The sequence below is a fragment of the Chanos chanos genome, chromosome 9 (assembly GCF_902362185.1).
Source record: "Chanos chanos chromosome 9, fChaCha1.1, whole genome shotgun sequence".
NCBI lineage: Eukaryota > Metazoa > Chordata > Actinopteri > Gonorynchiformes > Chanidae > Chanos > Chanos chanos.
In genome coordinates this window covers 12,117,725-12,189,813 of record NC_044503.1, presented here as the reverse complement: position 1 = coordinate 12,189,813, position 72,089 = coordinate 12,117,725, and the positions used below count along the sequence as shown (strand labels likewise).

At 39.7% G+C, this 72,089-nt stretch overlaps 3 protein-coding genes across 3 annotated transcripts; all 3 read left to right on the top strand.

Moving 5' to 3' along the window:
- Positions 1-13,326: 13,326 nt before the first annotated feature.
- On the top strand, positions 13,327-18,958 carry scrt2 (scratch family zinc finger 2). The gene is made up of 2 exons (XM_030785202.1): positions 13,327-13,507; positions 18,054-18,958. The coding sequence occupies exons 1-2, from the start codon at positions 13,327-13,329 to the stop codon at positions 18,956-18,958; spliced, it is 1,086 nt and encodes a 361-aa protein (XP_030641062.1).
- An 11,740-nt stretch (positions 18,959-30,698) lies between these two features.
- Positions 30,699-31,815, top strand: srxn1 (sulfiredoxin 1 homolog (S. cerevisiae)). The gene is made up of 2 exons (XM_030784789.1): positions 30,699-30,893; positions 31,261-31,815. Exons 1-2 carry the CDS (start codon positions 30,750-30,752, stop codon positions 31,468-31,470), a joined length of 354 nt encoding a protein of 117 aa, XP_030640649.1. The 5' UTR covers positions 30,699-30,749; the 3' UTR covers positions 31,471-31,815.
- A 10,882-nt stretch (positions 31,816-42,697) lies between these two features.
- Positions 42,698-44,181, top strand: tcf15 (transcription factor 15). The gene is made up of 2 exons (XM_030784803.1): positions 42,698-43,252; positions 43,887-44,181. Exons 1-2 carry the CDS (start codon positions 42,767-42,769, stop codon positions 43,950-43,952), a joined length of 552 nt encoding a protein of 183 aa, XP_030640663.1. The 5' UTR covers positions 42,698-42,766; the 3' UTR covers positions 43,953-44,181.
- The last annotated feature ends 27,908 nt before the right edge of the window (positions 44,182-72,089 follow it).

Genomic DNA, 72,089 nt, shown 5'->3' with positions numbered 1-72,089 from the left:
CTTTGAATTATATATTCCGGAACATTCATATGATGTATTGGTGCGTTTTTAAATCAGTGAACTGAGTGAGATGTTTCCGGAAGGCAATAACTGATGCCAGGAGCTGAGAGTTTCACCACTACATATGAAATACACACATAGTCACATATTAGAAATGTGGGCGAAAATACATAAAAACATTTATGATAGAAAGTCACCTTTTCAAAATCCATTATGTGACAGAAAATGCAGAGGTTGCAAAATCCATACAAAGCAATTTATCCAATCTACTAAAAAGATCAACAAACAAACAAACAGACAGCCAGTATGAAGGCCTGAGAGACTGAACCGAACGCAGTGTTACAGGTCTCAGAGGAGAGTGCGCCTGGCTGTGGACCAGACACATGTTATTCAAATTTAGAAGCGCTCGCCTACCATTTGACTCCCTGTCCCCTGTTTCTCGTCTCAGTAATACATTCAAAGTCATGTGACTTTTACACACTGCTGTTCCCTTTGTTTGACTGCTCCACGGTCAGTCTGTACACTCTCTCATCCATGACGGACAAGAACATTTATTCATCCATCTCCAAAAGCCCGTGTCCCTCTTTCTTCTCCTGAGCCGCCTTGTCTTTTGTCTTTCTCGCGACGTCAGACGGGACTAAAGGTGAAACAGATACTCTAAACGTTTTCTGCCAGGCTATTTCCCATTTAGCCTTAACAAAAATGTGGCTGTTGTAGTCTAATGATGAGGTTCATTTTGGTCTGTGTTGCTATTAAAACTGGTTAGTCATTACAGAGTGTTGTGTTATCCACTGCCTGTGGCGTGATGGCCATTAACCAGACAGGTTGCTGTAATGCCACTCCAGTGCATTAGGATGGTAAGCGTGCAGAAATAATTATCTGTCTTTCTTTGTCTCCGGGCACCATTGGTGGACTAGGCCCAGAAAACAGGTGACGGAGTGTCTGCCAGCAGCACCACCCAACCCCCCACCTTCTATCCAACCCTTTGAGCTGCAACTATTATAATAAACCAAAAACGTATGCTCTCAATATATATGCAAATGATGACAGGTCCCAAGGTGAGCCTGGCCAGGCGGGGCCCCCAGTCTCTCTCTAGCTGTGTGTGTGTGTGTGTGTGTACGTGTAAGTGCGTGTGTATCCCTATTTTTTGCTCATTTGCAGGAATGCCTTAGATTCACAAAGAAGGGGGGAAATTGAAAAAACTGTTGCTAAGTATTAGAAAAAGCAATCATTCCCTTAGGGTGGAGTAATCCCATGGAAATGGATCCCCATCTTCTCCGTGACAAGCCTCTGGAGTTGTTAAAAAAAAAACAACAACAACCCCAAAGAAAGTCAGACCAGACCATGTTTACACTTTTCTTTTTTTTTTAAATCTCTCATTCTAACTCATGCAAAATTGTTTCTTGTGATATCAAAGAGCGCTCATTCTCCTGTTTTCCTTTTTAATTCCCTACAGGTATAGAGCCTGCTTCTCTTCTCAGATACAGGACATGTATGAACTTGTTATTGGCCTGCACCTCCACGGCCTTAATCTGCTTCTCGTCACGCTACTTTTGAGGGTTTATTTTGGTCTCAGTCGCTGAAAACATATAAAGCTTAACATTGCACACTTTTCTGTAGAGCAACTGTCACTGTGCTACTTGTTTTTTTAAAAAAAAAATTTTTTACCTCCAGGTCAGAGCAAAAAAAACCAAAAAAAACAAAAAACAACGCCGGTCCATTATGCTTCAAGTTAACCTTTCTAGCAGAGCGCGTTATAAACTGACCTACATGGTCTCGTATTTGGACAAGGCCTGGTTTGATGATTAATTAACCTAATTAATAAAGAATAAGATTCCCTGCCCCACCGTTTAAGAGATAACTCCAGACAAGGTGTGGTGATGACCATTGTAATTAACATTTAATTATCATTTTAAAGAGGTTTCCTCGGACGTGCATTCATTGGGAGATACTTTTGGAAAAGCTCATTGAAAAAGGAATTGTGATTCAAGATGCATTAAAATGGTAATTTGAGTGAAGTCAATTTTCTTGCTCTGTGTGTTCATGCGTGCGTGCCTGTGTGGATGTATGTGTGTGCGTGTCTGTGTGTGTGTGTGTGTGTGTGCGTGCGTGTGTCTTTTGTGTGCAGAAGAGGTTCATTTACAGATATAACTCCTTATTGGAGAAGTATGAGGTTAACGGAGTGTGCCTGCCAATTGATGTTAGGAAAATACAGACAAAATCTCTTTTTTTGGTGGCGACTATGTTCTGCTAAAAGCGCAAAATCTGATATGTGGGTAATCTGGTCCAGTAACGCCCAATAAGGCATTTCCCCTTGATTTCTGTTCATTCTGAAATATCGTCGTTTAGAAATTCATGCAATTTCAGCATGCTTTTTATCTTGTTATTCTGCTTCTTTTTTTCTTTTTCTTTTTCTTTTTCTTTTTTTTTTTGCAAGCTCCTCTGCACCTACACAAAAAAATCAATTACCTTATCCTTGGAAGTTGAAACATTTGTTTCCAAGGTTGACAATAGACACAGTTCTCTCTCTGTGTGCGGTGCCATAGTCTGAGCTCCCTTATGCTTGATGGCCGCAGTGGTGCGTGCTTTATCGCTCTCCAGCATAGGTCTCTTGCCATGGTTATTTATTATACCCCCACAGCGCTCTCCAGCTCGCCCACCATATAATAAAAGAATTTATACCATGACTACAACACGCTGGCCCGCATCTTAAGTGGTATTAAGATGTATCATTCGTGCATCATATTTAAGACAGAGAGAGAGAGAGAGAGAGAGAGAGAGAGAGAGAGAGAGAGAGAGAGTCAAGGCAGGATAGAGCTAAAGATGAAAGAAAGAAAGAATGCAAAAGGAGGAAGCAAAAAAAAAAAAAAGCAGAAAAATGACTTCTAATCATTAGCACCAATGTATTTCAGATCATTTGTGTTTACATATTCATTAGCTTGTCTTGCCTCTTCAAATCACAAAGGTGTCTCAGCGTGCTTATTTAATTCGACCTGTCAGACAAGTAACATTAGGCAGTGAATAGCTACAGTGAGTAATTCACTCTGCCTCGTGTCTGCATCAATGCCTACAGCCCCCACGCTGGTACCCTCTCCCCATGCTTAGCTGTAGACAAGCAGAGAGACAGAGAGAGAGAGAGAGAGAGAGAGAGAGAGAGAGAGAGAGAGAGAGAGAGAGAGAGCAGATTTCCATGCAGCTGCCTTCGTGCAAGGTGTTACAAACCAGATCTTCTTTTTTTCTTTTTTTTTTTTGGAGAGGATGAAAAGCGGTTTAGAGAGAAAAATAGGAGGAGGGGGTGCCATCATTTGGGATAGAGCAGACAGAATGTGTGTGTGTGTGTATGGGGGGGGGGGGTTGTTATTAGCATAAATTATCATCCCCTGAAACACTACTCCATCAGAGAGAGAGAGGAGCATATTAGCTTCTTTCTGCCTTTCACACTAAATTGCTCTACTTATTGTACAGTTGCCTGTGCACAACAAAAGCACTCTCTCTCTCAGGCAAGGCAACAGGCAGGGGCCGGCCAAACAGGGCATGAGTGATGCAACACACGCTTGTTTGCCTTCGACTTGGCATCGAAAGCAGGACAATTCAGCGCCGTTCCCCACGCGCTGGACCCAGCATCATTGTCCTTTTTAAATAAAGATTCATTTGGTTGCAATCTATAAAGACACAGGACATTAAATTAATGACGAATGATTCATCTCTTGATGTCAAATATTTGTACCTTTCAAACTGCATGCTCTATTCAAGGAGAATCATCATATCCAAACAGTTTCGACTGAGAACAGCAGTGAGATGGTCCAGCCACCTTGTCAATAATAATTTTGTATTCATTTTGTGAGAAATAGTGGCTTGTTTCTTTTGACTCTTCATAAAAACAAAGACAATGAGTAACTTCTCTTGTTCCTCTCCTTTCGTAGGCTTCCAATGGTGTTATGAACTGGGAGTACTGGAATCACAGGTCACATTAGTCCACTCACCAGTAGTTACTGGGAGCATCCTTATACTGGGATGCCACACTGACCCAGTAAGCCAAAGAGACGTGAATTATGAATGGACTTAATGGATTCTACACTGGTCTGCAAAGAACAGACCTGCAAACTCTGACCATATGCACCGTCATAATTATTTCATCATCATCAACCATTTCAGAGACAGGAGATGACATTTCCACAGCCAACATTTCCACCACGACTCTATAACGTAAAAAGGGGTCAGTCAAAGACTTCTGGAGGTTTCTGAAGAGGGGGGGGAGGGGGCTGTCGAGTCAGTAGAAATGTTTTGAAGTGGTTGTTTCCGCCAGCTTAGTGCGGGATGTGGGAATGTTTCCTAAGTATGTCTTACACAACATTGTTTTTTTTTTTTTAGGTAACCATATATATCAAAAGGGCTTCCCTATAACCAGCTTGAGTGGAACTGAAGTTACGTGCTATATAAACCAACAAGTCCAATGCCCTTATGAAATCCCTGTTCACTTTCAGGTAAGTCTGTTCGCCATAACTAAGAAGAGTAAAAGTAGGGCAGGCGGTTCCGACGGAGGGGGGACAACTTCATCAATATGGATGGAGAAAAGAAAAGCAACAAGCTAAGACTACATTTATCTGGCAGACTCAATGAGACACAGAAAGGGAACTCATGAATATGCATGAGGTGTATGTGCCCAAAGGGAAATGTTAAAGCCATCATAAAAAAAAATACCTGCTGAGTAGCAATGCTTTAAAAAAAAACAAAAACGTATCTGATACTCAACTTCTACCTCAGCTGAAGAAAAACCTGAGGATTTAGCAAAAAACGACCTTTAATAAACTTCACCTCACCAAAACAACAAATGTTTGACGAATAATAGTGCAATACAAGTGTAGAATGTATTACATTACATACTATACACGTGTATGGATCGCTCATATGTGTTTTAGTGTTAGCTCATGGTGATTGTGGGTCATTAGTGGGTTAATCTGGAGATGTTGAAAAATTGGTTTACACATGGTTCTAATGTATATTTGTTCTTTTTTATTTATTCATTTAAGCAAAACATTATAGATATATAGATCTTATACATGGATGTAGTAAATAATTATGCATTTCAGCTGCAGCTTTAAGTGCTATTATTTATTTATTTGTTTATTTATTTATTTTTGGAGAAAGTTAATCTTTTTGCTATCATTAGTCTGAGTACAGAATGATCTCCCATTCAAATGTAAATTCATGTCAGGCTTAGAGAGGAAGACTGAATGAAGCAATGCAGGAGAATCACAGCTTCTGTAGGAACTGGCATGTTTCGTACACTCAGAAAGAAACACAGATGCAATTAATTTTGCACATGTGCAGGGAAATCCTGTAATATTCATGCTATGACAGAAGACATGCACTTTAATACCAACATTTAAAAACAAGCCAGTTCTCAGAAGCCAGTATTACTCATTTACACAAGACAAGGTTGATGTGATTAGATAGGACATGTTTTGCCAAACATGTTTTGCATTCAAAATATGTGGTCATGTCAGAATGTGCACTCCCAGGGAGAAAAAGACCATAACTTGGTTCTCTTAATGAACAATATTATATTGTTTTCAAATTCGGAACTGTCCTTTGGTTTAAGTATGAGCAAATGAGGTCCAGTAACACAAAGTACATTTCAAATTCTGATAATTCATTTGTTTAAGTAGTACTCTACATAATGGCATTCATGTTCGGCCAAACTGCTGTCCCAACCTGCATATGCAAAATCCTGAAACTCTCTCACATATTTCAGTTCATTTCACTTTTCAAACAGGATCTTTTAAGCCCTTTCAACTGATTTCATGTTAAACTTTAAATTCTGAAGTACATGTGTTTGTAGGCTCTTTATAATGTGAAAAAATGTCGCTCAATTGATCCCAGCCTCCTTTTTTTATATCGATAAAGAGAAAAAAATCGATTATTATCTACTTAGGATGCAGTAGCAGTTGCTGAACTTGCCCTTGTGTGAATGAGGCAAATAGGTGAGTAGCGAGAAGGGAGGGTCTGTAACTTATGTAAACAAGGCCCTGAGAGTCAGAAGATGTAAACAGTGGAGCAAGCATCTTCACATCAAGAGAAAAAGGGTGGAATAATTATTCAGCGCAAGTGAAAAAAAAAGGGGAGAGAGAGAGAGAGAGAGAGAGAGAGAGAGGAGGAATAATAATTTGGAAATTCTAGAAAAGACTTCAGAGGGTTTTGAACTTTTGAATGCTGATAAGGATAGTAATTATGGGATGGTGTAAGCCAAAAGCTAATGCAGAAGGCCGTCTTCCTTACAGCCTTTCATATTGCTTGAGACAGTAAAAAAAAAAAAAGTACATAAAACGATACATTCATAAAATATAAAGAAAAATTGCCTGAGCTTACCTGTGTGAACATAAAATTTCTATGAGCAGTAATGGGAAAGTTGAACAACTGATTGTATCATAGTTTTAGAACTTTGAAGAGTAAACTTGAAAATGTGAAGGAGCAAGACTAAAACATTTGGCTTGTTCTTGTTCATTTGCAGTTAAAGGAAGTACATCTTGGAAACCTTGCTCAGCCAAAATTGCTTGGCTCACCATTTAAAAAAAACATAACCAGTATCTGAAATGATCATGTTCTTTTTATTTCATTTTATTGTGAAAAGTTGTTTGAAAATGATACAATGCAGTAAGCTAGATGAATGAAATCCTGCCCTGGAAGAGGTCCATTTGGTCATTATGGAGGTGTTAGGTTAAGGATGTGAGAGCGAGAGAGAAGCTGTTCCTTTCCCACAGTGGGTTTTGAGTTTCTCCACAGGGCAGGATAGACAGAAGCTTCCGGAGAACGTTATCACTTGCAGTGACAAAGTGTAAAACGAAACAGATGCCTGGGACCACCAGTCAGCCTTTATCTTCAGCCCAGACCTAGCCAACTGTTTCCAACAGTCTCCCCAAAGGATACTTCAACCCAGAGAGAAGAAACCACGAAAAATAAACCCCAGTCTCACGACCATTTAGCCAGCCAAAGCCTTCTGAGACCCATCTGTGGAGGAGATAGATGCAGAGATAGTGTAGATAACCCTCCCACCTTCCCCACAATACCCATCTAATCAAAGTGGACTGGGGATGCAACTGAAACCCCTAAAACAACAAGGAAGGTCGATCCATTCCGACAGCCTGAGGGGGGTGGGGGTGGGGTAGTCATGGCAACGCCTGTCCTGGGGCAGTGACCAGATGCCGGAGTGGAAGGCTGGGATTTTATTCATCCTTTTTTTTTTTTTTTGGAAGGGATAGGGTTGAGGTGTAATAGTCACACCCTCCACCTGAAACTTGTTGATGGAACTGTTCTTCTCAGCTTCTCTCGCATCAAAATCTGAAACTTGCAGAAATTAACTTTAGATATTTGAATTAAAATGAATGTGGTGTTGGTGTAAAAATCGGTGTGAGAACAAAGTAACAGTAGGAAACCATCCCACAGTAAATAGCAGTGACACACTAGGCTTGTCTTTCCTCTATGTGGTTTAGGATAAATAGTTAAAGGCTGTGTGTCTTATTCACTCTACAGTGCAGTATATGGATCATGCTCCAATGTATCATGCATAAGGGGAGAATTTCATGGATGTCATGCTCGCCTATATTTAATACCAAGATAGCATCTTCTACATCAAGCAAGTAGTACGGTGCACATGAATTCAAACCGGAGAGCATAATTTAGATCTGCATACACAGATTGGGAGTTTTCACAAACATAACTCTTTCCCCTATCCTCAAGTGACTCTTGAGTTTGATAAGGACAGTAACGCACTGTTGGCTAATGATATCTGCCATTTCATTCTGAAAAAAACATCATGGTCTTGCTCGAAGAAACATTTGTCTGTGCCCACTCAAATATCTTACGCTAATGAGACTGCCAACTGCGGAATAGAATAGAATTGCATGTGGAGTGGTTTTTGCCATAACTCAATGGAAGTAAACATTTGAAGAGAAGCCAATAGATAGCTTGTCAGTAACGCTGTAAGCTATGCTTCAAGTTAAAACGGAATAAGATGATGGACACTCAGCCTGAAGTAACCATATCATTGCACATGGAGAGGTAAAATTGAAGAGAAGTTAAAGTAAATGCTGAAAACTAAATTTGCTGTAAAGTTGTGAGAAACCAGTCAGTCTATATGGGCTAGTAACACAATTACATATAAATCAACAGATAGGCTAGGGTAGGCTCGGCTAGCTTGTTCATCTGGTAACTGTGTTATTTCATGTTTCATTTCTTTTGATCTATCAGTTTAGCAAAACATGTGATATCATATCTGTAGATTTTTTTTAATGTATGTTTTGTATGCTCACATAGCCTAAAGTATGTATCTTTGCTTTAATAGAGCTATAGATAAATCATAATCAAAAAAGGCCGATATAGTTTTTTCATCCTCAGTTACAAATAATCAGTGATTTTCCAGACTTCTCTAGTGCCACTGTCACTTTATTTTGCCTAACGTGCAGCAAATAACAGCTACGTCAGTCATCGTAATGATATATGAACTTTGGCGGTCTCTGGCAGATCAAACTTGTGCTCCCAGGTTTAAGTTCATGCGTGTGACTCTTTTCAGTGGCTCACTCAATGTAGAAAATGCTCTCTCGATATTAAATATGCACAAGTGTGTTTTTTGATGCCAAATTACACGACGGATTTTCAGACTAAGTTCATGCACTGTTTTTCTAGAGTCAAACAAGTCACAGAGATCAAATTAAAATTGCTTTCAACTCTGTATCTGTCACACTAAGCCCTTCTAAGTGGTAAACCTCCTATTTGCAAAAGGACTTCTAACATGTTTGCATTAATATTTTATGTGCAGTGTCTAGATGCGGAAGAATGGCAAGACTCCATGGTGGAAAGAACTGATGGGGTAGTTTGCAGTGAAGGTTCATGAAGTTTGGAATTAGGAAGCCCAAGTGGAGAGGGCAGGTTCTCTCCTTCAGCCTAAAGTTAACATGAGAGTGAATTTGCTCTCACAGTAAAAACATGCGGTAAAGTACATTCTTACAGCATAGGCGCTGTTGAAAATGTCTTGCGTGTTGCCCAAGGAAGTGAATCAAATGATGTTAAAACAGGTCATGTTAAAAATTCAGATGAATCTAAAGGTCTTTTATTGCAAATCATATGCATGGCATAGAAACAAATGTATGACGCCAAACAACTACTCAGTGTCAAGAGTTCAGGTCATACAAAGCAAATGTCAACTGTATGAGAATAACGGGCAGTTGGTTTCACAATATTTTTATCTGAAATAATACAAAAGATATACAACATCAAGCAAGATGCCAAATGCTCTGTTATGCCATTGTTCACCTCTGTTTATCATATACAGAGTTACATTTAATACATTTAATGATTATTACAATTTCTTACATGTTCTTGCTGGCTAAAAGATTACTGGAGTGCTGTTCTATAAAATTCTAATTTGAATGTTGAAAAAAAAAAAAGGCACCGTAATTTTTGGTCAATTATCCCCTTCAATTATCTCTCTGTGTTATGTTATTTATACACCCATTCATACCCTGTACATCCGCAGAGCCGAATGGGTCTGTACTTGTTGGATTCATTGTGTGGTCTACACACCATAAACCAGCAAAGACCGAGTGCCAAGATCTCCAACACTTAATTAAGTTGAGAATCTGCCGACAAGGGGCATCGCAATTGAGAAGTGCTCACTTAGCATATGAAAACAGAGAGACAGCACCCTTACGCCATACAAAAGAACCACCGATCCACCAGATGCTTTTGCCATCCTATCAAATGAAGTCGTCCATTGAATGGGACAAAGGTGGGGGGTGGGGGGGGGTTGTCACTTCGACCTGCCGTCGACAACCTGCTAAAATGGTCGCCTCCGCAGTCACACCTCCGCCATGCAGAGAATGCTCGTCAGTAGATCCGGTGATTGCACGATTAACGCGTACTTTACGTGATGACAATAAATCGTGCATTCTGCACTCTGAACCTGTGCTGGATAGAACAGTTCCAACTTCTTGTTAAAATATTGCAGTTCAGAGGGTTTTAACTGTAAGGAGCTAACTTTTCAGTTCATCTGATTTTTGTAATCTGTGTTTTATCATGGTGAACTTTCCAACGTTTATACAATCCTGTATAAACACCTTCTAAAGGTCACTTATGCATCCATTGGATGTTGTATATTGTAAAGTAGCTGTACATTGGGTACTGTACAGCGGTTCCAAAGATAAAAATACTTGACATTTTTAGGGTACTCATCAGGCTCGCCAACCAGGACTCACTGAACAGAGCTGCTCTGTCAAATGAATACACTTACACGGAGTGACAGGGAGAGAGCCCACACTTTCTGTCAGGGTGGGATCACTTCTCCACTCTGTACATAGTAGAACTACTGCATCAGACTTGGAGGAGCTAAATAATGATTGATTTCTTAGGACAGGACCAAACCACACACAGATGGCAGAAATAAAGAATACATATCAAAAAAGTGTGAACACCCCCCCCCCCCCCCCCCCCCAAAAAAAAACTTGTTTGGGCGAGGAGTGTCAGTGTTGCTTTAAGCTTCTACCACTTCATTCATCACAGTGGCGTTTTAGGACTGCAATCGCATCAAAACACTACACTAAATCAGTCAAAAAGGCCGTGTAAGAAGTCCGTCATATTATTTCCATAACAGCCTCGGCTCCACGTTGTCCTCAGTCACTCCACTTCTCTGCCCGAGCACCGTGTCTTCATAATATCCGTCACTTCTGATTTATAAATCTCCATGTAGGGTTGGCTCGCCTTCTCTCCCAGCTATGATTGAGGCGGAGTTGCTTTTCTTTTCTTTTTCTTTCTTTTTTTTTTTTTTGTTCCTGGAGTATGCACGATCAGAGGCGAGTTGCCCGAAAGGCTGATTCGGTGGCTGATTTTGGAGATTGATGAGTTGCTTGCATCGATGCCTGTGCAGTTGGCAAATTGACGTCAGATGCTCCTCAGTCTCCTCAGCATGTAATCAGAACTTGTTTGGCAGCCCCTGAGTGTCTGGCCTCTGCTAGATCTGTTACTCACTCCATGCGCTGATGACACCGAATGAGTAATACCAGCCAAACATAAGGTAAAAATGAGTGCAGCCGTCCTCAACAAGTTGGAGTTAACAAGCCACAGCTGTACGGTGAAAATAAGGTTGTGAGACGTATATATGCTACCTAGAAATGTTTTTGATCATCGTTAAGGTAGTTCATTAAGTTCATTAAGTTCCCTTGAGGTAAGGGGGAGGAAAAAATGAGAGAACGACTGGGAAAAGGCAGATTTGTGTTTTGACTTTTTAAAACGGCACATTTGTCCTTAAAGATACTTGCAGGATGTAGGCGTGCAACCCCCCCATATGTTAAGGTAATTGAATTACACCAGTCTCCCCTGCACAGCGATGTGCAGAGCAATGTAATTGGAGCATTTAAAGAGGTTTCACTTCAGATGCTAAAAACTACTGAGATCCACTTCCTTTAGGCTAATTGTATTGATTGATACTGTAATTTAAGTATAGCTGTTTGGGCGCGTATCCCTTTGCTTAGCTATTGCAGTGCATGCTTTCAGTCAGGGTATTGGCTGTAATTAGGAATGTATCAAGTAAAAAAAAAATACTCGATAATAATATTTGAGCATAGAGATCTAAGTACAAAAATCTTGTGTTTCAGATCCGTGGAGAAAAGGAATAGTAAGAAAGAATAACATTACATACACATGACCTTTTAAAAATTTGTTAATTGACAGATGTTGACATAATCAAGTAATATTTCTATTTGTAATTTGTTTTGTTTTATCAGGGGAGGCCATGAAATCAAAGCAGTCATAATCCTGTCTAATATCTAAGTCGATTTCAAACCTGTGAGACTTTTTAGACTCTATCTTGTCTAAAATGGTAGATTTCGGCTTTGAGTTGGAATTCTACACATGTATCGCATCTATTGTGTTAGTGATATAAACATCATTTGCAATCGTGTCATCCACATCGAAACTGATTTAGAAAAATGTCTGACAAATTACAGTATATGGGTCTAATTTTACATGCTGTCAAAATGATAAAGATTAAAATTAATTAATTTAGTAATTAATTGGCTATGCTTAGTAGGACAGACATCTTGAGGGTACAGTCATTTATGGAGGAGTTGAAGCTCAGAGCAAAATACTATGCCCCCTACATGTCTGTGCAGAGAATGGTAAAAAAGACAACAGAACATGAAATGCGGAACATGGTCCTGTGGCCACATGTGGTTGTTGTTGTGTGTGTGTGTGTGTTTGTGTGTGTGTGTGTGTTTGGGGGTAATGGTGGAATAGGTTTGAGTGTTCAGTGAGGGCCAGTTAGAGGATGTGAAAAGGGCTGGCGAGAGAGTCCGTGCAGCTTGTAACAAGGCAAACATAAACTGTGGCACTTCATCTGAAAACAATAGAAGACAGGACACTGAACGTGCCCCCATCCGCATGTCTCCATTGTCTCCTCCTTCCCTCCCTCCCTCCCTCCCTCTCCCTCCCTCTCTCTCCCTCCCTCTCTCTCTCTCTCTCTCTCTCTCCTCCCCTCAGAGCACAGTGAATGAGTGGGGGTAAGGGAGGGATGGAGCTTTGGGGTGATGGTGGGGGGTGGTGTCGTAGAGGGCGGTGGGGGGTCTGGCTGTGTTCTTTCTCCTCTGTCTGTGTGTGTGTGTGTGTGTGTGTGTGTGTGTGTGTGTGTGTGTGTGCGAATGCACAGACGGTTCAGTAGTAATTTGATGTGTGTCCCCGGGGACGTTTGATGGATTAAAGCTAAGCAGCTCCATTTCGCAGTACCACCTGATCTCTCGCTCACTGCATGGCCCATATAAAGGCTGGCGTGATTGCTGATCTCAGCTAGTCTGACAGTCTCTCTCTATCCTCTCTCTCTCTCTCTCTCTGTCTCCTCTCTCTCTCTCTCTCTCTCTCTTTCTCTCTTTCTCTTCAGTCCCTGCACAGCCTGCTGCATCACAGGAGCTATCCAGTGCTGAATGAGAGTGCGCTTTTTTATTTTTTTATTTTTTGATAAGAAGGGGAGGGAGAGTGTACAGTACAGTTGCGCACACAGCATCACTCATAGCCTCGTTTTCTCCTCTCCTCCTGCTTTCCATCCTCCTTGTTTCCATCCCTCGTTCTTTTTTTTCATTTCAAAGGAGGTTGTGTCATTTTTGGTTGTTGTTGTTTTTTTTTTGTCGGAAGTTGGACGCACGGATTTACCGCACACTTTGCTGGTTTTTTGCCTCTTGGGCAAGGTCTTCGTGGGAATCTTTTCTTTTTCCTCTTCTTCATCCTCTCTTTTTTTTTATGCCCATGCTTGGGGTTTCTCTCTTCTGTGCTTTGATTCATTGAAACATGCCCCGTTCATTTTTGGTGAAGAAAATCAAGCTCGATGATTTCTCCTCGTCCCCCGTGGCTGCCTCAAACCATCATCATCATCAGCACCATCAGCAACACCACTTGGACGACTCGTTTACTTTTGCACGCTCCATCACAGACTCAGTGACCAGCCTGGGTGTTCGCCTAAGCGAGAATGGTGAGTGTGCATGCATGCCTCTGGACTTGTTTGCTAGATGCCCATCCTTTCAGATATGTAACTGTAAATAAAAAAAAAAAAAATGATTTCATACATCCTGTTGCTATTTCCCAATATCGGATCCAGTATAGAGGTCAATATCTGTTGTGGAGGAGACTAAACTTGGGGGTGGAGTGGGGTGGGGGGCTTAGATTTATGTTTTCCATTTTTAAAAGCGTGTAGTGAAATGAAGGCTCCTGACCCTGCTGTCGCACCAGTCTTCTAATCGAATTAATAACAGATGTTACATAAAGCCGTGTGTTGTTGCTTTGGTATCCTAAATAATCCTCATTTCCAACCAACCCCCCCCCCCCCCCCCCCCAACCCCCTTAACCCCTGGCTCTACCCCCTCCGCGCCTCCAGACTTTTGTTTTTTTTGACTCAGGCGATGTGCAAACACAATCCAGGTCACGGTGGAGCGATCGGCTTATGTAAATGGGGGCCGGGGGGGGGGGTGGGGGGGTGGGGTGGTTTGTGGTGGTAGAGAACGTGCCTGTCGTCTCTGGCTGACGTGTTTTTGTTTCGCTAACATCGAGCCGATAAACGCTCAAGCTCTCGGCCGTTTGACGGACACACATAACGGGCTAAGGAGGAATAGAGACCGTGGCTGCTGCTGCTGCTGCCTGAGTTGAAAAATTCATGAGGGACTTGCTTCAGCGAAGGATGATACATTTGTCCTTAGCTGTTATTGCCCTTGAGTTTCCAACGTAGCCCAGACATATAACTCTTCCCCCACCACCTCACCCTCCACCCCCTTCCCAACACACACACTCCATCCTCTCACTCTCCCCCATTTCTCCCTGTCTTCCATTTCTCCCTCTCATCTCTCTATCTATCTCTCCTTCTTCTCCTCCTTCCGGGTGTTTGAAACCATGCAAGGGCTAGAATTTCACTTGTGCAAAGCCCCATCGCCACAAGAGACATCGACTGTACAGTGTAGCCGGGGGGAGGGTGGGGAAGAATGAAGGAAGAGAGGGAATGAGAGAAGGATAGTTGAGGGAAAAGACATAAAGCAGGGAAGAGGATGGATAGAGATGAGAATGAAAAAATTGCTTGGAGCAGCACTGACTATAGTCAGATGAAAGAGAGTATTACAGTAAATGCATACACACACACACACAAAGTGAACACATTGCTTCACAGAGACAACACGAAAGTGAACTAGATTAGGCAGACATGCTAAGCGAGGTTAGACCAGACAGAAAGAGCTAAAGTCATCATGTCCTTCGCCCCCAAAGCTCAGCCCTCTGTCTATGTGAACAGATTTAAGAGGCCAGATGTCTGGCTCATTTCGGTTTTTGTTATGATGTTTGTGAGCATTAAGCAGATCGAGAGCTTTAAGTAGAGACGGCCAGAGCAACCTGCAAGAGACGCTCCCCCACCTGTTACAAAAAAACACATCAACGCCAGGCTCAACACATAACATTTTTGTGATGCAGTGCTTTGTACAGAATTATGCACGTTGCCAACAACACAGTCATATAGAGGGGGAGCTTAGAGTGGTTTAATGGATCCTCTAAAATATTCATATTCTGATAATGAATATGTTTCACTTTATTTTTATTTTAGAATTACAATTTAATGCTGATTTTGAGACGATTTCAAATGGTTAACTACAAAAAAAGTCATCCTGAAAACCCTAAATCCTACAAAGTTGACATTAGCACTTAAAAAAAAAATCCTGATAGAGATGTATGCGTTTGTAAGCTTTCTCTGTGTAGTAACTCTTTTCGCGAATTTGATATGTGGTTTTATATCTAAATATCGTTTGTATCTGAAATGGTTTCTGACCATTTTTTATGGTACACAGAATGTCGCTGAAAGGTTATTCTGTATGTTCCGAAGCGACGGTCGAACGTTCGGCTCGCTGTGTGAAACTGACTTGCGTCAGCACAATCACTACACAGACAGACCCCTTTTAACAAGCAGACATTCGACTCCTCTGAAGTCGATCTGAAAACAAAGAAGGGCACGGGAAACAGTCCATTAATTGCATGCTTACATTGCAATTTAAGGATGGAGATGCATACCTTAAAAAGCACTGCTTTTAAAATGTGAAAATGTTTGAGAGAGAGAGAGAGAGAGAGAGACAAAGAGACAGAGTCTTTGTCTGACATTGTACAATATTGATTGACACTTGTTACGCACGCTCGTCTGTAACGCAGCCCATGCATTTTTGATATGATCAAACAGTTTTGTGCCATCATTTAAGAAAGATGTAGTCTGAATTAATAATAAGGTAAACGAGAAAATATAACAATAATCTTTTTAAATCAACCAATCTCTTGCTCAGGGGAGTTTTTGTATGTTTGGTTCAATTTAGAGTGCAACAGGAATTTGCATGAGCTTAAAAGAAACGGTGCGTAACCTGTAGAATGCCTTCCACTCGGTTTCTTCGCATAGCGATTTTAATTCGAACTTTAAATAATGGTTCCGGACATCTTAAATAATGAAAGGCAAGCGAAAATGAAAGATGAACATCAGCAGACTCAGAGAACTGTTAGAAGATAACAGCATTCCCGTGGCGTGCATTACTCCACAATTCTACAGTGACAGCGTTTTTTTAAAAGACAATATTGCGCTGCTGTGCAAACCCTCGAGAGTGGAAAGGACGCATTAAAAGCACCCTAATTGCTTGTCTAATGACCCGACCCTTGAAGGCACTTCAACAAGCTTACCGCAGCAAGCAGGTGATGCTAAAGCTCTCCACGGACAATACAGTAATTTCTTCCCTGTGCTAATCCCCCCCGTGCTCATTTCACAGGCAAACCCCGTCATTTAGCCTGTTTGTGATAATTGTGTGGTCTCGTCTATTTCTGTATGTTTCTCCAATATCAAATCGCCTTGCCACATGAACAGTTGCACTGTTTTACAGCCGATAGCTTATTGATCAGCGCAAAACTTTGAATTTCATTAAAAGGCAGTCAATACTTAATTTCCACCGCTTGCTGCACACACAGGTTCGGAATAGCTTTTTCCCCGCTTTGCAGTCCGGCATTATTTCTCGTCGGGGGAATTGTGCCTGCTATTAAATTTGATATTGGATTTTTTTTCTCTAAATGTGCAACGCAACACCTAAAACATTTAGACGGATGCATGCCACCTTCGCGACGAAATGATGTGCGTGAACAGGATGAGAATGCTCCTAAATTCTCTGAACGTGCCAGAATACCTTTTAGCTTCACTTGACTGTCGTACAAAGTAAAGAGACATTAAGGATAGTACCGCTCCAGCTGGAGGAGGGAATCAAAACAGCGTGTCAGTTGTCATTTGGGCTTGCACTAAGTGCAGTCTTTGTATAATTCATAATTTTTGCTATTATTGCAATAGCCAAAGACTCAGTAGATATACTTTGAGCCATATTAACAAAGAGAGACAGACAGACAGACAAATAGAGAGAGAGAGAGAGAGAGAGAGAGAGAGAGAGAGAGAGAGAATAATTTTAGTGCTGGCAGCAGGAGTCTGGCCTGCCAAATAGATGCATTCTTCTCTCTTACAGCTTATCCTATTGCCACTGATAAATGACACAAAATGTTTCTAACCAATGTTCCAAATGAGTTCAGCAAAATTCCCCAAATTGCAAACACTGATATTTTAAAGCCTTTAACAGCTAAATAAGCTAAGGCTCATTGTTAAAGATGCACTACAAGTTTCATTGTTATAGATGCACTACACCTACAACATATAACTACAGGCCTGTGCTGCAAATGTGCTAACATAGTGATTTATTCCAGCACAGTAGCATGCAACAATAAGATCAACAATTAGATCATACTTCCACAATCCTTTCAACTCAAAATAAGATTAGTTTTTTTTTTTTTATGACAGACCACCCACCCACCCCCACGCATGCACCCCCCCCACACACACACTCACACATGCATGCACGGTATATACACGCACACCTATAGAGACGCTATGGTAATCTTATCAGAGGAAGGGAGAGGGCTAATCAATCTGACTAGTTCATCTGAGAGAGCTAAGCCTGGAAGGCAGTCTCCTTAATTAGTCATTATCTTCAGCTCTGAGCTGAACTCCCGCTGGCTTATACACTCTGACAGAGAACTATTTCTATTGCCACACTCATAACTTTGCACTGTTGTAGTGATTCATTGTCTGTAGCGTTGTCTTTCATAACGAGCTTGTTTTCACCACATAAAAACTATGAACAATAATGTCTACACAGATCTATTCGCGTCTCATCGAGATGAAAAGCCATCGCCTACATTTCAATCATTAATACTGTGAAAAGAGAAAACCTACAAACAGTTTAGTAACAGTTAATATGATTCAGAGACACTTAAAAACATAGCACGCATTACGCTCAAAACATTACAAGCCTGAACAATAGAAGCAGTAGGATATTAGGAGTGGATAAAAGATATGATTATATAATACAGCTTTCCAAACAAGTGATGGTGATAATATCAAATACTGTATTGTATAGGGGTATAACTGTAAAGTTAACATTGTGTTTGGTGTTTGTGTCTCTCGTCTGCGCCTCCAGGCTATATTCAGGATTATATCAACCCAGCTGTGTACCAGGGTGAGAAGAAGATGGAGCTTAAGCTGGCTTCACCGGTGTCTGATCCACTCTACAGTCAGGTTAGCAGCGGAGGAGAAGAGTACTGCGACCCAGACCTGGAGCACCCAGACAGTCCACAGTCAGGCATGACGGCCAGTGGTTTCTATAGCGGTGAGGCTGAAGCTTTGACGGAGGGCTACACCATGGATGCCTTCTTCATCTCCGACGGCCGTTCCCGGCGGAAAGCCGGAAGTTCCGAGGGGCGTAAGGGTGTGGCGCGAGGGGGCAGCGGCGGCGGCAGCGGCGGCGGCAGCGGCGGCGAGGGCGGAACGTCGGGCGGCGAGGGACGCGAGACGAGCGGCGTTCCCCGACACACCTGCAACGAATGCGGCAAGACGTACGCCACATCGTCCAACCTGAGCAGGCACAAGCAGACCCACCGTAGCCTGGACAGCAAGATGGCGCGCAAGTGCCCCACCTGCGACAAGGTGTACGTGTCCATGCCGGCTTTGGCTATGCATATCCTCACGCACGACCTGAAGCACAAATGTCACGTGTGCAGCAAAGCCTTCAGCCGGCCGTGGCTGCTGCAGGGACACATGCGCTCTCACACGGGCGAGAAACCCTTCGCCTGCGCTCACTGTGGCAAGGCCTTCGCCGACCGCTCCAACCTGCGTGCCCACATGCAAACGCACTCAGCCTTCAAGCACTACCGGTGCAAGCGTTGCAATAAGACCTTTGCTTTGAAGTCTTACCTGAACAAGCACTACGAGTCAGCCTGCTTCAAGGGTTCTGGAGACGAGGACGAGTCTGGCTCCGAGAACGGATCCTCCTTCCAACCTAGAGACAAAAAGAAGTATGGAGAAGAAGTAAGGAGGAGAAACTGAAAGCTCTCCTTGGCTCTTATTTTCTCTCAAAGCGACTTAAAATCCCCCTAATCCTTACACAAAAAAATCTTACACGCACCCCCCCTCCTCCTTTTTTTAGAAAGCAATATTTTCACTGAGATTACTTTGAGAAAAAAAAAAACACAAAACAACAACAATGGCAAGACAGTAACAAAAAGATGCTGGATTTTTTCTTCAGTACCGTTGCTAGTCGTCCATCGATACTCAGAGACATCCCAATGTTCTTCAAGATATACTGTTGGTGCATACCTAACACACACACACAAACACACACACACACACAAACATAATTTATGAGGCCTGGCATGTGAACTTTTATCAATGACTATAATAATATTAATAACAATAGTAATAATATTTAGATTCCTGATATTTTATAGCAAATAATATGGAAAATACAAAAAGGACAGCAACAGTGTTCTTTTCTTTTTTAGAAACAAAAAAATGACCTCTTGTATTTTTATGCTGCTTTCTTTTCTTTTTTTTTCTTTTGCTAAGAATTGAATTCTTTTGCAACTGCCAACATGAACTTTTTATGAAAATTTGAAACATGAAAAATGACAGTATTCGCAAAAAAAGAGGCCACTGAAAAGTTGAGAACTTTTTTTGTCACACTTAAATCTTTTGATTCAATAAGTGTTATTTTTGTATTGAAATTCCAATGATTTTTATGTATTTTTTCTTTGTGCCAATCATTCACAAACATCTTGTCAAAAACAATCTTTTGCAATCGGGTATTTTGGTGGACTGCCTCCAGCTACACCTACAGAACATTCTTCTAAGCGCGTTATCAATGTCAGTTAGTCCACCTGAGATATAAAACTTAATTGTAAAGAATGACAACAGCCAAACTAATTAAAAAAAACACACACAGAGTGAAAGAAGAAATAGCAATTCATGTAACAACAAAAGCCACCATACTATTTACTAAGGAACCCTTTCGTCCAGGCTAGGATTTGAAATCTAAATATATTCACCATCATAAGGACACCTGGAACTATGGAGAGGAGACTCTAACCCGAAGTGCTGACTTGAAGAGAAGCAACACGCCTGAAAGCAATGTCAATTATCCCCCTTTTTCTGGTCTTCCTCCACCATCGTGGCTCAACTTGTCTCTTCCTGGCTTCTCCTTGAGTTTCCAACAATTGTTCTACTGACCATGGAAATACACTTCCTCCTCCTCCTCTTCCTCCTCCTCACTTACCTCAAACAGAAGAAGGTATGAACTTGCACGCCATCAGTTACAAAGGCATCGTCCATTGTCTTATTATTTATTTATTTATTTATTTATTTATTGTTTTGGTTCACTTAAAAGCGTCCTCCACCTCGTAGACGAATGGCGTCTTTTTTTTTTTTTTTTTTTTTTTAATGTCGTTTTTATTAATCATGTACTTATGTATTACTTTGTGTACTATTTATTTATTTATGTATGTATGTATGTATGTATTTATTTATTTATTTATCTATTTATCTCTTTATTTATTCATTTCTGTGTTTTAAATACTGAATTGCCATTGACCTTGTAAGATGCTGCTGATCTTCAAAGAAAATGTTTATATGCATGACAAACTGTAGAAAGTCCATAGGGCTTAGTGTTTTTAAAGAGGAGCAATGTTCGGCATTGGGACAAATGAATGCAGACTACACTTGTTTTGTGGGCAATAACTTTCCTAGGTGCAGCAATGGACTTGTATAATCATAGCTGTCCTGTTTGCTGACAATTTTAGGGCAATAAATGATACAAAATGAATATGAAACAAACAACGATTCTTCATCGTGTTTTCCTAAAACTGAAAACCTCTGCTTTGAGCAAATGAACCTTACTCTATTGAGGCAGTAAATCTTCCACAGTAATGTTAGGGGCCGGAGACAGACTCTGTTAGCGATGTGTGTTTTATTAGAATTGTACTCTACACAGTTTTCTAAGTTATACCGCATTCTGTTACAAGTCCTTATTGACACATTACCCTCGTAGACCTCACATCCAATCTATTTAGGGGATATTTAGGAGCGACATTAAACTTTAACATAAACAAAATTCAATAAAGGGTTGATCTGCTGCTTACTGTTTGTGAAAAACATCTGTTATAAGCTTATTTGATGGCACAGTGCTGCTCTTCTGGGCTGACAGCTTAAAGCTTGCATCAGCTTAACGCAATATGCATACAAATGATGACATGTTATAGATATAACCGCCGGAAACCCATGTTATGAGAATCAGGCTTTAGTTGGTTGCTCACATCCACAGTTCCCTGACGTGACATCTCTCTGTATTTACAGGTGCTAAGAGAGAGAGAGAGAGAGAGTGAAAGAGAGAAAGAGAGAGAGAGAGATGGGTGATGGTTGATGGTTGATGGTTATGGAAGAAACAATTTGAGATGGAAAATAACAACCACATACAATATTGTATATCTTACATCTTGTAAGATCATAAAAGGTCTGGATCCAAAAATGTGTTAGGTGCCAAAGGGAAGATAATGCAAAAGTAATGGCTGGCAAATTGTGAGAACATTGTATGGAAAGATTAAAGGATAAAGTCTAGTCTATAGCACATGAAGGACACTCACTATTGACATATATATATGTGTATGTATATATATATATATATATATATATATATATATATATATATATATATATATATATATATATATATATACCATAGTCATCATCTACCTTTTGAAGTCAGAGTAGCAAAAATTGGTAGCAACAACATATCACTGCACAGAAGGGTTACCTCTAACAAATTCAGACTCTCTTCAGAGGGGGAAAAAACATATGGGGAATATTATTCAAGACCAGATCAGGTATGAGGATAATAATTAGCTACAGTGTTTTCACACCTACACACACACACACACACACACAAACATACAAAGAGAGAGAGAGAGAGAGAGAGAGAGATGCTAAATCAGGCAGTCACGTGGAAACATAATAATACAACGTGAGAAATTTCAACTTGAGGTCAAAAAAAAGAAAAAAGAAAAAGAAAAACCTCACTTGCACAACTACATAAAAAGACAAAATGCAGTATGCACATCCATGCCCACAGACACACAAGAGCTATCTAATTACCTGCTCATCAGCAGCACGGCTACAGAGCTGTCTGCTTAGATGTTGGTCTAAGAAGAAAAGTTTTTGATCAGGAGTGTGTTGTGAAGAAACAGTCAGGCTGAGGTGAATAAAAATCTAATGACAGCATTGACAGTGTGACAGAGGGAGGGATGACAGGACGCGTTCAAATTCTCCGAAGTTAGACAGTGAGGTCATCACAGCTTGTTTTTGTTAGTGTCACATTCTAACACTGTTCTGTGAAAGTCTTGTCAGTCTCTCTTTCTCTCTCTCTCCCTCTCTCTCTTTCTTTCCTGGTTAAGGACTGATAGAGTGCTGGGGGTGTGATGGGTGGGTTGGGGGTGGGGTGAACAGGTGTTTGCAGACAGACTGCAGATAGAGAAGCTAATTGAGTTGGAGCTTGACCTTCAAGGAGAAGGTCGAGAAGCAGCAGGCAAATGCAATGTCAGCTCTTTGCATATTCCTAAAATGGACAGCATAATCACAGTAATGGTAAGCTCCCCAATAGAAAACCTGGGGAGAAATGAAGTAAGAATTTCTCCTCCCATCCTCCTCCTCTCCTCCCCCTCCCCCCCCTCATCTCTTCCCAATACGTTCCTTCTTTTCATCCATCTATGAATCCATGACCTCTCCCATTTAAACCATTGACTTTCATTGTCATGATGGCTTTGGGTGGAAGATAGAGCAGAGAATGTCTTTTCCTTATTAATGACAATGGAAACCCACCTGCCTCTTCAGGTTCAAGGTCCCTCACATAGCTTTATGAGGCAGTAAATTAATGTTGACTATCTCATATCTGCAGGGACAAGAGCAAGCCTTTTTTTAACTCCTTTTTTTTTTAAACTGCTTGTTAGCTGTATTTCTGTCTCTCATCCTACCGCTGTCCACTGTATACAGGCTCCTTAATGACAGAAGATGAGCTTTGTAAAGATTTCTTAGTTGCCTAATTAGCTTTACCTTGTCATCTTTCATTGTGACAGAATTCAATCCTTTATCTTTTAAGAGCAATATCACCACCAAACAAAGACTTTTAAGTGAAATTAAAATGAACTATCTCATCCCAAGGCTTCAGTGAAAGTTGAAAGTATTTGTGAATGTGGTCTGCAAAAAAAAAAAAAAGAAAGAAAGAAAAAAAAAGACTGAGACTTCATTTTTATTTTGAAGGCAAAACATTGTTCCTCTTTGGTCAATTTTGTAAATATGTATGTACATATATCATAGCAATAATATGACAATGCATGTGAAATATTAAAACTGTTTGCTTTTCTTCTGTTTCACCTTAATTTTGTAATAGTTGATAAATACAGGTACCAGGCAGAAAATTGTAAAAAATGAAAAAATAAAATTAAATAAATCAGGGACAAATAATGATCGGCACCTGCAGTAGATAACATTCTCCTGATCTTTCATAACAGAAGACTCAGATTCTGTATGCCCTAAAAGATCTGTCAATGTTCTCTCTCTCTCTCTCTCTCTCTCTCTCTCTGTTTTTGCTTTCTTTTGTTTACGTGCCCAGCCTGGCTGCGCAGTGACGAAAAGTGCCAAAAAAAAGTGTCATTTACATGACAAAAGGCCTTCAACATATGGCAGGCCATTTGAGACCTTCCATATGGTCCTCAAACTACAGATTTCAGAAATCCACTTCCAGAATTCTCTGTCTCTGTCTCTCTTTCTCCCTCCCTCCCTCTCTCTCTCTCTCTCTCTCTCTCTCTCACTCTCACACTCTCACTCTGCTACTCAACATTTAAAGTCTTAAGCCATGTTTGCAAAGGGGAATTTTGGTTTTGCTTGATCCTGATAAAAGTTCTAATGGAGAAAATGATGATGATAATGATGATGCCGATGATGTTAATGATGATGATAATGGCGTCGATTATGATATCAGTAATAAAAACAATAGCACAAGAAATCTTCAGTGCGTTCTTTATCATTGCCTCTATACTACTGTTAAATGGCCATGATAAATAACCTCTCAGAACCTCATTTTTCAATACACACCGCAAAGGTCTTCACACCGTTTTTTCCGAACATTGATACGATTGATAGCTGTACCTGTCCCATACTTATTCAAACGAAGGCCTACACGTAAATACTTTCAAAGTGCTTGGTGACTGATTAGCTAACCTGTCACCATTCTGCTTCAATGACCTCTGGGCCACTTATCCATAATTACCACAGTCCTCCTTTTAAAGGCGATTTAATATCTATGACTTATAGATCAGTCCCGCTGAAAGCCATTAAAGACGCCTTTTACCATCCGTTAATGTGACCATTCTATGGCACGCCACCTTCAGCGACAATCAAGCGGCATAAGGCAGGTACAGTCTTCGGCAATCGTAGCCTAATACATTTCAACGCGAAAGCCACTGAAACATGAGGGGTGAATCTGAAGGCACAGGCATCTGTTCTGCCGCTATTAAGCCATTCTTGATCATTAAAGTTTAATGGCACATTGATTTTATGCCGGACTCGCGTCTTTCGCAGCGACTCAAAAAAGCCCGAGAAAAATATGGAACTAAATAAAAATGAGTCATGACGGCGCGAGCGGGATTAGCGTGCTGCGTTTGCCTTGATTGGTTTCTGGGGAATATACACGACTCGAATGGAATGATGGTGTCCTTCAGTGTCCTACAGCAGAGCTAAACTGGCATAATGAGACAGGGAGACGGTCGGTGAGCCGTTGGGAGGGGTTGCTATGTAAAAGATTCGTTTAGTGGATTCGTGTTCTCTCTCATGGGAATGCACAGCATTACACTATAACGCCTATACATGTACCTTGTTCAATCGAAGTCTAGTCTCTTGTACAAGATCGCGTAATTCAGAATTGCACCTGAATAAAAGTTTAGGTTTTTAAATTTAAATCGCAATTCTTTGTATGACTGTACTCATCCGTTGAGACATTTGCTTCCCATGTAATTAAAGTAACCTCATGCTGAAACTGAACATTAATTTCAGTTCATCAAATTGAAGATTAATGGAGTAACAGAAGTAATTAAATCCGGTGATAAGAACTGTCTGTGTTTGTACTTGGTGAACGATCATACTTTAATGTGCATTATTCTGCGGGAGGAATTAAAGAAAACCAGCCATAAATCTAATTAAAACTGGAAACAGCTGCGATGAGGCATTTATCCAGATAACGTTGCGATTGATTAATGCTCGGTTGATGTCCAGCTGTTGCTGAATCCATGCCAGAGTAGTTTTGTTGATGAGAACCAATACAATCATAGATTCGTGGTGTTTTGAAAACGAGCTTGTTTGTTCTTTACAGCGTTTTTGCTGATTAGTAAATGAGACGAAACCTTTAATGTGGTCTTGACACCATAAAGCCGTATTTAAATCATTTGTGCGTTGCTATCAGTTTAACCTCTTAAGGATACTGTAACCATTCAAATTGTACAACAACATTTACGTTCAATAAAGAACATGCCTGTGTATATTCCCACAGTACCTATACACTTCTTCAAAATAACGTTAAAACTGAAATGTAACCCTTGTCATTGTTATCATCATCATATAAACCCAATACAGGTTTACTTACGGTGCCTGTGCTACAGAGGACAGGACCTTTTCACATTCCAACAGATGTTAGGGGGTGAATAAACCTGGTCTTTCATCTGATGATGATGTAGGGTAAAAAGAGGGCATATGGAAAACACAATCCAATCTCCATAATTTAACCTCTGCAAGAGCTTGGCCATAAAAGAGTTAAATAAATAAGAGGAATAACAGTTCGATGCCGAGAACAGGAAAGGATCGGTTATGGAATCCTCGTGCACTGACAGGAAGTTTCAAAGGTCATATTCCATACACCCAATATCCGATGTTTCAGATAACAGGCCATTTTGTACAAGCATTGATTTATCGCGAAAATAGAATGATTTTGGAGGGGTGACAGTGTAAATGCACATGATCAGCTATCAATGCATTTACTGAGCGGTTTTAGAGGTACTAAAATGTGCCAATGATTAATTTATACAATTACTTGAATTTAGGACACCTTTTAAGTTAGACTCTGTTAAGTAGCAGCTGATTACATATTATCCCAATAACCATATATTACGTACAGGAAACAGATAAAAAGCAGGCTTCTCTACAGGTTTTATGAGTTCATTCTTGACACTGTCTTTTTGAACGGAGCAGGAATTTTTTAGGGGTCAGAACTCTTAGCACAACCCATTTGTGAGGCAGCCATTAGGTTGTATAAAGAATCAATTATTAAATGCCATCTGCAATATTGAACATAAAATGCTCACTTCTGCACAGAGGCTGCCCTGGGATCACCCTGATCTGTAGAGGAACTTTTAAAGGAGCAGTTTTTTCGAGATCTCAGCGTATTCTGTTGTTTTGCTCAGGAGGTTGCAAACTTTCCTCTCTGTAGGCTGCGAGCCAAAAAACAAATTAAAAGAAATATACGGAGAAAACCGATTATAAAGGTTGTTATGGTGATGCTGTGATCGCAATATGGCGCAAATAGCTAAATAGAGAGTAAATAATACAATGACATTAATGACACTTACCGTAAAATATTAATGCTTATGATTTAAACATAATAGGTTGTTAGATCTTTACTGAAGTTTCTCTGTTTGTTTTATACAAGGACTTCTCAAATCAAAACTTAACAACAGCGCCATCTCTTGGCTAATAAAAACGACTAATGAAAATCGTCTTCGGCCACATGCTGCAGCTAATTGTGGTAAAACACACAGGCTTTTGTACACGCAGATATTAAAAAATTTGCACACATTACATATGTGTTGAAAAGCCTTTACCTTACAAATGATTCAGTCTTATTATTTGATCTATTTTGAGCAGGATTATTCAGACACTCCACTGACAAGCCAATCAATCAATTGAGGGGGTGGTGTGTCTACAAGGTGACTCAAAAAAAAAAGAAAAAGAAGAGAAAAAGAAATGGCAAATATATGCACAAGACAACAATCAATTAAAAACAGAGACATTGTTATAACTTCCTCTTGTAACAAGGTTGACAATAACTCCAAAGTCTCAAAAGTCCAACTCACACACACAGACACACACACACACACACACACACACACACACACACACACACACACACACACCAAATGCCGGAGCTGTCCACAGTTTTAGCTGCGTCGCACATTTGTAAGAGCTGACAGTTTGCCTTTGCTTAGGACAAACTGAATTAGCATCTAAGGATGGAGAGGGGCTCATTAAACAGCTTCTCTCTTCCTCTCCGCTTCATTGTGTTTGACTGCCAAGCTCTTTACCTCTCTCCTCTTGATGTTTTTTTTTTTTTTTCCTTTTCTGCGTTGTTTATGTAAAACCCATCTGTTTGGTACACTCTCGCTTGGCAGAAGGTCCTCCCTCTCCTTCTGCTTCCCTTTTGAAGGCCTGTCAAAAAGAATAGTCTCACGCCTTTTTAAAGAAATGCTGCTTTACTTTTCATCAGTGTTCAGCAGAGCAAAGTCATAAAGAGAGCACTGTCTAAAACGAGCCTACATAACTCCTGGCAAAATGAATCTGAAAGGAGAGGAAAAGGGAAAAGAGGAAGGGACGGAAGGAGGGAGGGAGGGAATGGAAATAGAAATAGACATTGTTAAGAAGTGTAATGAAAGAATGGTTTTAATGCCTCTCTATCTTTGTCTTTACGCATGATCATTTTGAAACTGATGGTTGGTAAAACAATTCATTTATGTTGCAAATACAGCAGCACTAATTGTCCTCAGGAATGAACATAAACATGTCATTAGCTAAAGTTGGGAGGGCTTGCACATGTAAGAACATCATTAAAGAACTGCACTCATAGCTAAGCAATCATCCACTGGCATCTTTGCTGATGCATACTAAAAAAAAAGCAAATAAAACCTGAGTTGTCTGGGGGGAAAAAAGTGAAACATCTGTTCGCACGTTTTCCCTTTCCGAGACTTTAAATAGAGGGTGCACAGAACTTGTCACCATTCAAATCCTGTCATTATCACTTTCTCTTGAGAGTGAAACATTTCCTCTGATTCGAGGACCACAGTTAGTAACCTGACACCTTAGCATTTAGATAGCTCAACCAAAATGACAAAAGTACACATGGGGAGCTAAATTAAACACAGGTGCAGACTTAATTAGCACATAAATAGAATAAGATCTTCCTATAAAAATGGTGATCTTGACATTACAAGGTGATTAAACTGTTAAAGGACGCACAATGACCCTCCTTAGTATTGATAATATAGCATCACCTCATCTTCTTGCAGTCTGGAATGTATGCTGTATGTGACGTGTAATGCACATAAACAGACACCTCCTGGAACATGCCCTCACACTTGTCTGAAGCTTGACGTCATCGAACCTGTCAAAACGACATGCTGACAGGTGTTGTAACAGAACATTGTGCAGTTGATAGAGGAGCAGATGTTCATATATCGAGCCACCCTTGAGTGATATGTACACAATTAAAAAAAGAAGAGACATCCGGAAGAAAACTTATGCCTTGTTTTGTTTGCATACTTAGTCAGCGAGAGCCTGTTGTTCAATGCAAATAGAGAGCAGGAAGTAGGCTAATCTGTTCTACATCGACAATACACTATGACTGGGGTCACAATGCCAATGCTGAGTACTGGGAGGAAAACAGGTAACGCATCTTTTGGACTCCTGTGTTTAATGTGGGTACCCTCTGCATAAATAGATAGCTAGGTTTGTGAATCTAAATAATTAAGAGCATAAACAAATTGGCACGGGGACTAAACTCTGAAGGTCTAGCGTCCAGAATTCCCCTCGAAACTCCTAAGCCTTTCATCGGTAGCTCTAAACCAGAATAAATAGCCCGGAGTGAATTACAAAGCATCCATGCCCATCTCAAACTGCCAGTCACCACGTCCACTCTGAAACCCATACTCATTAGCGCTGTCCTCATCGTGGCCCTTACCATAATCACACGGAACGAACCCTGGTCAGGATCATTATCACTTAAAAAAACATGTTGTCATTTTCTGAAAAAAAAAGAGAAAAAAAGAAAAAAAGACGGCGAGAAGGAGAGATAGAGATATAAATAAAAACTCAAGTGACTGTCGACAGCCAGCTGACAGGTAATTTTCCAGAAGAGCTTCGCCGAATCAGAATCCCCGGGGAGTCAAATCTAATATTAACAGCTAATTATCATGTGAGAGCTGTCCCCTCTGTGACCTGCTGCTGCTGCAATACAGCCCAGCATCAAACACGGCACTGAGCACCACTGAGATACACTATTAAGTGGACGTGACAATTAAGAGTGATTGGGGAGGCTGTATGGAGGATTTAAGAAACATTGCAAAATCCCCGGTGGCACAAGCAATGTGAGTGACAGTTTTCTTTGACTGGTCTGCAGCGAGTGATGGTGAAAGCCAGAGCATTGCATGACTGACAGCCGAGACTTAAACAGGCTATCGTATTCCAGAAGCAATAATGAAATTACCATGTGAAGGGGATTGGGTGAGGGGGTGGAGGTGGGGTGGGGTGGAGTGGGGGCATGTAAATATTGGAGGTCTAACTGGGTTATTTAAATGAGATGCTTGTATATATTCAGATTCATGCTAAACATGGACATAAAAGAATTCCTTTATGAAATATGTTCTCCTCTGTTCCTTTTCCTGACTGACCTGATTTGGATATCAGCAAATATTTGAATAGCAAAAACAACACGGAAGAATCCAAGAGACACAACACTTGCAGTTTGTTGGACGGCACAGAAGACCAAAGAGCAGTTTATTTGAAATGAAAATGTTACTTTGATGAGTCACAGTTGAGGACTTTAGACTACTCAGTAAGTAAATCAATATAGGATGTATCACAAGAGTGTTCCAAAAGCAGCACACACTGAAGAGCACATGAATTGAATCAACTGCCGCAAACATCTCAGTTGACAATAAATATACAGTATTCATACCGTCCTCAGTTCTAATAAATAATTTAAATACATACATACAGACAGAAAGACAGACAGACATAAATAGCCCCGCAAAGTCGCTTTTGTCTTTTATCAACCAACAGACTGCAAATATTTGTGTATCTTTTCAAATATATGAGTATATTCAGGAAATATACATCCTGAAGGTCTCTGCACAAGTATTCACAGAATCATAAATATTTCTGAACGATTATCGTAACTGGACAATTTGTTGGTGTCATGCAACTGACAGAATACAATTTCCCACACAACACTTCAGATAAAGTGATAAATGAGTAATCCCCCAATATCTGTGAATTACGTTTCATTATAATATTATCCTGCAGTTGGGTTTCGTGGCAAAATTGCACATTGGATGTCAACAAACAAACAAACAAGCAAACTGACAAACCTTACTCTTTGTCAGGTGTATTTTCCTCTTTTATTTTAGAGTCAAGTAAACTAAAAAAAATCTGCCTCTTCAAAAATAATATCTGACAAAACTCAAACGCACCGAAGTTGGATTTAACCACGTTAGGAGATCAGGTAAGCAAACATGGTTTCATTCAATGAGATTGACTACGTTTCAAAAGTGGTTGACAGCTCTTAAAGTGGAGGAGGGAGTTGCACGTAAACGCAATACACGCATGCGCACAAGCGCTTTGACTCAGTCACTTCCGCGTATGTTGAGTGCTTGGCTTTTTCTATACACAAGTGATGCTTCGATTTTTAGAGAGTGGCTTGCGAAAAGACAACGTCACTACACACTTTCGCGAATTGACGATATACAGTCAACTGAGAATGGGCAGCCTAAACAACGAAAACAGATCAATTCACTCTGACAACATCGAAGAGGTTCATAATGTCCCTATGGAAGTTATTATTAGACCCATCCCGCCTGTTCTTGATGAAAAGAAAGTTGAGGGTCTCATGAACACTTTGAAGGTAAATGATGCAATTTCGTTGTAACTATAAGACTGTAACTGTTAACCGACATTAGCTGGCGTAAGTTTAAAAATTTCCACTAGCCTACTTAGTTAGGACAAATTTCTCTTCATAAATCATATTTCTATATATGACAACAAAGACGAACAGTTTTCAGTATCTGACTAGTTACTCATTGTAACTATACAGTATTTGATTATGCTATAGGCTATTCGATGCTGAATATTCGATAATTATAGAATAATCGATATGAGGTGAAAGGGTAGCACTACTACTACTACTTCTACTACTGCTACTATTGAAGTAAAAATGTCTTATATATGAATAAACCTTAAGAATAACTTTGGAATTAATTATTTTTTTGTAGGAGACCTCAGACATCAGTACCGTTCCTCCTATCGATGTGTTGTGGATTACGGGTGAAAAGGGAGGAAATTACTATTATTCGTTCGGAGGGTGTCATCGGTTTGCGGCATACCAGCGCCTCGGGATGAAGACCATCCCAGCAAAAATAATAAAATCAAACATTTCAGACTTACGCACCTATCTGGGCTCATCCACTCCAAATCTACAATGACTGTAAAACGATTGTTAATAAATAAGAGACCAAGGACGACACCGACATAACACTTAAAGCTGTAGTGTAATGCTATTTGACTTGGCGCTGATGGCAGGGAGATACCTGTTGCCATTCCTTCACTAGGCTATCAGTCGATGAATGAGTAGTCACGAGTGGTTTTATACACTGCAAAGAATGACCACAAGGTGGAGACGGTCCTCTGTTTAGTGTTTATTATTGTTCGAAGTAGAAATCGTGTCTGTATAATATCATCATCTGTATATAACTTTTCATCACATTTGTATACTATGAAAATGTCATTCAGATGAAAAATCAATTTAAATACAAAGTACCTTTCTTCTACTCTGGTGTGTTCAGTGTCTTTCAAAGCTTCCTGCTTTACAATTTTATCTTAATAAGGATTGTAAAATATTGATGTCATTTACATTGAGGTAAATGTTGTCCACTGTTAATGTAAGTGACGTTTCTAGATATTGATTGTTTGTATATAAATAACTGTCAAAGATGCCTTCCTCAGTGCTATTGCCATAAGTATGTAATGACTGAGTTCAGTCTCCACAGCAGCTGACAAATATCTGCTGCTTCAAATGCCATCTCAATATTGACTGGTTTCCATCTGAATTTTAAAACCACAGTTTGACCAATGGCTTTCATTGATGTGACGTTGTCAGCCACAGTTCAGCTAATAACAGATGTCCATCAGGATGCCAAAACCACGCTTTGACCAATAGCTGATGTTGTCCCGGTTGCCATAAACCCCTGGGTTCTGCCTCCTGCCTCCTGTGGTCCTGTTGTGGGACCAGGGACAGGATGTGTGAGGGGTCATGTGTCATGAGAAATGAACTGTACATTTCTCAGCTCTGGGGGTGGGGAGAATGAGAGAGAGAGAGAGGAATACTCTAGCTCCATGTTGTGGCCATGCTATTTCGAGGCAGACTGTGCCCCAGTCTTCCCAGATTGCCCTTGAGGCAAATCAGCCTCTGTCTATGAGAAGGATGCCTCCAGTTAACCTCTTCACCTCTGAGCCAAACGAATTGGCCATGCAGTATGCCGAACGAACAGTTGCCCCAGACAGCCTCTCGGGAAGAAGGGCGAAGGTGAACACATACGGAAGGAATCTTTTCTACGACAAGAGCTTCTTCCTCTTGACCTTTGATCTTTGCCATTGAGAGATAGTGTGACACATGTTAAAAAGAGGAAGAGAGAAGGGTAGATGATGAAGGTCAAAGGCAGTTACTGTGGTGTCAAAAATTGGAGTTTCACACATGACCAACCAGCATGTCAAGACAAAGGATGGTGCAGTTGTAACAATAACTCTGCTAAATCGTTTTTAAATGATTCTGTGGGGTTAAATATGTCATATTAAGGAGTGGCTGCTTAGCTTCTTGCTCTTTTTTTATTATTATTTAAAATTAATCCATTAAAAATAGTAGATAATATTATTAGTGAAAATAATAATATTTAAGGAGAATATGTTGTCATCAGTAAATAATTTTTAGTGCTTTTTGACAGTTTTATATTGCTCTGCAGTCTTTGTTGTTTCTGGCACAAACAGATCTGGAACATTCGCTTTGATGACATTTGCAGAAAATGTCAGTGCTCTTTCCTCAAAAAAAAAAAAAAAAATTGAGGAAACGGACAGAAAATAGCCTGACGTCCTTAAAATTTAATATTGTGCTGTAATATAATATAACTCAATGTTATGTCTTAGTCTATAAGCAGCTGGAGAAAGTATGTGTGTGTTTTTTTTTTGGGTCTGAGAATGGAGAACCCGGAGGACAATCAAGTCAATATTAGGATGGATTCAGTGCAGCTTTCTACTTTGTCTGCAGACTCACAACAGACTTTACAGAAAATCTACTTGCTCTAAGTTTAACATGAAGTGTAATAATAATTCAGATTATATTGTCCTGATATCAGTTATATTCAATATATGGTTCACTATTGTCTCAGGCTTTATATATATATATATATATATATGTGTGTGTGTGTGTGTGTGTGTGTGTGTATATATATGATGAGCACATATGCATTGTGTATGTGAAGTGTGTAACAATCAGAGATATGTGTGAGTTTAGTAGTATCATAGAGTATTATACTTAACACATTCACGCAATGTTGGTAATATGTATCCTTTCAGTTACAAATATCCTCCCATGTGCTAGAAGAGCTGTGCACATATACAGTGTGACATGATAAATGTCATTTTGTATGATGACAGTTTTCACATTATTCTGCGGCGTAACTGTAAACAACCATGATTCTCCATCCGCACTGTTTTCTTATTCACCCAAAACGCTCCTATGACACGCTAAGAGCTCATCAAAGCCTTTCTGATTTGATTTCATTTGATTTGCTTGGCTTTATGTTTGACTCCTGGGGGCCTGGCGTGCGAATCGGGTGTGCTAATATTGATCGAGTAAGGTCAGCGGTCCCGAAGCACTGTCAGTACATTTTACGTTATCACATAACTGATGGTTGTTTCACCACACGTACAGAGACAGACCTTGAGATTGGCCTTGTTATGTACAGAGCGATTAACCTTACAATAAGAGCCCTCAGGATCACAGACAAAAGCACTCACTGATTACAAGGCTCCTGTGTCGTACCTCAGCGGTGTGCTCTCTTTGATCACAGAGGAAGGTAAAAACAAGAGATGGGTGATTGTTCCCCTGCAGATAAGCGGGGTCTTTTCTCTTCTGCCGACATAACGGCTATGCGGGCTAAGGCCTGTTTCTCTGCATCCCCGTGCGGCCCTAGAGGAAACGGAGGGGGACTGGGGCCCGGACCCTTCTGGTCGGTCCAAAAGGACTGTAAATTTCTCCAAAGAATCGTCGCGTGTGAGGAGACTTCCTGTTGCTCGCTCGCTGTCTGGAAGTAACCATATCCTCAAAGGACTCTTGACACGCGAAACCTCTGTTCTTTCCGAAAAAAGAGAGTCAAGACCCCCAACCTACCCAGGGGACTTGGATTGCACCTGCTACTTTAGGGGAGAAATTAATTCCAGGGTAACTAGTTTTCTTTTTTTTTTTTTCTTTGTGAGGACCAGGGGAGCAAGAAAGAGAGAAGAGAGGACTTAAGAGGGGGAGAAGGAGAGAGAAAACAGCTCTAGGTAATTTGGGGAAAGAGTAACAGAATGGGTGCAGAGTGCCTGCCCTTTAGGACAGTGCCTTGAAATGTGTGTGTGTGTGTGTGTGTGTGTGTGTGTACATTTAAGAAGATGTCTTGTGGAACTAGGATCCCCAGAGACACCTGTCATTGTCTATGAATATCATCCTTCCTGTTTTTATGTAAAAGAGACCAATCTGTTCTTGCAAGGATGACATAATGTCATGGATGTGGAACAGCAATTCATTTTTAATACTTTTCCATCACTGTTTACACTTTACTGGGGTCCAGGCATAACACTAATGCATATACATGAAGATACATGAAGAAATGTTTAGGGTTCACTTTATAGTAGGCCATCACAAATTAGACTCAAAATTGCCTGAAATTATGAGTTAAATAATGACAACAGACCCCCCCCTCGCCTCTCTCTCTCTCTCTCTCTCTCTCTCTCTCACTGCCACTCATATTAACTCTCTAGATGAGACGAGGGCCCATAACCTTTACAGGTCTTTGGAGTCTGTGGCAGTGGCAGAAGTGAATATACAGAATAACTCTGACCTCCTGTTCCTTGACTTATCTATTGGTTCCACTCAGTAAAGGATTACAGCAGAGCTGTACCTAAAGCCTGCGCTTAATGGGGTGGAGTGACTGGGCCTGCACCCCTTCATCCAGAATGCCTTTCATGGGCTCCTTCTCCCTATCCCTCTTACTCACCCTCTTATTCTCTCTCCTACCCTCCCTCTCTCTCTCTCTCTTGTTCTTGTTCTTGTTCTTGTTCTCGCTCTCTCTCTCTCTCTCTCTCTCTCTCTCTCTCTCATGGGTTCCAGCAGTTCCAGCAAGCGTGTAACGTGTGCCAGATTTGAACTCTGAAGCTGATGCCATGACAGCCTTCTTGAGGGAGAGGACCCCATTACCTTAATTGCAATAGATCTTCACTGGGCCAGCATTCATTCATTCATTCATTCATTCATTCATTCATTCGTTTGTTTGCTTATCTTTTTTTGCACTTTGGATATTACGCAGAGTTAAATGTCCTCACCATAAAAGTACTGTATGTTTGAGTACAAACACACTAATTTCATCATTATTCATCATTACTCCCTGAACTCCCCAAATACCACAGAATGTCGTGTATATACTGTGGCCTAATTTTAGGAAGCAGTTTCTTATCTTTGCGATGTTGGTAATGCTGAGTTTGTCTAACATGGGTATTATATTCTGATAAGGTCAAATGCTTTTGGAGCATGAATGGCCTCCCTGTTCAGTTTGGGAAAGGAACCTAGCAGTGACCCTTTTTTAAAGGGGTCATTGAGATGTGGTCTGAGAACCCACTGAACAATTCAGGGTTTATTCTTCTGTAGTGCTCTTTAGAGTTCAACTAAAGACAGTTAAACCCCATGTTGTTGGTACTGTCCAAAGGCCAGATTCTCCACCATGCCTAACTGACTGTGTCTCCTCTCCGGATGGACATGCAAGGCTCTCTCTGTGAGGAATGAGTTGTCCTAAAAACACATTACTCCTCCACATGTACACCCACACACACACACACACACACACACACACACACACATATGCACACACATACACAGACATACGGGTGCAACATGTATTGCATGCGTCATAAATCATAGAGCATTTTCTACGCTGGTAATTCACTAAATGTGTTTTGTCTTAAGCCAATTTATTGTGCCCTTGATGTAGTATTAGGCTTCTGGTACAATACTTTAAAGTGTCATGTCAGAGTCTCCTGTCAAATTGATTTTTTTTTTTCGTACATGTACAATGAGATTCAGTACAATGAGATTCAGTTTAATTTAAGAGAATAACTTCTACATGGAAATACTGTATTTACTGTCACAAAGCAGAGGATACACTGCTGAGAAGCAGTTTCCTTCAAGACACACACAAATAAATGATTCTTTAAGGTAAACATTCTCTATTAAACCTGTTTTTGTATTAAATCCTTTTCTCAAAATGTTGTTTTGGTAGACCTGTCAGCAAAAGTTTAATTTTCATACCACTCATGCTGTGCTCAACAATCATGCCAAGTTTTTTTTTGTTGTTGTTTTGTTTTGTTTTTTTGTTTTTTTTATAGTTATATGAGGAATTTATGAGACCGTGGGAAAAATTCGACAGGAAAAGCAGATAAAGCAAAAATGCAACAACAACAAAAAAAGAAAAGAAACCCTACAAAAAACCCCTCCATAGTATGATGCATGTGTAACTTTTGTATACAGCTCCTTAATCAGCTTAACGACCACTGGACAGATTTTGACACCATGTTAGCAGGTGGATCAGATTAACACATACACCTGTAAATTGCGTAGGAAGATATATTACCCTTTGCACCTTATAAAACTGGATTCTGCCTCTGCTGTGGAGGGGAGGCAGTTAAAAAAAAGAAAAGTCAACACTTGAGCCGAACAGTGTGAGGCGTCAGGTTCACACTCTTAGCTCCAGAGGCGCAGCTTCCATGAAGAGTGGAAAGTGAGAGGTAGGAGGTGGGTAGTGGGTGGATGGGCCGGGAGGCATGGGGGGGGGGGCACGGCTTAGTGAAAAAGAGAGGTGTGAGGTGGTGGTTGAGTTGTAAGGTTAAAGGGGGTGGGGTCCCAATACTGAGTCACTTCCAGAGAATCAACCCCACACCACTCCCCCTACACCTGTTCTCTTCACTCAAACGCACAAATGTTATTCTTCAGCTTCCCATGTGCCCACACTGTGTCTACATAACAGTAAAGAGACGCTTACTTCAGACTGCGTGGCCAGGACGTGAGAGCAAAATCGTCTCAGTCAGAACATCTTTTTACATTTCTTTTGTTGCTGCAGCCCTCCTTTGTACATAACATGCAGCATGAATGAAATGCCCATTACAAGTCACTGAGCTGCAATACCACTATACAGAAGCAGGGAAGGCAAGTCCCTCTGAACATACTAAAGGCCTTAGGTGTCAGTATCAGATAAACAGTACATCCCAGCTGTGACGGGCTGTGTTTGTCATGTCATTAGTCATGATGACGTCCTCTGTGAAGCGTCAGGACCCTTGGTGAGGCTCCATACTGAGCTGTGTAAATAGCTGAGGAACGGTAAGGATGGGATCAGTGCTAATGTGTTTATTCCACTTTACTTTTCTTTTCAAACGGACCATTCTCACCTCTGGTGTTTACGTTTAAAAGTTTCCTGGAAAACGCACACTCGCTCACACTCAGAGAAAAATTCTTCCTTCATGTATGAATTCTAGAAATAGAAAAGGAGTGATTTGTATAAAACAATGAAAATAGCACATTCAAACTCATTTTTAGAAACTGGTCATACTGGGAAGTAAAAAAAGTGCTATATCAACCTCCTGGATATCAATTATCAGTTATTGAGTACTGCTATCTGTATATATATGGAGACCATATGACCCACATAATATCCCTTATACTCGTAAAAAACTTACTGCAAATAGTCTCTTTTAAAATTAAGAAGTCAAACTGTACATATATATATATATATACATATATATATATATACACACACACACACACACACACACACACACACACACACACACATACATACATACATACATATATATACAGTAGCAGCTGAAAAAGGCATCTCTCTACAGGGGTGAAGATCATTTGATCAGCGAGGTATTTATGATTACAGACGACTAGAGGAACCACTGTACTGACTGTGCCCTTTGACCCCTCTGGTTGTAAAAACGACCCTGCTGTCCCCCGTTGTCATTAATAGTGAATGGGACATTGGGCATCCAGAGGGTGGGTGATGTTGGTGCAGCTGAGCTGTCGTAGAATGAGGTTTGATGTGGCACTGGTATGTTTGTGAAAGCTGCCCTTAGGTGACACTCACACTTTAAAACACATAGAGAGAAAGTCTGGAAGCCATTTGCACCCCCCCCAAACACACACACACACACATACACCACACACCCCTCCAAAATCACCACCTTCACTCCCCTCTACTTATAGCCCCCCCTCACCCCACCCCCATCCAATCTCCCTCTCTTGATTCAAGTGTCCTCCCTTTTGTTTTCTTAAACTCTGACTATTAGTCATATATACATATTCACATGCACATACACACACACACACACACACACACTCACACACACACATACACACACACACACACACACACACACTCACACACACACAGTCACTGGAGATTTTCTGAACATCTGCTCGACATTTATTTATTCAACACTTAACTTTCTCCCGCCGTCCAAACAAGCCCTCTCTGCATGACTACTGCAGACAATGTTCAACACGGTCTCTCCATCAGTCTGTCTTATCACACTCACACATGTGTATCTGTCATTTTTATACAGTAATTATATATGAGACTTTGTGAGGAATAGTTACACTAAAACTGTTGAAATAACATGTAAAAATAATTCCAAATATACATTATCTCGTACAAGTGTTAACTATAAATGCAGTTCTGTGAGAGGTGAGATTTGGGAATTGCTGAGTTAAATTACTTTGCTTCAACGGACAATTTAATTCACTGACAAAGCGATCAAGGAGAGCTTTACGTTCCAACCAGTGCTTGATACAGATTTAACATAAATCCACTAATGATCCACTGATTTAATACAGATTTAACATAAATCCACTAATAATACACTGATTTAATACAGATTTAACATAAATCCACTAATGATCCGCTGATTGTCAAATGTTCTGTTATTTGGTACGGTAAAATACTTTGACCGACTGATTCAGTTATTCCAGGAGACCTAGGCCATTAGTGGAATGTGACTAGTATTGGTGGCGTGGAGGAAAATGGAAAATTTTCTCATGAGTCAACATCTCTTTGTATTTCTCAACGTTCTTGTGGTTAGCACAGCATAGACAACATGCTCATCGCTTTTTGTTTCCTGATATGAAAATGAATTCTAATGAATTCATTTTTTTTTTTTTTTAGAGATACACCATGTTAGAGCTCACAGGACACCAACTGTGGCTTGATAAGCAGATTTTGAAATTGTGAGCTTTCTCTTTATGTTTAGCCAGCAACTTCTTTTGACAGAAATTGCTTTGTTATTTCTGAATATCTACCCCATTGAACTATCTTGGTTTTTTAAGTGGTTTTGGTGGACTGAAAGGGTTGATACTGAGAATGTCTTCATTACTTTTATGGTTAGGACAGCACTGCTGCTCAGTGTCACCCAAAGCTTGGCTATATACACTTTTGTGATCAGGTACATTTAATGAATATATTCATAATCCTTTATGAATTACATTAAACATGTGCAAATGTTGCTTTAAAACCGGGATTTTAACTCAGCAAAAAGGACTGTTCGATCAAACCTCATCTGAGTTTCAAAACCATTAATACGATATAACATGAAATTAAAGATGCAGATATAAAAAGCCAAGCCACTTGTGTTTGAAACTCATTCATAAAGTGACCGTGTTTTGACCACTGTTCACTTCCCCAGAAATGTTAAAAACAGTTGGTTTGGTTTGAATCAGTGTATTTGGACATTGCCAGAGAAAACAGGGCCCCTGATGTATTTGGGGGCTGGGTAATGTATTTGCAGTAGCAGTGTAGCAAACTGTTGCCAGAGCGGTAGACAGTGACCCATCTGATGGATTTTGCACACAGATTTAGCTCTGACACTCACGAGAATATATTGTCAATAAATGTACAGTTTCCCCGGGCAATGAACAAAATTTGAAAAAACAACACATTGACCTATGCTATTAACCACTCCCTCTGTAATCTTGCTTTTAAAATATACATTTCAGTGTTTTCTCAGAAAATAAATGTTTGCAGATAATTATTGGATTGAATTTAGATGGTCTTGACTTCCTTTGCACACAAGCTGAGAAAGCCAAAGGTTATAGGTGATAGGTCTGGAGTCTATGGTCTTAGGAACTCATTGGTTGATGTGAGGTCATGCATTCCTTTCCACTGAGGCTTAGTAACTTACTCCTACCATCACATTGTGACACTGTGTATCACCAATGATAGCATCTCCCATGGGCATATCACTGGTGATTATGATAAATCTGTTGATGTGGTGTGTACAACACTATTCACATGTTCCCCTAAGGAATTAAGCATAGCTTATGATCTCATCCTGATGGGACCGTCAGGCTTTTTACTGGTTTTGGTCCAAGCATTGCATGATAAGTGACCAAATCTCAAATTTATTTTGACCCATGACCTTTGTAAAAGCTCTCAGCATCCATTATCTAATTTATCCATTAAGGTGTTATTATATTTTTTTAAAATATAAACCAAAACAAGTCAAATTAAAACAAAATATCCACATGTTAGGAGTCACAACTCATTCTTTATTCATTTATCTTTAACCTTTATGTAAACTCTGGGAGCAGCTTATATTAGGCTTGGAAATATATCATAGTGTAGCAACCACTTCATTGACGAATGATGGTAAGGATTGGAGAGCATTTTAAATGGCTGTTTATCAGTCAGTTATGGCATTCATTAACTTTAAATATTTCACGCTTATTTTGGAAGTATAGGGGAAACTGTGTGAAACGGGGTCAGCTTTGTGAAACCCAACAGAAAGCTTAAGTAAACAGAAAGAAACAGAGGAGGGACAGAGGGATTTAGGGAGAATGCCCACCTGCAGCTCTCCATCCGCGGCGCACTCTGTGTTTGTGCCACCGAGAGAAAACAAACCCCAGCGGGTGATGAAACCATAAAGCTGTCAAGCCGTGACGATCTGTCCGAATTCTCACTCTCACTATTTTCAGCCACCACTGGTACAGAGAAATCCCGAAATCTGATAATTAAATGTCAAGAACATCTTATTTCGTTAACTGTGGAATTTATCACTTATAAATAACTACCTACATAAAATTTGGCAGGCTACAATGCTAAGTCGGTTATTATTCAACCGGCAGAAACTGATATGGTGTATTCTGCAAATTGTGTTCGCTGATAACCTATGTACATGCAGAACACTCCAGATATCACAAGCCCAAAGCGTTTCAGTAGACATGGCGTGCTTTTTCTATAGTCTCTTATCTGTTTACTGTAGCACACTGTAACACTTAAAACTAAGCTTGTTAAAACAGTAAGCGTTTAATTTTTTCAGTTGCGTTATTCCCTAGTTTTCAACTTGTCAAAATCACACGAGTTGCCAATTTTAGGAGAGGATTAGGTTGTGGTGTGTGTTCTGTCACCCCCTTCTCAAATGGCACCACAAAACGAAGCAGTAAAATTCGCAGCAAGACTTTTGAGGTGCAATTTAAACGAGACGTTCTTGTTCTCAAATGGCGCGTTTGTCTTCTCTCGCTAAATAAAAATTCTTGTCCGAAACTGCAGAGCCAACGTTATTGTATTTCCACATTTTCATAATGTAAATGAAATACCCCCCATTGAAATTTACAGTTTTCATAATTCTGCGTTTGCCTCCATGGCAGTTGATGGATCATTCAGTATGTATACAAGAACAATACTTAACCACAATTAGCGAACACAGTTGAAAGTCTACTATGAAGGACTCATGGAGTCTAAAATTTCTTACAAGAGATATTTTGGATTACTTCAGTACATAAGGGCGGAAAAAAAACAATGAAACGGCAGCCTTATTAAAGGCTCCCTAATAACTTTCATCCTATTACCCATGGACGTATGAAGACGCACAATTACTAAACCACTGCACTAGCAAAACACACTGCTGCTACTACTACTTTTATGATTTTGATGATGATGATGATCATCATCATCGTCATCATCATCATCATCATCATCAAACGGAGAGTTAAAAACACAAAGACAAACAGGAGGTTAACAAAAGTGTTTCTTGATACCGCTGTTATGCCATATAAAGACAGTTTTTCAATTCTTTAAGAGTCAAAGAAGTGAAGATGCTTGGCTTGGTTGCACACGGTTGGAGCTGGATAATTTACATATCCACTACAACTCCACCCCCCAGGCTATAAGACCTCTGAGTAGAACCTTGGGTATTCCTGCTCGTGCCTGGAGTGCCTCTAACGAAAGGCGCGCCTCCACAGGAACTACGAATAAACATGGTTTTTGGAAAATTGCTTCTATCAGTAAAAGAGTGAAACGTTTGTCTGAGACTGCATAATGCATGAGTAGCTAGGGCTTTAACTGTATTTTTGTTCACTTTCGTGCATTTTTTTTTCTTTTGGCAATTGTTCTGGTTAATTATTGGAACAGTATTCCCAGGATGGCTTTCGCTATGTTAAGGCCCATGGCAACTCACCTCGTTTACCCGGACCTCAACATGATGTCTGACGATGAGGAAAACCGCAGCGAAAGTGACGGTAGCTCAGATCAGAGCTACGGATGCTGTGCCAGTTCAGAAAAACGGCGGAGAATGTCCCGCAAGTCCGGAGTTAACAGTGTGGTTATGGTGAAGCAGCGGAGCGCGGCCAACGCGCGGGAGCGCGACAGAACACAGAGCGTTAACACGGCATTTACAGCGTTACGAACACTGATACCGACCGAGCCTGTGGACAGAAAACTGTCAAAGATCGAAACTCTGCGCCTGGCATCTAGCTACATTTCACATCTAGCCAACGTGCTGCTAGTTGGCGAAGGTATAGAAGACGGACAGCCATGCCTCACTGCTGTTTATAGCGCACAGAGAGAGGGAGACGGAAAGCAGCCCCGGACCATCTGTACTTTTTGCTTGAGCAACCAAAGAAAAGGGGTAAGCACAAGTGTTTTAGGTATTAAAGAAAAAGAACCTGAAGCAAATTTAACGGATGAATAATGTGCATGTTTCTCTGTCGTTACACAACGAGTGACATCAGTTATTAACGCCATCTGTTGCTTATTAAAATTTATGGGCAGCATATTTCTAGCTCCATAAATTATTTTACTCTGCACATGGTAAAACAAAACATTTTAAATTGCATGTTCACTTGTGTGTTGTCTCATGGGGGCTTTATCTGCTATAATTTTGAGTATTTAACTTTTAGAATTTAGTTTAGGCTACATTTTAACACGAGGAATTCAAGTATTTTGATGTGCTTGTTTGGGCGTTCACAAACTTATAGATGCAGTAGATTTCCAAATATAAACGAGTTCAGTATCAAGTAGAAATTACGAAATAATTCCCAATTTTGAGTGGCATAATTAGCCTAATATAATATTGCTTTTTTGACAATGTGTTTCATAAGTCGATTAGCAAAAGCTGGAAAATAGGTCGAGAACTACAGAACTTGGATGTGTGCAATAACTGAAAATATAACTACATTCATACGTAAATAATATTACTGATTACATCTTTGCACATCATAAAATCTGTTTTGTTATTATTTGTTTATTTAATTTTTTTACAGATAAAAGATGGTAAAGACTGTCTACGGGTGCGTGGAGTTAGTTCACTGAGAATCAGCCGCCGGTAGAAGACTGTGAAAAGACAGCTGCAGCCGCAGCTATTGCTGTCATCTCAGGGAGCGTTCAGATGGGGCCAGCCCCCCCCCCTAACCCTAACCCGCTGGAGGGTTACGGTAGAACACAAAAATGTGGAAAAACAGAGACTATGTCGGAACTCCCGTAAGTGATGCCATCCAAACTGTCAGTTCAGGAAAAAAGAATCTGTTTTTTCCTGTTTGTATTATCTTCCTTTTTTTGTTTTGTGTGTTTGCGTCAAAAAAAATGCAGTGCATAAAGTTTGTTAAGAGAGAATTTATTGATTTTTTAAAATAATTGTGTGAACACAATGTTTGTATTCCACAATGAAATAAAGTATATTTTTATCATATCTGTAAGTAGCCATTTTTAATCCTCAGTCATCTAACTGATCTTAATTATATTATCAAATTTCAGGTATCCTAAAGCTTTCTTGGTATCCTTTTGAAAAAAGGCCATTTAGAAGCCCCACTTGATCCAAAAAGACAAAGTAACTTAATAGGGGTGAAATTAGTTCCTGGCACTGTCTTCAACAAGAGTCCCGGTCGATACCATAAAGATTAACCGTTTCTTTTAAGGCTCCTTTTCCAAGTGCAACTAGAAGAGCAGAAAGACATAACTTCAACACAGCTTGATACACGTCTCATAAAACACACTATGATTTTTTCCCCCTAATTTTTTAAAATGTTGTTTTGTTTTTTTTTAAGAGAAATTAAAAAATTGCTCAGTGACAAGACTGACAATTTTCCATAAAAAGAACCAAATTTGCATCAGCACATTGCAATCAATATCAGACTTATTTCCCTTACCTTCTACCACTCTTCTCCTATGTATCAGCCCTGGCCACCTGAGTGCAACATTCAAATAACTACGTGGTCTCGATACAACAGAAAAAAACGAATAAAATACCACGACATTATCATAAACCTTTTTGAACATCGATTGTCTTTACTACAAATGTAGCTTATTGGACAAACCTGCAGATCAAGCCAAAACTAGTCATAAATATATTTCAAAATAGCCACAGGAGCTAGGTTGATACAGCATATATGTGATTAGAGTATGGCTTCTTTTTCAGTTGTATCCATTGTGAGGTCTTCATTGCACTTCTGGAAGTGGGCACAAAGTTGAAAAACAGGAAAGGGGCAGAGACTCTTGACACATATCAGAGAATAGAGACTGGCATCTCTAAAAGAGTTTCTTTCACAAAGATGATGGTGTAACTGAAAGCCTATAGCCTGTGACAAATGCGAATCTTGACAAGAAAGAAACAGCGGCAGAAACTCTGACATACCCCCTGTATTTGCGTTAAAGTCAATAGAGTGTTTTTAAATTGCTTTGCTCACGCTTAAATAAAAGTGGTTTGAAAACAGATATGAAAAAGAAGAAAGAGAATTCTTTTCTCTCTTTTCTATTTTTTTGGGATTCTGTCACTTCTGAATCCCGATATATTACATTCACATTGATAATCCTGACTAATAAGAGGTGTTGATTCATAAATCTTTTCAGTAAGACATGTGTGCTTTAAAGAGTTTGCTTGTTTTAGTGAACCGGAGACATTTTTGTCTGTCCCTAATCAGAGGTAGATTTTACATATAGATCACTCAGAAAGAACATAAATTAAAAAAAAAAAAAATCCATGGGAAAAAGCGGCTCATGGAAGTTTGAGAATTTGTCCTGACTGTGTGTATCCTCTAGAGACGAGAGGATGAAGCCCGTTCTGGGAGCTATTACATTCTTGCTGGGTGGCACAGTAAAAATATATTCATATCTGCCTGTTGGTATAAATTTTTGAATAAATGACATTTGAAAGGCAAGTTTGTTTTGTTTGGAATGTGACACACGCAGATGGAGTTCTTCAGTGTAATTACTAATGATTCAAAATGATTTATTCTTTCCTTTTACTGCAAAGATTAGATGTACCAAATAACTCTGAGTGTATCTTTGGGGTTAAACTAAATTATAAATATGAATTATAATAATAGCAGTGATCCACTGACCTGGACTGGTCCAACTGGTCAGATTTCCCTTCCTAAATGTGACATACAATCAAAACATTTTTTAGCAACTTTGGATAAAGATATCAGATAACTGTCAGAAATGAGCTCGCCGCACATATGGTGCACAACAGATATGTTTACAGTAATCAAAACATCAGCAACCAACACTGTATCACATACTGGCAACTGATAAAGTTACCAGGAAGGGGACTGCTTTGAGATGTGAAACAACATACAAGGCAGTAAGATTATATTTACAGATGAAATTCATATTTAAATAAACAAGTTTAATATCAGAGACCCTTCAATTATCTTTCTTTTACAGAAGAGCAGGACTGACGAGAAAGTATAAATAAATTTGTCATCGACGTAAAATGTTTATTTCGGCTGTCAGGTCTTATTAGCTTGACACACGTTCTCTGTCTTTTTCTGTCTCTTTTCATCCAGTCCTCCTCTCTGTCTCTCTCAGTTTTTGTATCTCTCATTCTTTTTTTTTTTTCCGCTGTTTCCTACAACTTTGCCAAGAAGTTGTTTGTGAAGCCTGAGAGGCCATAGTCAGGGTTTCTGGTGTCATTGACTGGTGTGTTTTGCAAATCTCACGGTTGCCCCCCCCCACCCCCTTCTCCCCCTTTCTCTCTTCCCCCCATTTTTTTTGAAGTCTGGTATCGATTAGTCACGGCAAATAGTACCCTGTGCTCCATGCCGGGACCCTGCCACAGCTGCTTGGATGTCAGGGGTATAAATCACTGGACTGGGCCTGCCTGGTGCAGAAGAGGGGCAAGGGAGGTTGGAGGTCTTTGTGGAACCAAATGGACAGGCCTTTAGCAAAGACTTAGACCGCTAGACAGATGACAGAGGTCACTGGACTCACCATTTCGAGTCCAGTCTGTTAGAGAGAGCGAAGGAGAGAGAGAGAGAGAGAGAGAGAGAGAGAGAGAGAGACTGAGAAAATCAACATTTGTGCTCTATTTTTGATGATATCTTTTTTTAAAACATTATCAAAACATTGAGTTTAGTGACATGCAACCCCCTTGCTTGCTCTCTGTCTTCAAACATTTTATGGCCTGAAATGAGAGACTATCTGACATGTTTACAATGTTGTCTATGTAAAATCAAACAATATTAAAGGCACTATCAATAAAACAAAATAAAATAAGGGTCTTGTCTCAAATCGGTTAACATGAATTATATTAATATTTCAAGTACAGCCATTCTACATTATGACACACTACAAATGACTCAAAAAGTTCTTTTATGTAATTTATTTTAACAAATGCATTTTGTATAACATAAAGTATTTTCTGTTGAACCACTGAACTAACTAGAGACAACATTAACATTACATATAACTTTATTATTTGGAATGAATTGCTGGCATCTTGTGGTTAGTGGGTCAATACAGAGAGGAACTGGATAGAAATGAGAATCTGTCCTGAGTTAAAAATCTCTGAGTGCCGTTAACTGTACAACATCTGACCATCTCGGTGCATAAATATAGTTCTTCCTCTAACTTCAACCGCTCACCCGGATGATGTGAGTCACTGATACTTTATCAAATGGGATTGCCACTGGTTCCCGACAGGTCTGGAACAATAAGAGGTTTAGGGGAAATGGTGATCCATGCTTCATGGAAAGTTTTGATTTGCTTTCATTTGATGTGTTAAAGCCTTCCTCAGTAGGCATTGTCATCTAATGGGAACTATAGGAAGGGTGTACTTCTGCTCGGAGAGACGAGATTACAAACACTTTTGAATGGTGTTTTATGTTGTTAGAGGATATGAATGAATTATGATATTTGAGGCAGATGTTAAAGAGGTCCTTATCCTATGTTTCTTTCGAGTAAACATTCAGAAATGTTTATGCACAGTGGCACATAAAAATGCTTTCACGCTGATCCAGTGTGGCTTTGTTCTCGTTCAGAGTTTTTTTCCTCCCTGCCTTTTCTCTGGCACCAACGTCAACACTTGAAGGAAGTGCTTTCAAAGAGAACATCTTTACCACATCCATTTTCTCCTGCCTTACATAAATAATTCCCACAAAGAAAGATTTGATGAATTGGTTGCTTCCACAATTAACGATATCTTTACATAAAATGTGAACCTGATGGATTTCCTTATGATAGTCCTGTGTGTTGAATTGACAGAGCTAAAACAGGAAAGCATTTCACAACAAATCATAGCCTCGTCCATTTTTACTTTCACAGTCTTTTCTGATATATTTATTGGCCACGGAATGGTTGCTTAGTTACGCCTGTCTCTAAGGACTCTTCTCTCTGAGTTCCGGCATAGAAACAGCCAGATTCTCAATGTGTCTTACAGACCGGGAGCATACACACCCACCCACACGCATGAACACAGAACCTCACGTATGTTTCTGTCTGGACCCTCTTTGAATCTGTCAAACGCCCAGACTAGACAGTGCAGCGTACAGTCGAGGAAGACTCCCTGGTGTTTGGGCATGAATGGAAAGTCCATTAACGGACAGGACGAATGGGAGAAGACTGGGGGTCTGAGAGCGTCCTATCCTCCTTCATCTCTCTCTCCATCTTTCTCCTCCTCCCTTCCTCACATCTCCGTGCTCTAAGAGAAACCCAGTCGGGCTAATTAGAATTTGCTGTGGTCAGCCCGCTGCATACCCCTGGCCCCGGTTCTTCGAGCCGGAATGGCTCCCCGAGGCTCCCATTCGACAGGAAGATGTCACGGAGGCACAGGAAAGGAAAACATGCGCAGGCGACCTCTCTGCGGCTGTCTCAGCGCGCCTCTGCTCTGGGTCAGTGCCAGGTTTGACATCATCCGGCTGCGAGACCCAGATGTATGGCTCCCACAAGCACAGGCAGGGTGAGCAATAGCAGAGAGAGAGAGAGGGAGAGAGAGAGAAAAGGAGGGGGGGGGGGTCATTTTCAAACAACAAATTCAGGAGACTTTCAACCACAGGTTGCTGACAAGGACGAGAAGAAATTGATGGTGTCTCTTGAGAGAGAGAGAGAGAGAGAGAGAGAGTGTGTGTGAGAGAGAGCGAAAACATTTCAGGAAGTAAAAGAAAAAAAGCCAGGCTCTAAAAAATCAAGCCACTGCGGATGGATCTAATTTGTCTGACAGGAAAGGATGTACCTGCATTGGGGAGCAATGGAGAAGTCCCCCCCCCCCCTACTTTACTTCTGGACTTTTTTCTATCTCTCTCTCTCTCTCTCTCTCTCTCTCTCTTTCTCTCTCTCGGAAGCTAGCATCTCCCCTCTGCCCCAGTAGATTTCCTTCAGGAAGTCTTGCAGCAGGGGTGAAATGGAGCTAGACCGTGCTTCCACCTCCAACACTGACACCTGACATGAAAAATGGCCTGCATATGTGCGCCATTGTTTAGGATAGGAGAAAGAAAGAAGGGGGGGGGGGGCAAAAATGCCAAAAACAACATAGTTATAGAAAGTATGTTATATTGCACTTTTACACTTTGTTAATATCTTGTATCCTGCTTTTCTATATTCTGCCTTTTGAACCATTTCTTTGTTTATTAAGAACATAGGGATGTGAAAATTTATACAAATACAATAAATACCATTTTCTGGATTTGCTTCACCACTGCATCACCTTTCAACATTATTGTTCAAAGGATAATACCTTCCCTTCTAATCATAAGATCTGTCAGTCAAGGATATAATCAACAAAGTACATCTTAGCAACTTTACTCATTGATGACAGGTTTTTTTATTTCTTCTCTCAGGAAATTTTGAGGACATATATTTCAATTATAATGCTACAAAAGACGCACAACCTGTTATTCTGGTTTGTCATCACCTGAGCTAGGTTATAGAGCCACAAAACCAGAAAGAGTGGCTCACAGTAGAGCTAATCGAACTAGCACTGACTTGTCTATTTGTTTATTATACAGGCTTTAGGTGTAATTGTTTTTAAAGATTTTATCCAATTCTGTGTTTGAGAGGCATTCTAAATGAAGCTGCTCTCTTAATATGCCATACCTAAGATATGCTGACTACTACATTGTTTATATATATATATATATATATATATATATATATATATATATATATATATATTGTAGTCAGAGTAAACAAGATATCATAATATTGTGATATTGTAATAGTTCTATCACATGCTCACACACACTTACACACACACACACACACACATATATATGTGTGTGTGTGTGTATATATATATTTATATCACACCACCTTTTACTTTTACAACCCCTTGTCCTGTGGTGCTAACCAGTATCTCATTCAAGAAGTGATATATACAAACAGTCTTATGCTCAAATGAAGTCCATATGAGTGGCTTTTGGGCAACCGGAGGGCGCAAACAGATTTTTTGATGTGACTTCTATGTTTAGTGCTCTACTAGTGCTTTATAGCTCATTAGAATATCAGGACAGAAACAATGGTGTTAGTTTGCAGAAGTTATTTTGACCAGCTTCTAATTAATTAAGATCATTATTCCACACAATCACATTGTCCCATGAGAGTGAAGTTCAGTTTGGAAAGGCTTAGTAGACAAACGCTACACAACATACACCACGGAACACGACGGCACGTTCAGCCTTATATCTATAACTCTTACATTTGTAACGTTCAGCCGATTATGAAACATTTAGCGACTTTTTTTTTTTTTTTTTAGCTTAAGACTTAATGATAGCGTAAAATTACTACATGTCAGATACCACTGACCAAATGCCATCTAAACCCTTCACTCACAAACGGCTGAAGAAAACAGACGCACAATAAAAAAAAAAGGAAAGAAGGAAGTAGGGAGTTTTTTTTTTTTTTTTTTTACATCACAAGGGAATGTTGCTGTAATTCCCAGACCTCTTAGATCAGAGCTCTTGGAAGAAGGGAGAGTAAGGGATAACATTTTAAAGACATCCTCCCAAGGTCTTCCCTTGGCTCGGAATAAACACTATTTTGCCATATTTCACATCTATTGAAAAGGGACTTGGTCTTTCATTCAGTCTGCACATTAAAGATATTAATGACTATAAGACATGCGCTTTATCTCCCTCTCATGTTTCAGACAGAATCTTGGATAAGTTTTGCTTTTAATTTCACGTGATCCCTCTTTTTCTCGAGTAGGAGTGAAAGGAGACGTCGGGGTAGAGGAGGGAAATTATGGTGGTAACTTACTAACGGGGAGAGAAGGGGTAACGGTTTGGGGTTGTGGCTGTCTATTACATGCCGTGTGTCACACATACGAACCAAAACACACACACCCCCCACACTAACAGGAACCATTGTTTTCGTGTCCTGCTGAGGGAGGGGTCGGGAAGCGGTTGAGGAATTCCCTGTGATGGGAATTGCGGGACAATGCAAGCCATCCCCTGCCAAGCCAAAAAGTCCACCCCAGAATTGGTCTTATGGCTCTGTTCTATTCTGGCTCCAAATGCCTGGGTCTTGTAGTCCTGACCCGCCCAGACATTCTGAGAGTAGGGCCACAACCTCAGAGGTGAGAAGTTGGGTACAGTAACATGCAAGTTTGGCTTCCTTATGAAAACAATCGAACAATGAGATACGCGCTGCTGCTCTGCTCCACAGGAGGGGTGGAGATGGAATCCCAGTCATCATCATCATTAGCGTCGTCATCATCATCTTCCCCCATGATCCATTTGAATTAGGGCCATTTCTGCTTCAAGGGCGTAGGCCAAGAATATTTGGGTCATTTGAAGTAGCCTGCGGCCAAAACACGGCACGCTTGGACTTGAGCTCACGAACTCACTCACATACACGCACACACTCACACACAAACACACAGGCGAACTCACTCGCGCACATACACACAGTCACACACGCTCAGTCACACACACGCACGCATGAACACACACACACACACACACACACACACACAACAAACAATGTTAAGCAAACAGATGACGTAACTATTTTCGAACCAGAAACAATAACAGATAACCTTATACCGCTGGGTTAATAGCACAGTAAAATCTATACATAGTATCAGCTAATTCTGACGTGCTTATCAGCAGGACCAAGAGTAACATACATAAACTGTCACTCTGTTACTGTTGTATTGTATGAGAATATACTACAGGTTTCCATAACAACATAATTCTGTGTGTTTGTGGTAATTTTGTTTATAGTTGCACATTTTCAGTAATTTGCTGTATGTGAATCTGGGATTGACAGTGTGTGCATTTGTGTAGGATGTAATGTTTGTTTGTGTGACTGTTTGTGTGTTTGAGTGAATGTGTGTGTGTGTGTATGTGTGTGTGTGGGGGGTTTCACGTGGGAAATTCTCCCCAGCAGCAGGAGACTTGTGTAAGCACACTAAAGGAACCGTTTTGGGATGTTGCTCTCTCTGTATATGTGCGTGTGTGTGTGTGTGTGTGTGTGTGTATCTGCAGTGGGAATGATCAGCTAGAGGATATCCTCAATCAGAGGCCAGAGAGTACGCTCTGAACAAGCTCGCTGACAGAAACATGGGCTTTCACACTCGCAGCTGGGCCAGCTAACAACCTCTGGGACCAACCCCAGAGAGCACAACACTCCGTCAAAGCACACATACTAACACACCTCTGTCCCCCTGTCCCCTCTCTCTCTCTCTCTTTCTCTCTCTCTCTCTCACACACACACACTCACACACACACACACACACACACACACACACACACACACACACACACTCATTAATGCCTGTTTTGCATCAGAGTACATGTTTTTCCATTCTCACAGCATGCTGTTGCTACTCTTTCCTGCTGTGATCACAGAGTGTCATTGTCATTGTGTGACTATGATAAGCAAGCCACACAAACAAAGATGCTGTCTGAGCACATGCTTTACATAAACCACTGCTAGCTCGTATATTCAACACTTTTTCTTTTTATGAACCATATCGTCATGTGCAGCTGGTTCCTGGCATGGTCTCTAATGAGTGAAATATTGAAAGTGCTAAGAAACACTAGAGCAAGCGAAATAAGAAACATATTTGCATGAAGGGGTAAAAAATATGGTTTCACCTTTAATAGAGGATAATGAACAACCCTGCATGAACAAAGTCTTTTCTCGTAATATTTATCTCAAATATGTTTTATATTATAAGAGATTGTTATAAAATATGGTGCCTTTGGTATATCTGCTGGCCCTGGATGCATATGAGCCTGGAAAAATATACTAAATAGCTTTGGATGGGGTTTGGAATTGAAGTTTGGAGCAGAGACTTGGAACTTGTGAGATGTCAGTTTTGGTAGAGAACACAGTCATCTTGTGTCGCTTCATAGTGTCAGATCATCCTGAAGGAGGTCAGGCATTGTTTCATCCAGGTGGCTTTGAAAGACAGAGAGAGAGAGAGAGAGAGAGAGAGCCCACTCTTCCCTTTTCCATGTGCGAAGCTTCCTATTTATAACCCCAAATGTCCCAAATGTCTGCTTTACTGTCAACAAGCGTGACACATTCAAAACATCACATTTTGGCAAAAGACAGTGGCAGGGATTGCCAAGACCCCCCCCCCCCCCAAAAAAAAAACCAAACAAACAAACAAACAAAAAAAAACAGGAAAAGGTTGAAAATCTTACAGTTCAAATCCAGGGGAGATTTAGAATTTAGACATCATCTCTGAATTTGTGTGGAAAGATTCTGTAAGATTTCTTACTTTCTGACAAGGCATTGACTTAAAAGTGGGGATTGGCTTTGTCAAAAATACAGCCTCCATAGTAAGTGCAGGTTTATTGCAGGCTGCCTGGTTCCTTTGTAAGCCTCTTAGATGATAAAGATGTCTGAGAGAGATTGATATTGTGACAAAGGAACGGTCAGTGAGAACCTGAGAGGTGGCATTTTCTAATCAATTAGCCACACATGCTTTTCAAAGAAAATAACATTAGTTATATGCGTTAGAAATAAATTGGTTGATAATAAGATCTAGTGGGAAAAAATCTATAGGCACATGATGTTGAATGGCTTGACATCATGACAGGACAATCTGACCAGCCTGACCTCATATCGTTGTCATGATAAGCACTAAAACTGTGGTTGGGACTTGTGGTTGGTGGTTTATTAATCATCATTCTTTTTTGGAAATCTCAAGCACAATTCAAGTCTCAAATAACAACAGTTTAGCTTCAGGATAAGGTCTGAGTTACACAGGAACAATAAAGATGAATCACAAGCCTACACATTTAGAATTTTGTTACTTGTGTGAACCAACTGCAGTTTTAAATGTACTGAAATAATTTGCCCATACCAACAAAACATTCACATAAAAAAAAAACTACATTAAAAAAAATTATGCTTCAGTCAATAAGCACATAGACATAGCTGATTTTTGTATTTTGTTGGATTAAAAATGATAAGTTAAAGGGCAAGTAACTATAAGGCTTTAAGTAGCTGTACCCCAAATGAAGTTACATGTCAAGTCAGGTGTTGAGAAGATTGTGTCTTCATTGCGTAACTTGTGACTCAAATTCACTTCAATGAGGTCGCGGTTGAAATCCTTAAAAATTGTGAGTTCAGCTTGTATTGTGACTCAGACTCTAGCTTCTGAGTGGAACTGTTCTGTTTGACAATTACATTGTTCAACAGGCTTTCATATTATTTCGAGTCAAAACGGTTTTATTTCAGTTACGAACTGGTGCTGACTTTTTAACACTGGTAGGCTGTAAAGCAGGGGCCGGAAAAAAAAGTTGAACTTGAGTGCAAACCACGCCTAGTCAGCCGCCTGGGTGCATATCGAGTCCACACGGTGAGACAGGGTAAAAACATCACGACTGCATACTGTCCATAGTAACCACAGCTGGTGGTGTTCTGACGAGTTGCGCTGTTTTGTCGAGAAATGCTACCATAGCGCGAATCGATAGAAGAGTCTGTTCTCAACTTGCACCCTAACCATACGCACATGCGCAGAACCACCGTGGCACATATCAATAGGTAGCACAACACGACAGGACACCCGGTTTTTATCCATACATAGGTAGTATAGTTTATTTCAGTTTACTGTACGGGTGTAGTGCACATATAAATATTTCATTTCCACGTCAGCGTACTGCTATTAGTTAGCTACTAGCAACTTTTCATCCACAGTCCCAATGCAGGTGTACATTAATGACAATTAATAGAAAATACGAATACAAATGCGCACATAAATATCTGACATCACACACATATGTGCACACAGTAAAGAAAAGATCCAGGCATTGTTTAAGATCACTCGTGATTGCAAACTTTAACGACATCTGCAGTTCAGCCTAAAGATTAACCTGAACTATTTCAGTAGTCCAACATGGAACTGGTGTATCCCGAGTTCGCTTTGTCCAAACTACGCTACACAGTCCCCTCTAGTGTCTATCCGTCTCTCCTGTCAAAGCTGAGGGAAACCATCGCCAAGGTGCCCGCCCTCTCCTATGAACACGTTGGTGATATTATGATTTATGTGGTGTGATAAAACCTGAGCAGCTTCTAGCTCTGTCCTCACAAAGACACTGTGACGACAAAGCGGCTTCCATTTACATGAGCTGTCTCTTCTTGGCGCATCCGTTTATCTTTTGATATAAACCCCGAAAAGCCTTGCTAAGAGCTAAGCTGCTCTAGCCATTCTACAAACAACTCGAACTGCAAAATTTACAACGGCATTGGTCCACGAATCTCCGCCTTTCTTAAATGTAACCAATCGGTAACCGAATGAGTAGCGTACCGACGAGGCTACTTTCAGATTTCAGTTTCGATCTGTAAATCCTTTACATAAACAAGTTATAGTTTGAGGAAATGTATCTACAGTCATGTAAGTATGCAATGCAGCAATTAATGGCCTGCAAGATATCATTTTAAAACGTTAATTTTCAAACATGCAGCATTTTTTTCGAAGATCAGTTTTGATGTAGGTTTTTGCAAAGACTTCCGTGTTTTGCAGCACAACACAAAACGTTTCCTGTTACAAGAAGATAGTTAGATGTGTAAACATGTTAGAATAACTAAGCATACTTTAAATTAAAGTAATAAAGTAAATAAACAAAATGAAAGTAACAAATAATTACAGTGATTGACAGTAATGCTCTTGCTTCTTTTCAGTTCTGAGTCTTTTTGCAGTGTCAGGTCTTGCACATTCGATAGCTACTACTGACGATTTTACACAGATCCCATGTAGTGCCCAAGTGGAACAAGGGGTTCGGTACCGGAAGATAAGCTGGTACAAGGTTGGCGACCAACGACTTTAGGTTATAGGAGTTGCAAAGTGTGATTTAAGTTACATACTCTACATATCTCACATTTTGAAGAAATGCTTGATTGTTGTCACATAGGCCTAGCCTATAGACAACCTCATTATCTTTGGTTCATGAACTACGCCTAACTGAATAGTTTTGAAAACAAAAACTGAGTCTAAATAATGCCACTTGCTCTTTGCTCCTAGGTCCAAGAGGGATCCGACGAGTTAAGGGGGCTCATAATCAAAGATTTGCGTACAAATATCAGCATTCTTTATAAGTTCGCCAACCTCTCGTATGGAGTTGAGGAAGATTTTTCCCTTCTGTTCCCGTCCCCGGTTGAAGTAGACTGTGAGAGGTATAGGTGTATTCTGTGGCCACCAGTGGGCCATCGCATTCAGGAGGGCGATCAATACTTCCCAGAGGGTGAGGACAGCGCACTGTGTGTGGAACAGTAATTTCTCTTTCTCAGACGTTTCAGTAATACTTTGAATATGTACATGTATAAATGTAAATACAGATAAACCTGATATTGAACGGTTTTGGTTTGTCCAGGTTGCCACCAGACAAACACAGCCCTGCTGGTAACACAGAGGAGTTCGTCACGTCAGCATTTGTTGCCTGTCGTCGTAGCTGGAGTCGTTATCCTCGTTCTGGTCCTATCCATGATGTGTGTGTCTTTGCTAAGAAGACAAACGCATAATAAAGTTTTGTATAAATAGCAGTTATTAGTATTTTTTAGTGAATTAAATTTAGAGGCATTAAAATATCCCATTACTTTAATCTTGGATGTACACTTGTGTACATATATGATCTCGTGTGTTTCTGTATCGACTGTATGGGCAAAGTAATGTTGTGTTTGGCTAAAATCTGTACAAAATAAAAAGTGCATACAAGGATATGTTCACAGAACTTTCAACGCTAGGCCTATTTTTTGTCGTTTCACTTTGCCACTGTAGCCTACTGAACTTTTGCATTACGGCACAGTGCGCTATTTCTTTTACTGGTCATTGCCATTCTTCTGAACATTAAAAAGCTGAAAGCACACAGCAAATTTCTGGTTCAATTATTTATGTACATCTGGCATCTCAAAATACCTTTGTACTATTAATCATAACGACATCGACTGTAAACTGCAAGCGAGTATATAACCAAAATATCCACAAGGCGGCGGCTAATCTCGTGGTTTACGTCAGGCAGGTAAAACAAAATAAAACGAAACAGCTGACTTCCTGATTGTCCTCAGAACAAATATTGAAAGGATCAACTGAAAGTTTACATCTCATCACACTTTTGTCAGATTAGTTTGTCATACTGTATTGGCAGCATCAATCAAGCGTGAAAACCCAAGCATATTCACAGAAGGTTCCAGATTTCCCCACTATAACCGAACCCATTCACGTAGCATAAAAATAATTCAGCGTCACGACATAGTAGTAGCCCGCTTAAGTTTCTAGCCAACTTAATTCACATAAATAAATATGCACATATATAGATAGGCCTATATATTTTGTTTAACACTCCTGATAAAATTTAAAACCAAATCGTTCATCTATACGTGAGAAATACTGAACCTTAAGCAGCCGGTAGAATTCATCTCTGGCGCCCTCATTTTATACTGCGACTGGACAATAGTTTGTCTGTAGACCTGATATTACTGTTTACACAGTGTCTTTGGGATTTACGTAGGCCCACCTTCTGTGTTCGACATATCTTAAAATGTGGGTGGGTTCAAAAGACATAACTGTAAACTAACCCTCCTCCCCGCCGGTTGAGGCTACATCACGGAATGACACCTCATGTTTTTGAAAGCTACTTCAAAAATAATAACCATTTTAATCAGTTTTAAGGCATTATGCCTTCCACAGCACACACGTCAGACTAATCACTAACACTTAATCTCATGTGATTTAATTCAGTATAATTTAATGCCATTTCATACACGAATAATTTGAGAGAACAGTTTAAAGGTAAATGGGGGGCTTCTGCAGGGGGCAGCAGAAGATGTGAATGAGTTTTATGAGGGTGCTATATTCGAATATGAGTGACGTTACATTTGACGTTTTAGGTGCTGTTGTTTATCCTCTCCTCGAAAACTCCGGTTCTTCATTTTAGGAGTTCGTTCCCCACCATAACATATATAACATGGTACTGAGAACGAGTTTTAGGGGACTTACAAACTGATAAACCTGTATCAGAGAAGTGCACAAGATGTTTCCCCGACATATTGCGGTTTGGGGTAAGTTCACCCCAGATTACAATCAAATATTCATTAAATTCCCCAAAATTAGTTTTATTGTCTGAGTTTATAAGTGTGCAAGAAGTTTAGCATGTTTTATTCAACCAATGTGTCCTGTGTTTAGATTTGCAGAAATGGTAGTGGAGAACTATTATAATTCAAATTACAGAAATAATAGTGGTCTCAGATAGATGTTCCACCCTTAGTCAGCTTGACCTGGCATAAAAGTGAAAACATATTTACCTGAATATGTTGTCTGAGATTTTATTTGTGGATGTTTCTGAAAGCCACATGCTGAAACATGTCTAAGACAACATGAAAAGCTGAATTCAGAGAGAACAAATGGAATACACATGTCCTGTCTATGTAGCTAAAACTGTGAAAAAGTCTCTGTATTCTGGCAATGTCGTCCTGTCTTTGTTTTTGTGATGTTTTGTGATGTTTAAAATACAAATTCTGGTAAGTCTGATTTAACCACGGAATATACCTTTGCTTTTTTTTAGTACAATACATTATTTACACATTTTATATCAACTTGGTCAGTTGCTGGCATCATGATGATGAAATGAAACTAAACCAGTTTGTGAGATGAAAATGAAACTAGGCCTGGTTTTTGTTGTCAGTCATATTTCCAGGTTATATTTAAGGCAGCAAACATAAATGAGGTTGGAGTGATTCAAACAAATACTTCTCATTTTCTCCATGACCACAGTATGTCATTCTCAAGGCAGATACTAGCAGATGGGGCACACTGAAGGAGAAAATGGTTTTGTTTATTTTTCATCAGTAAAGCTTAATTTCAAAAGCCTGATAGGGTTGGCATATAATAAGAAGGAGAGTGAAAAAAGGTAAACTTCTGTGATGTGTCTGTGATGTATGGAAAGAGAAGGATTTCTGAACATTCAAACATTTTTAATATCAGTGGATGATCGATTCAGGTCTTATATTTCTCTTGGTACCATATTTCGTTATTAAATAGTACTTTTGAACAATTGTTCTGTTTACTGCATATAACCTTTTTATTGGTTTATAGCATATAACAATGGAGTATTATCAAAAATATGATTATATTTTGTCTTGACACTCTCATCATCTCTTTGGATGTCATTGGTTGTACAAGCTCAAGCTATTTTGACTGCTCTGAGCAGCTTAATTATGTAGCATACTGTTAAATAGTATTAATGATATCATTGGAAGTACACTGTAACTGAACGATGCACTTGGAATATCATCACTAATCATCACTGGAATATCATCAGTGTCTCCTAACCATCACTGTTATCACACAAAGATCTCTCTTATTATTCTTGTTTCAGTATGGTGGTTGGTTGCAAGCATGCAGCTGGATTGTTTAGTGTCTGAAGCTAACGACATCAGTGCAAACATCAGTGCAGACTGCAATCAAAGTATAATCTTGCCCTGCATGGCAGCTAACAAAAGCAACAGCTACCGTTATGTGATCTGGTACAAAATGAAACAGTTGCTGGCAGACACTACTTCAGACCAAGTAAGTGATTTTTACACAGTGCACGTGTGGTGATGGAAAACAGAGGATTCACAGATAGCTTGAAAAATTCACTCTGCATATTAATTATGTTATCTGCCCTGGTAAGCAGAGAACGGAAGTTACACATGCACTCCGCTCCAGTGACCAGTGAATGTATGCTAAAAAAACAAGGTTCTCTTTACAATACTTCTCAAGTCTTTCTCTCATCTTTGTGCAGAAATCTAAGGATGGCATAATCAAGAGGAAAAATAATAATACGTCATTCTATAACAACTCGTCTCCAGTTTCACTTGGAAACAGTGAGGCTCTGGTCTTCGAAAAAGTGCAGCCAGCAGACTCAGGCACCTATGAATGTTTCCTCGCGGCCGAGCTGGGAAGCAGAAATCAGTTTTCAAATGTCACCTTGACTGTCTCAGGTAATTGTCTCTTAAAATCAGATAACTTAAGTGCATTCCACTGTCATTTATGGAGACTTCATGTATCTAGTAGACTCTGACTGCTTTGGCAGGATGGCGCTGTAACTCAAGAGACTCCCCAGTGTGTTCTGTGAAGTTGACTGAGAAATCCTTTTTTGAACGTACTTTGAAAGGGGTGTTGTTTGGAGACAGTGCACCAGTGATGTATTTATATTAGGCAACAAACACTAGAATCTTATATGTGTCCTTGAAATATTTTGAAAAGTATTTTAAAGCATAATGTTACCGTTTCCCCCCCCCCCCCCCAGAATGTATGGCACAAACCCCGACAACAACCACAGTCCCTCTCAACTCACCATCACCTTCAGAGAGTCATCCCATGAAGCAAGTGTTTTTTTCTGCCCTTCTAGGCTTTTGGATCTTCCTCACTATTGGCTTTGCAAAAGTTGTATTTTCCATCATGACTATCGGGGTAAGATTCATGAAAGTAGATTTCAAATTCTACCACTGTGTTTTTTTTTTTCTTTCTTTTTCAGTTTATCATTGAATTTTTGTGTGTTTGAAATAAGCTGAAGAGTTTATGTAGTTCTGAGGCTGACTAATGGAGTTGTGGCCATGAATAAAAAGAGACAGAGAGATAAACAGATGAAGAGAGAGAGAGAGAGAGAGAGAGAGAGAGAGAGAAAGAAACTTGAACACTTTCCTTTCTTTAACGGAAATCTGAAAATTTTAACTGAATTTAACATTTCAGCTCTTCTATGACCTCTAATAAAATCAAAATGACATCCACTCACAGCATGCATGAACAGACAAGCAGAAGTTCTGTTAAAAGTGTTATACTGACTTCTCAGTTCATATCTTATCACCTCCATGTACTGTTTTCGGGTGTGTTATTTCCACTTAGTCATCCTAATGGTTGATATGGGCCACACTTTATCTTGGGGTTTGTACTGAATGCCGGCTAACCTGGCACTCTCAGTAATCACAGAGGCTCAAATGTTAAGGTGTTGTTTTCTGTTCTCAGGTTCTTTTTAAAATGGAGAGAAAAAGAGAATACAGAAAATCATTTGGGAGAATGAAGCAAGACAAAGAGATGCAGCCTAAAGCTCAACGCTGCAACTGTTTAAGTCAAGATGGATTTTGTGTTCAAAAACACAGTGCAGGGTAAGGTTACATGTAAGGTGTTGAGAAGCCATTTGCTGCACATTAGCTGTATCTCAGCTTTATAACTTTAGTGTCTTTCTCACTTACTCTACTCCAATTATTACTACAGTGTTGTATAACAGGCAGGGTCAAGGCAAGTGTGTTCCATTACAAATTACATGCCTCTCAAGGACCCCCCCCCCCGACAAAACTCCTACTGCCTGCTCAGATGTGTATAGCCTGGGTGTGTAAGATTGTAAACGGCTAAATGCTAATGGATGACTCATTCCCTGCTTATGAATGACTCTGCCCATTGTGTCTGGCATAAGATATATGATGATTATTCTGATTTTTTCATAAAAATAGATAAATACACAAGAAGTGTATCACACCTGTGCAAATGATGAACGAAAATCCATGATGGACAGAAATAATATGCAAAAGCTTTTCTTTATTTTCTTTTGTTTTATTTTATTTTTCAGAGTGCTGAAAAATCTTCCTCTCCAAGAAGTGCCAATTCACAGAACAGTGACTTAAGAAACTACTTCGATGGCACAAAGAATACTTCATTGTGATGGTGCTAAAAATATTTCCAAGTTACAGTTCCCATCTAATTCCGTCACAGAGGATACTACAAAAACATCTGAAGACCTGTTTATGTTAACATTTCACAAATCCATCATTTTAAAATATTAATTATCATTTCATTATTAATCTGAAATGCAAATTGTTCTTCAAACACTGTTCATTTGCTCATTTTAATATATCATGTGTGCCTGTTTCTGATTCATTACATTTATCTCCTGCGTATATATAATTCCCATATTCCCTGTGTTCTTTGGGAAATTTGTTGAGTTGTGAACTGTTTGTCATTTTCTGTGTTTTGACTCCGTTACCGTGTACATGGTCTTTTAGGGTAGTCCTGTTCGCCATTACGACATGTTGCCCTGTAATATGACTAAGAGTTGTACAATGTTGTCAATAAAAAAAAAGAAAAACCTCCCGCTCACCTCATGCTTCCAACAATATTGAGATTAGTTGTCACTTGCTATAACCTTAACGGGATAATGCCTATCTCAAAATTTGCCCTCTTACTGAAAGTTCTTTCTTGTCTTCTCAGTTAACTTTGGCAAAAGACTTGGAAGAGCTGATTTCATCATTGAAATACTACACTCTATTATACCGCTATGAGTGCAACGTATTATAGAGCATTAGTTTAGAAAACTGGTTTACCCCGCTTTTAATGTCACAGTAGCACAGCACCCTCATGTTCAAATGTTATGTTTTCAAACAAATGAGGCTTCAGATACATTCCAAGTCAGCTACCACTTTCCACTTGCTGGGTTTACCAGCATGTCCTCCACGTTTTCTCCTGGGTAAGTCATGTATTGGAGGTGCACGCTATTTTGTCTGCAAATATGTAGGTGAACCACTGACGTTCCTGAAATGCTAAGGAAGAGAGGACCTTGTCTGGATGACTTTTCCACCCAGTCCCTCCAGGCCATTCGTGCTGTTTATGATAAACTCATCTGGTGGCAATACTGAAATCACATCTTGGCCTTAAGTATTTACCACTGAAATTAAATTTGTTATTTTTCTTTAAATGCTCCTCCTAGTACTCATGCTCATGTCTCACTTCACCAACGTTTCATTTTATTTTGTATAAGAATATCTTCTGGTAGTTGCACTGATGCTGTTGTCAACACAGATAAAAGTGATGCAATCGAGGAAAATAGAAGAGAACACAATGAAGCATAAAGACAGATCAGAGGGGCTGCTGTAGGGGGCAGCAAATTGTAGACGGTGGGTTGTTTGCTCTCTTCCCAGGAGGTCTTTCATGACCACTTTTCTGAAGTGCCTTCCTCCTTTCTCAGGACAACAAGGTCTTGAGCATGCCCATTTAAAACATGGAACCAGGAAAGATTTTACAGAGAGCCAGAAAATCGAGAATCCTGTTGCAGCAAGGTTGCAAAAGATGTCTGTCGGGCACTGTCAGCAGGTTTGGGGTAAGTGCACATTAGACTATAGTCAAAAGTTCCATTAATCCTCCCAAAAAGGTTTTTAGTATTATGAACAGATGGTCCATTCTCTTTCAAGGAACATCTAAATTAAACTGGCTTTTGTATGTATATTAATTCTGGAATTGGATTTTTCAATATGTTATTTGGTGCTGGTCAGTATTTACATTCATAGTGATGAAGTAATTCTTGAAAGGGTTGTGAAGTAAAAAATAAAACTGGAAGAAACCTATTAGTGCCAATAAACAGATATTATAAACAATCCAGGGAACCTAAAGGAGATTATAGTCATTCCAGAATACATTCATTTGCACTTGCATTTACATTTATTAATTTAGCTGATACTTTTATCAAAAGATACAGTACTTCACTGCCCCTTGATGTCCATCTCAAAATTTCATGAATGGGACATACAGGGAAAAATGTATTTACTTGATCACACACCAAAATTCAAAATTCATTTTCATTACTTGTCAGATTTGTGTTGGGCAAAAGGTTATGTCACCACTGTGTGCAACACAACTTGAAGATGGCTGAAACGGTTTTGTGAGCTTTAAATAAGTCACTTTTTATCAGAGTGTAAATCGTTTAGCGGTAAGGTTATCAGCCCCAAAAACTCAAAAGTTGTGGGTTTGAATGTCATGCATGTCAGCTCATTGCAAATGTGGTCCTGTGTAAGATGCTTTGGTTGCTTTCAAGAACCTGAATGAGTTTCACTTTTTCCTGTTTGGTAATATGTACTGTGTAATGTTATTGACGTAATTTCCCTTGCCTTTTAACTATCATGCACCTGTCAGTATTAAACACAGCCTTACAATGGTCACAGGTAATACACCAAAATCTTTTTTATTATTATGTTTCCAGCATGTTTCTTGCTTGCGACTGTGTGGCTAACTTGTCTGATATCTGAAGGTGAAAACACCTTCACAGTAAAGTGCAGAGAGAATGTCAACTTGCCCTGTATAGCAACTGCCAAAAGCAAGAACTATCGTTACATACAATGGAAGAAGTTATGGTCAGCTGGAACAAATGAATCTGAGGTGAGTGATCTATAAAGCAGCATATGAACGCTATACAATCTAAACAAACTGAAACAAAAAATCTCTCGAGTTTGCTACAAAAAATATAACAAAATCATCTTATAACATATGTTATAATCAACAAAGCCAAAGGAACTGGGGAAAGCAGTTTTCACATTTAAGAGATTACCACAGTAGGGTTATGCTGAAATGTTAAATGTTGGAAATCTGAACCAAAGAGCCTGGCCTCTGAAACACAAGCCTTTAGATCAACCATCTTAGTGTATTTCCTGAGAAGACTAGAATGCTTAGCTAGACCACCATGATGACAAATTTGTGACAGGAAATGGGGGGAAATGCACAGTTCTTCGTAACAAGAAGGCATAGTTCTAAACAAATGTATGTTATCCAGAAAAGAAAATGGAGGAATGAAGGAAAAATAATCTACCACAAAGTTGGATTTTACGCTAATGCTACATTGTTATTATTTCTTTCTCTGCTTTATGTTTTCTCTAAGGTTAACATTATCAAGAGGAGAAATAACAATTTGACATTCTATAACAACTCATCTCCAGCGTCACTTGGTGTCAGTGAGGCTCTGGTGTTGCAAAATGTGACGTCGTCAGACTCTGGAACTTATGAGTGTTTTCTTGCAGCTGACCTGGGTGGGAGAGATGAACGGTCACATGTCGATCTGACTGTCTCGGGTATGTTAATTGCATAGGTCACTGTCCTCCAACATGTTTTTGAAATTGCCAGTTATAACACTTTGTTAGCTCAGAATTTCCATTGCAAATGTGTGTTATGTTCCATTCTTTATAAGAATGTGGTCATCAACACACAGAGACTCTCTTCTCTTTGAAGTTTTAAATTCTTTATTTTCTTTAGTTTCCAAAAAATACAAAATTCTTTAATTTGAAGTTAGTAAGTAAACTGATTTAATGAATTTTCAAATATTTGGTGCATCAGAGAATTTTATCTGTCTGAATAGCTTTTGACAGGAGTATCAGTCCCTCACATTAACAGGCTTTGTACTACTAAATTCAACAATTTTCCTCAACATCTTAAAAATGTTTTCATCTGCAATGAATGTTAAAAAAATATTGTGGACAATTGTCTTCAATTTAGATTCCCTGACACCTCCAACAACTGATATTTGCTTGGTGAATAGATTGTTTAATAGTTTTGACAAGAATATCTGAAATATCTAGATAATCTATTTGATATTTGCCTCATCATTACCACTCTTTCTTTCTAAGTGAATTATGAAATCAGTTTTCAGATATCTTCAGAAAAGCATGTTTGAAGACAGCATAGCACTGCTGTGTATACTTGTAAATTCTGCCACTTATATCACTATGCAGCATTACTCTGCTTTCTCGTAGAGTGTGAGATGGCCACCACTGTAACACCATGCACTCCACTGCCTACGGAGTCCGCTCCATCAAACCATGTGGTTGTTTCTGCTCTAATGGGCTTTTTGAGCTTCCTGATTATTGGCTTTCTAAAAGTCACATTCTCCATCTCAACTGTCTGGGTAAGACATTTCCGTGGGAGTTATTCCTGTAGAGCAATGAACAACAACGGCAACAAAAAACTATGACGTTTGCATTTGCACATTGGGTGCATAACGTTTGCCAAGTTTGCACTCAACTTTCTGGTGGCTTTGAAGCAAGTTTTCATGGCCTATTTTACCATCATCTAAAGTAAAGGTTCCCAAATCAAGTCCTTGGGACACACGTGACAGCACTTTTCTTTCTATCTCAGCATTATCGGACCTGATTCAACTATGTGGTCAAATGATGTTGTACACCTCATAGCACTAATTAATATTAATATCTGTGCTTGACAGGATAGTATAAATGTGGCTAACAGCCTCAAGAAGAATATCTGTTTCATGCATGTCAAATCTATATTCCTCTTTCTCTCTTTAAATGTAAATTTTTTGTTCTGTGGGTGGATAACATTATTTTCTCTCATAGGTTGATCTTCTTACAATTTTAAATATGCAAATATTTTATTATCGCTAATACCAGGATTTTAATGAAGAGATGTTTCATAATGTTCTCAAAATCATAGAGAAATCAAATGAATAAGACTCAGCAATTCATGAAGAGCACCTCTAACCATACAGAGAATTTTCTGTATTCATATTACAGTCTTTACAAAAACTTAATTCTCATATCTGTCAAACCAAGAGCAAAGCTGTTGTTGGAAAATTCAAGAGTTTAGGTTATAAAAGGATGACAGAGAAGTCCAAACTGATCATTTACAGGCCATGGGGAATGGAGGAAGGGCTGAAGTTCTCCCCAGGTACAGGAGAGCAGTCAATAGTTGGTAGAACAAGTGTCAAAATGTACTCACACCAGATATCAACCCATCAATAAACAAAGTTCCCTTTCATATGAGCCCTCTCCAACTGTCAAAACCAACCTAGTGTTAGGCCACATATGTAATTTCACTCAAAGAAAATGACAAGTAAAAATGGACAGCAAATAAAGAAAGACATCAACATCTGCATGTATTCACACCCATGAGGTTTGCTTGGTCTGCAAAACACACTGAACTCCATGTTTTTAGTAACCAAAAAAAAAAAACATTGATGCCATGAAGACATTTGCAACTTTAGGTCTGTTTGAAGACTGGGAAAGAGAGATGAAGTACAAGATCGTGACAAAGGTGGGAGTGAGAAGAAGGATGTGAAATGGAGCTGAAGGAAGGGGAAAATATGAGCACAAAACATATTCCATCCCAATAAAGTATACAAACAGCAAGCTGTTGTCAAGCACATCTTTGGGAAATATCCAAGTGGGAAACAAACCTTCACAGATTGAAATTATGCATTATTTCAGTACATACAATATATTTAAGGTGTATCGTTGAACATAACAACAACAACAATATTATTATTATTATTATCATTGTTGTTGTTGTTGTTGTTGTTATTGTTGTTGTTGATGCTGTTCTGATTGTGTTGTTGTTGATGATGATGATGATGATGATTATTATTATTATTATTAGTAGTAGTAGTAGTAGTAGTAGCAGTAGTAGTATCATTATTATTATTTCTCTTTTGTCTGGAGAAACTGGAATGCCGAGATACCCACAGTCCCTTGTAAGGGTGTCCATCCTGCAGTAGTCACTGCTAGTAGTCACTGCTTTCTGATGTGTGGATGCTGCAAAACCAGGGTACAGTACTTTTAGCTTGTGTTACATGACACTTCAAGGGAGAAGTTTTTCACAAAGAGTTTTCCATATTCACAAGGCCAGTTTAGGCCTATGCATTTGGTGGTACCACAGATGGTGTTTACAGTAGTGGATGTTTCAATAATGAATTCCCAGATGAACATTTTGAAATGTTAAAGTGCTTAAGGAAAAAATCTGTTCCTAGCTTGCACAAAGCCCCCCGTGCTGTGACAAATCTGGTCAATGCAATAACTCATTTTCACCGGGAGCAGGACAAGGCAGCTTCTCTCACTCTTTGCCCTCACAAGCTGTTTTCACTTGTTCATTTGGCAAAACTCATGCACGGGCAAAATTCTCATCAAATTTCATCAGAAATGAGCAGTTCACAGATAATAATAAAAAAAATCCCCTCTGTTGTCATTCTTCAAACCCTCTCAAAAAAACAAAGAATTCTTGAAATCTCAGGCTCCTTCTCCTTGGCCTTCTGAAACAACAGTGAAACTCCCTGATTGCTATGAGGGTGGTGCATCCGAATGTAAGGGCTTCCAGTTGAAGTGTGACTTATGGTTTATTCATCACCTTTCTCTTCCAGATGCTACAAAGGTGGCCACTTTGTTTTCCAAATTATCTCGATGAACCTTGGAGTGGGCCACTGCGGTCTGGGAGAGAGGGGGCATGAGGAATTTTATCTTAAACTGGTTTTGAGTCCTTTTTTTGAGCACTGTTCGATCATCCTGTTGATAGAAAAGAGGGAGAAGAGGAGCTAATCCAAATAACCTAAGGCAACCAACCCGCTGCTGATTATGCCTTGTATTCCAGAACCACTGCATGTGCCAGTGGCTGGAATGAACCTGTTTTCTGCACCATCTGTGGGAAGCTGGTGGGTCCAGGAGTCATCACACACATCACATCGTCCATCAGTTAGTCCCATTTTTGGTTCTTCCTCTCATCCCATCATCCTTGGCCTCCCATAGCTACAGAGGCATAACCAGTTTGTTTCGACGACAGAAAGTGAAATCACCTCTGTCCTCTTGATGCCAGCAAAATTGCCTGTAGTTCCCTTTTGTCTCTACCCAGAGAGTCTGCTGACCACAGCACTCCCAGAGATCCCTCATCACTATGAGCATGTTGTTTTACTGTTCAACAAGTCCCAAGCCACTTACCTCCCTTTTCACTGTCCCCGGGACTGTGCTACTGACCTCCTGGCCAGTGCTACACCCCTGCATAGTCGCCATGTACCCACTGTCGATGAAAGAAATCTGAGGGATGGAGGATTACATTGGAGGGGCATTGAAACATAGGTGTATCATAGACCTCCCCCCTCCAGCATCCACCTGCGCTGTTGCATTGACTACTGAATACTTTTGTAGTAAAGTTTATGGTAAAATACTGATATCTGGTTCCCTCTGCCATCCAGCAGCTCCAGGGATTTTGGTTTTTCACCAAGCTGAACCTTCACCAGTCATTGATATTGTAGAGATTTCATCTTCCCCTCCCTCTGATTGAACCATTTAATGTCCAGGACCAAGTCCTGTTGTCCTGTTTACCTGTGTACCATTTTGTTTAAGCCTCCTGTGCCCTGTTTCTGGTTCCTGTTTGTGTGCTCTACCTGCGTTGTACTGTGCTCTGCCTTGTGTCAATAAAACCTTCTGGTCTTGCACATGCATCCAGCCTCTGGTCCAATTTGTGACAGAGCCTAACCAGGAAAATTTGCTACCTAAGCACATTTGAGATAATTAAGGTCCTCTATAAATGCATGTACGTTAACGATTGAGCATGAAGGTAATCAAAGACTCTTTCACTCGCATTTTTCTGCAACAAACACTTGTACATGTAACAAGGTCCAGAATGCAACTAATGACTTTTAAATATGGTGTCATACAGTGAAACTGAAGCAGAGTTTGGAGGGATCTCTTCTCCTACTTTTAGTCCTTCTCCTACTCCTCCTCATGCCTTTTAAACAAAGAATATTGGTGACACAACAAGGACAGACAATCATAGAATGTTGGTGACACATTGAGGCTAGACAAAAGATGTAAAATCTATCAATTAAACCATCCTTACACATGACACATTGTACTTATTTTTTAAAAAATCCTAGTTTGCATAATAACTTATAGTAGACTACCCTGAATGTCTTTTGAGGATTTTTATTTTTCTTCTCAGACAAGGTATGTAAAAAAAGTGGCAAAGAGCACAGAGCAGAGCAAGTACGGAAGTGTGGGACCCATAAGAATCTAAGCATCATAGATTATTGCTGGTTTCATCACTGGATCTCTTTCAGGAATATGACTTGCAGTACCACAAATGTAATATTTCAGTTAGATTTTTAGCTTGTAAAATACGTTCTGTAACCATAGCAGTTGATTGTTTTTACCATAACAGTCCCCACAGGAGGGTGACAAACTCTCGGTTTCATTTACCTGTAATGCTGCTAAAGATTCAGAATAGTATTTTTTTTTTTACCCATCCAAATTTTATTTTCACTACTTTTCATTTGTTTTGAGTACCTGGTGGGAAAACAGGATTGTAATTAGCATGTATAATAAAATGTAACTATCAACCAAACCATGACAGTTTGTAGTTAACATGAAACAGAGATGATAGTTAGTTTCTTTCTTTATTGTCCTTTACAAGGAGATTTCTTGTCACGGTTGTACAAAGCCTTACATGTGATTCCACTGCCACGATTTGCCTCACACAGGCACAATGTACACCTAACGTAGACATAACATAACATGAATAAAATATACATGAATAACATTGCACACCCCCAACAAAGATACATCCCCTGATCATAGATCCACAGGTTAAGACAAGCATGTACACAAATTAAGGGAAAAATACTAATCAATTTGAAATCAGTTTGTAGTTTGCCATTTCTAATTTTACCATTTGATCCATGAGTATCTGGGAAAACCCCTTGAAACCACATGAAATCACAGTACACAATCATTTTCTGTGTTATATTGGACAAGATTACTAGGAACCTGGCTTTAATAAATAAAGTTCTTCCTCTTGTACATAACACATATTACACTGCCAGTCATCATTTCATTTCATGCATGAACAAATTCAGTAGAGCTGAAAGTGTTAAATATACACAAGTGCAATATCTGAATGTATATCTTGGTACCTGCACAGTCTGAATGAAAGACGCACATGTGCATTCAGCTCCTCTCTTATCACAGGAATACTGATTTACTGCTTGACTGAAACAGAGGCAGGTGCAACTTCACAGAAATTTATGAATCGCCGGGGTGGAGTAGATGATGTTTACAAATTTTGTCCTGCCGTTGTTTTCTCCATTAGTAGGCGAGTACGATGAAAGATACAGAAAAAGATATTTTCTTTGAAACAGATCTTGGAACTTTTTTGAATGGTCCTCCCCTTTTCCTCAGCACTGAAAACTTGAAAGATGTGAAAATTAGAGAGATTTTGAACTGATGAGCAAAGCTATCAAGGGGATTCTGTTAAGGGGAAGCACTTAAGATGTCTGCAAGGCAGTTTGGAAGGGTTTGGGGTAAGTGCACCAGAAATAATGTGTAAAAAAAAAATGTAATGAATATTCAGAAATGCATTTTAATGTTTGGATAATACTGTGATAACTATAATACTGATAATGCTGATAATACTTCTGATAATACTGTCACAGATTTATACTAACTATTGTATTGAGTGTCAGAGTTACTTTCCCAAGTATACAACCACTTCATAATCACAGGAAAGACAGATCATTTCAAATCCAAAAGGTTCCTGGGTGGTTCCTCTCTGTGTGGAATCTGTACATTCTCCTTGTGTTTGTGTGGGGGTGCTCTGGTGTTGTTCCATACCAAGTCTGTTCCTTCCTTGACCAAGGCACTAACCAAAATAGTTCCTGTGTGCAGTTTAGAAAGCTGAAATACAGTCGTCAGGCACTATATTGTAGCAGCCCACTGCTGCTTAGTACTTTAGATGGATTAGGTACAGAAAAGAATTTCCTCATGGAGATGAATAAGTACTGTGTTAACAGTGTTATATACACTCTGTCCAGAGTAGGAGAGATTGCTCTTAGCAAACAACCCTTAAAACCCTTTACAGTGATAACCCTAAAACCAAATGTATCAAATGTAGTGCATGGAAAACCATAAGAATTCACGTTAAACAATTACATTTTTTCTGTAGATGGATGTGGTATTCTTATTTATCTTTAATTATCATAAAGTGAAGATATATTTAAATAAATATGTTTGTTGTCTATGAGGTGAGATGTCAGTGTTTAAGTAAAGTTTTTATGACAGCATCGCATGAAGTGAAGCTGTGAGATGTAGTAATCTCAATACCATTGTCCATTTTCAATGGCGATTTCAGTCTTATCATGATCAGAGCTAACACATCAAATTCTCTTTTTTTTTTTGGTGTTGTTCCAGTATGGTGGTTGGTTGTGAGCGTGCTGCTGCATTGTTTGATATCC

Bases quoted from the DNA above. Each gene is read 5' to 3' on its own strand.
- scrt2 (XM_030785202.1), top strand. From the start codon at position 13,327: ATGCCCCGTTCATTTTTGGTGAAGAAAATCAAGCTCGATGATTTCTCC. The intron at 13,508-18,053 runs GTGAGTGTGCAT...CTGCGCCTCCAG, and splicing joins TGTTCGCCTAAGCGAGAATG to GCTATATTCAGGATTATATC.
- srxn1 (XM_030784789.1), top strand. From the start codon at position 30,750: ATGGGCAGCCTAAACAACGAAAACAGATCAATTCACTCTGACAACATC. The intron at 30,894-31,260 runs GTAAATGATGCA...ATTTTTTTGTAG, and splicing joins GTCTCATGAACACTTTGAAG to GAGACCTCAGACATCAGTAC.
- tcf15 (XM_030784803.1), top strand. From the start codon at position 42,767: ATGGCTTTCGCTATGTTAAGGCCCATGGCAACTCACCTCGTTTACCCG. The intron at 43,253-43,886 runs GTAAGCACAAGT...ATTTTTTTACAG, and splicing joins TGAGCAACCAAAGAAAAGGG to ATAAAAGATGGTAAAGACTG.